At 39.1% G+C, this 72,089-nt stretch overlaps 1 long non-coding RNA gene and 1 other non-coding gene across 2 annotated transcripts; both read right to left on the bottom strand.

Annotated features, from left to right (window-relative positions):
- Positions 1 to 39,917: 39,917 nt before the first annotated feature.
- LOC112746986 (uncharacterized) lies at positions 39,918 to 41,846 on the bottom strand. Its single transcript, XR_003174697.3, has 3 exons — positions 41,656 to 41,846; positions 41,095 to 41,157; positions 39,918 to 40,311 (listed from the first exon to the last, which is right to left on the bottom strand). It is a non-coding gene; the product is annotated as an uncharacterized lncRNA (long non-coding RNA).
- Positions 41,847 to 48,327: 6,481 nt separating this feature from the next.
- On the bottom strand, positions 48,328 to 48,435 carry LOC112753340 (small nucleolar RNA R71). Its single transcript, XR_003177731.1, has one exon. It is a non-coding gene; the product is annotated as a small nucleolar RNA R71 (small nucleolar RNA).
- Between the last annotated feature and the right edge of the window lie 23,654 nt (positions 48,436 to 72,089).

Here is a 72,089-nt window from a genome sequence, read left to right as displayed (position 1 = left end):
AGACGCCTCAACCAAGCAACCCGTAAGGATCACTATCCTCTTCCATTCATTGATCAAATGCTGGATCGCCTGTCAGGTAAATTACATTATTGCTTTTTAGATGGTTATACAGGATATTTCCAGATTCATATAGCTCCTGAGGATCGGGAAAAGACTACTTTTACATGTCCTTTTGGGACTTATGCTTACAAAAGAATGCCCTTTGGCTTGTGCAATGCACCAGCTACCTTCCAAAGGTGCATGATGAGTCTTTTCTCTGATCTTATTGAGGACTGTATGGAAGTTTTTATGGATGATTTTAGTGTTTATGGTGATTCCTTTAGCCTTTGCTTAGATGAATTATCTAGAGTATTAGATAGATGTGTCAGTACAAACCTTGTATTAAATTTTGAAAAATGTCACTTTATGGTTAAACAAGGGATTGTACTAGGACATGTTGTGTCTAATACTGGCATTTCTGTAGATCTAGCAAAGGTGGATGTTATTTCTAGTTTACCTTACCCCTCTTCTGTGAGGGAAGTCCGTTCGTTCCTTGGCCATGCAGGTTTTTACAGGAGATTCATTAAGGACTTCAGTAAGGTAGCACTTCCCTTATCCAGACTACTGCAGAAGGATATTGAGTTCGAGTTCAGTGAGGATTGCAAACAAGCGTTTGATAAGTTGAAGACCGTCCTGACTCAAGCTCCAATTGTGAGAGGACTAGACTGGAGCCAGCCATTCGAAATAATGTGCGACGCTTCCAACCATGCAGTAGGAGCAGCATTGGCTCAGCGTGAAGGTAAGAATCCTTTTGTTATTGCTTATGCGTCTAAAACTCTAAATGCCGCACAGTCCAATTACACTACTACTGAGAAAGAGCTTCTTGCTATTGTTTTTGCTTTGGATAAATTCTGAGTCTATTTACTTGGTACGAAGGTAGTAGTGTACTCAGACCACGCAGCTCTAAAGTATCTATTAGCTAAAAAGAAGTCCAAACCAAGGCTTATACGTTGGATACTGCTATTACAAGAATTTGATTTAGAAATTAAGGATAGGAGTGGTAATCAGAATTTAGTGGCAGACCACTTGAGTCGCCTTGAGCACATTACAGATGACCCACTCCTATAGCTGATAATTTCCCATTTGATAACCTGCAAGCAGTATCTGAGGTAGTCCCTTAGTATGCACCTGTAGCTAATTATCTAGTTAGCCGCACCTTTCCTCCAAACTTTTCTAAGCATCAAAGAGACAAGTTGAAAAGCGAGTCTAAATATTATATATGGGATGACCCATATTTATGAAGATGTGGCACTGACCAGGTAATTAGACGGTGTGTGCCTCAATCAGAATTTCAGTCCATCTTAGAGGCCTGTCACTCATCTGAGAGTGGAGGACATTTTGGCCCTCAAAGAACAGCTAGAAAAATCTTAGACTGTGGATTCTGGTGGTCTACTCTTTTTAGAGACGCTGCTGAGTTTTGTAAATCTTGTTTCCAATGCCAAAAATTTGGTAATATATCCAGGAGGGATGAGATGCCTCAACAAATTATGCTTTTCTGTGAAATTTTTGATGTTTGGGGCATTGACTTCATGAGTCCATTTCCAAATTCTAATGGTTATTTTTATATATTGTTAGTTGTGGATTACGTTTCCAAATGGGTGGAAGCAATTCCTACCTGCACTGATGACGCTAACACTGTTGTTTCCTTTGTGAGAAACTACATTATTTGTCGCTTTGGATCACCACGAGCAATTGTGAGTGATCAAGGCACCCATTTTTGTAATAGGAGACTAACAGGATTAATGAAGAAGCATGGAATAATTCATAAGGTTGCAACAGCCTACCATCCTCAGACTAATGGGCAAGCCGAGGTGTCAAACAGAGAGATAAAGCATATCTTGCAGAAGATAGTCAAACCTCATAGAAGAGATTGGAGCACCAGGCTACAAGATGCACTCTGGGCATACAGAACAGCATACAAAACACCCATTAGGATGAGTCCTTTCCGCTTAGTTTATGGAAAAGCTTGTCATCTCCCTGTTGAAGTAGAGCACAAAGCCTTTTGGGCAGTAAAGGAGTGCAACATGGGAATTGAGAAAGCCAGAGCTGAAAGGAAGTTGCAACTGCAAGAACTTGAAAGCCTTCGCCTAGAAGCTTATGTGAACTCAAGACTATACAAGGAGAAGATGAAGGCTGTACATGATCAGCACATTAAGAGAAAAGAGTTCCAACCTGGGGACTTAGTCCTTCTTTACAAATCTCGACTGAGGCTCATGCCAGGCAAGTTGAGATCAAGATGGGAAGGTCCATACAGAGTAGAGAAGGCCGAACCGTACGGAGTTTATCACCTAAGTCATCCTTCAAGCTCTGAACTTATCAAAGTCAATGGACATCGTTTAAAGCTATACCATGGCGAGCAGATAAAGAAAAACAAGGAGCTCGAGATCTTCCTCTTGGAAGATCCCCACATAGCCGAAGCCTGAGCTAGTGGAGTGTCCAACTTACGGACGTTAAAGCAAAGTGCTAGGTGGGAGACAACCCACCATGGTATGATCGTTCTTTTCTTTATTTTTAGTTTTTCTATTCAATAACTCTTCTCCTTATTAGTGCATTTCGTGCATCTGCATTTCCATACTTTTATTTAAAAAAAAAGAAGAATTTTTCACGCGACGCGACCGCCTCATTGACGCGTCCGCGTCGCAGGAGATGGGAGGAAATAATAAAACAAACAGAGAGTCACGCAGGAGTGTGGCTGGAGGCATGCCAGTGGAACAAAATGCCCCACGCAACCGCATCGCCGACGCGTCCACGTCACTAGGGAATATTGGCCTCCCATGCGACCGCGTCACTCATGCGGCCGCGTGCCCTGGAATTCGACGTCAAAAGGGTGCACGACCGATTATGCTAGAGTGGTGCTGGATTGGTGCTGAATGCACAATCCTTCCCACGCGGCCGCATGACTGACGCGACCGCGTCATACCCTTCTAATGGCCACTCACGCGATCGCATACCCCACGCGATCGCGTCACCCTAGATTTGGTAAAAAAAACTTTCAAACAGAGAGTTGTGCGAGTGCGAGGCTACCCTCGCGCCAGTAGCATGAAACGGGTCACGCGACCGCGTCAATCAGTATCAGTGCAAGTCGCGCGACCGCATGTCCCACGCGACCGCGTTGCTTGCGCCGCACAGCTTCCCTGATTTGCCACTTATCCTATCTTCTTCTCCCCAAATCCTATTTTCTCTTTTCCCTCCTTATTTCTTCCTCCTCCCTTCTTCCTTCTTCCTTCTTTCTCACTTTTTACACTCTCACTCTCTCTCTCTCCCCCATTAACAATGTTTTCTTTTCTTCTTCCCTCCTTACTTTTCTATTTTTCTTCTTATTTTTATATGTTATTTTCTTTTCTTTTCTTTTTACTTTCATTATCCATATTTTCTTTTTCTTTCTTTTTCCTTTTTACTTGGTGTTAGAAAATTATTTGAGTCATTATTTCTCATTATATGCTTGTGGATTATTGTAAATTTGTTTGGCAATTATATATTACTTTTCCAAGGGTTACTTGCATGTTCAATTTAATACTTTCTATACCTTAACTTTCATGCATGCTATGTGTTTGTGAAAAAGCCTCTATGGCATTATGCATTCTTCTACGTTATTCTACTATTCAATGCATGCTTTTCACAAAACCCTTTTTATATTTTATTACTTGAATATAATTGTTATTATAAACAAATTGTTAGTTTGAAAAACTTGGTAATCTAACTTGGACATTGAATGTTTGATCTACGCTACTCATGCCTTTGCCAGCATGCCAATAAACCCATTGCATTTAATTGTCCTCATATGCACTTGCTATATTTCCATTGATGACCTTTTCACATGTAGTCATGACCATGTGTTAACGACATCCTCTTTACCGTGCATTGATTATCACGTATCCAACCCTCTTCCTTGCTCTATCTCTTTGAACTTAATTTACTTGCCCTTTCCTTTTTCAGGATGGCCACCAAGAAAGGAAAAGAGAAAGCTACTCTCAAACTACCAGCAAGAAGAGGAACAAAGAGAGCATTAGTGGCAGAACCCTCTTCCACTGCAGTAAAGCCCTCAGCAAGGAAAATTAAGAGGATCATAAAGGTTGATGATAAGGAAAAAGCCTTCCCAGCAAAGGACGCTGCGCGATTTCCCAATCGCTACTGTGAGCAGATGTTTCCCATCCTGGCAGAAAAGAGTTACAACAACGAATACCTTCTTCTCCTCCCAAATCATATTGCTACCTTTGTTGAGCCGCAAATTGCACGAAGACAATGGGATTTCCTACAGAGACAGCCAAGGCAGGTCAATCTTTCTTGGGTAGTAGAGTTCTACTCAAACTTCCACCTGCCAACCCTGCAGTCTATCTTTGTCCGTCAGAAGCAAGTCCCCTTACAGAAGAGGCCATTCAAAGAGCTCTAGGTCTTCCCCCTATTCCAGAAGGTTTGGACGCCTTTCAAGAAGCCGCACTCAAGCGCTAGATGTACCAATTTGACTGGGACGCCGTTCTCAGAGTTATCGCACTACCTGGCAGCCGTTGGATCTACGGATACCATCGTACCCGCCCTAAGGGAATATCGGCTTCAGCACTTACCTTGGAGGCTCGCGTATGGGCACAGATCATGTCCCATTACGTCTTTCCGAGCACTCACGAGTCCTCCTTCACTGCGGACATGGCCGTTCTACTATGGTGCATCCTTACAGACCAACCTCTGAACCTACCAAGACACATTCGGAATGCCATGGGACACGTACAAATTGAGGGCAACTTACCTTTTGCTGCCTTGGTCTTAGATCTTGTTTCAGCAGCCGGAGTCTCCTACAGAGCTGGGGATACTAAAGCCATGCTTCCACGGGATGATCAGTATGTCCCTAACGGGAAATACATCAGACCTCCACCAGCTGCCACAAGCCATCAGACTGAACCGATTGAAGATATTCCTTCTTCAACACCACAAGCACCTACAACAGACCAACTGCTCCATCAGATACTCGAAAGGTTGGATCGGTAGGAACACAAAGATAAGATGAGAGAGCGCCGTAACAAGCGCCGATTCACATACCTCAAGGAGCTGATCATGGGAAAATTCAAGGACTCAGACACCCCGGACTCCACGTCCTTTACCAGCACAGGAAGCCATGATGGCCCAGACTGTGGAGATACTGCTACCAGCCCACCTTTATTTCTGACAGATGGCACCGAGGACGGTGCAAAGCCTTAAGTGTGGGGAGGTCGGTCAGTACTTGACTTCTGGAGGTAATTTCTCTTCCCTAAACACTAATAAATTAGGATATTTAGTTAGTTTTTCTTTTGTAGAATAGGATAAATTGCATAGTAATAGATTAGTTGCATGCATGTTCTACTTGATTGAAAAGACAATAAGTTTCTTCTAAGACTTTATTTTTGGAACAAATTTTCACTAATTTTAATTAAAATTTTTATGTTAAATTTGCTTGAAGTTGTATTTGGAACATGATTTTTAAGCTAAAAGAACACACAACCTGTGAGATTTGAGCCTTTATGCATGGTTACATTATTTAACCATAATTATTTTATTCTTGTGTGTTTACTTCTCTATGATTGCAATCCATATTTTGTTTCATCCTATATGTCCAATGTTTATTATATTTATATGTTTGCATATGATTGAGGCCATTATTTGTTTAGCTCACTTATCCAAATTAAGCCTACCCTTTCAATTACCTTTGTTAGCCACTTTGAGCCTTTAAATCCCATTTGTTCTATATTTTACCACATTACTAGCCTTAAGCGGAAAAACAATTATATATCCCAAATTAAATCTTTGGTTAGCTTAAGATAGAATTGTGTGTGCTAATTAAGTATGGGAAATTGTGGGAACAAAAGATAATAAGGGAATGTGTCAGTATAATATAATGGAAATTTGGATACCTACTCATGTGAAACTATAAGAATTAAAAATATATGTGCATTGATAAGCTATGTTTATTTTTATGCTTATATTGAAAAAAAAATATTCAATAAATAAATAAGGGGACAAAATTACCCCAACGTTAAGTTAAGAATTCAAAAATCAATGCATGTATGATAAAATTAAAATAAAAGTTGATACATGAGTATAGAATGTGAAAGGGAAATTCTGGGTAGCTAGGTATGAATTCTAAAGTTATATAGAATATATATATAGGTTATGTTAAAGCTTGGGTTAATTAAAGATTCAATCTATAAGCTCACTTAGCCATATATGTATCCTTACCATTACCTTGGCCCCCTTACAACCTTGAAAAGACCTCATGATGTTTGCATTGGTATATTAAATGTTGTTGATTGATTAGGAGAAGAACAAAAAAATTAGAAAGCATGATTAGAGAAGGATAGAGTGATTACCCTATACACTAGAGAGACTAGAGTATACATACATCATCAATGAGGGTTCAATGCTTGAAATTTTATGTTCCCTGCTTTCATGAGTTATCTTCTTGCACTTTTATCTGTTATCACTGTATAAAAATTGAATTAGTGGAATTTGATTTGTAATTGTTTTGAAGAGCTTATTTGCTATTGATCAAGTGGACAAGAATCATATAGTTGCATTCATATATATAGGTTACATTGCATTGCATGAGTTTTACATGTTCCTACTCATTCATTTTATCTCCTTCAACTAAGCATGAGGACATGCTAATGTTTAAGTGTGAGGAGGTTGATAAACCACTATTTTATGGTTTATAATGTGTTTAATTGTGTGGTTTTATCATGATCTTTACCCACTTATTCATATGATTAGCATGCATTTATATTTCCTTCCTAAAATTATTACATGATTGAAAACTTGCTTCCTGGAGACTTTTAATTATGTATTTTAATTCTCCTTTATTACATTCGATGCCGTGATCTGTGTGTTAAGTGTTTCAGGCTTTATAGGGCATGAATGAGTTGGAGATTGGAAAGGAAGCTTGCAAAAATAGAAGGAACACAAGAAATTGAGGAGATGACCCGCGAGAAGTGACGCGGCCGCATGGCTCACGCGACCGCGCGGAAGAGAGGAAATCGCAGTGATGCGGCCGCATGGCTCACGCGACCACGCGGATTGGAATAGCACAAGTGACGCAGAGGCGTGGACGACGCGCCCGCGTGGCAAAGCAAAACGCTGAATGACGCGTCCGCATGAATGACGCGATCGCGTGACGTGTGTGATTTGCATAATCTGCAGAATTTGCTGGGGGCGATTTTGGGCCCTGTTTTGACCCAGTTTTTGGCCCAGAAAAGCAGACTAGAGCCAGAGAACATGCAGAAACCAAAACAACATTCATTCTACATAGCTTTATTTTAGATCTAGTTTTTACTCCTCCTCTAGGTTTTCTCTCTACACATTCATAGTTCTTAGGATTTTTATTTCTATTGCTCTTTGCATTGGGATATTGAGAAGAGTTATTACCTCATCAAGACTTCGTCATTCTAGTTCGTTTTCTTTACTTGGCTTTACTCTTCCATATCCTTTAATTTACTCAATTTTACTATTGGATTATTTTAGAATTTATTAATACAAGAGTTACTTTTATTTTTAATTGATTCATTTGAGTTTTATTTATCATGTCTTTCTTTAATTCCCTATCCTATGTTATGAGTTCTACATTCACAATGGGCGAGTAGTTCCCTAACTTGATGGGGAGTTGATTGAAATGAACCCTTGAGTTGGAATGCTCAAAAGAGAAATTGTAATTGGGTTTATTGTTGGATTGCTCTCTAGTCACTAACGCCAGTCCTTCCAAGTAAGCGGATTGGGACTTGTGAATAGAAACAGCATTCCAACTTGTTTGACTTTCCCTTACCTAGTAAGGGATAACTAAACAGAACAACCTTCAATTATCAATTAATCTTGAGAGTACTGCAATAAGAATAGGGCTTCCAACTAATCTACTCCCAGTCAAGGCCTTTATTTAAATTACTTAATTTTCCCAATTTAATTTCCTATTTATTCAACTCAAACTCTTTTTAAAAACATCTGATTAATAAAATAGCACACCTTTCTGCAACTCGTTGGGAGACGACCTGAGATTCATACTCCCAGTATTTTAATTTTAATTTTTGTGACAACCTTCTAAATTGATAAGCGGATTTCTGGTTGGTTAAGAATTATACTTGCAACACATATTTTATAACAATTCTTAACTCGCCAATTTCCGCCACGTCAGTGGGACCCATCTTCTCTCCTGAAATTGAAACAAAAACCCATTAGTAATGACAAAAGAACCCCTTCACATTTCTTCTCATCAAGAGTAATTTGGATTGCAACTGATGGTTGTCCCTTGGGACACCAAACTTAATCCTTTGGTATCTTAATAAATTAGTTCTATCATTTGTGTATTTAATGTGTTCATAAGAATGGAATAACACCAATCTTTTCATTTTCTTTTGATTCCAATTCCTCTGAACTCATTAAGCCACGTTCATGTTCTTGCCCAAAACATTAAGTGCTTTCAATTTGGGTAACTTGGGCTGCTAGGTGATCATTGGTGGTGGCCACACCAAACTTAATCTCTGGGCTTACTCTTCAAAATCAAGCTACTAATTAGTTGTAATCCTAGATTAAGTGGGTGAGTGGCCACACCAAACTTAGCAATTTAGCTAGTTCTCAGCCCATTTACTCACCATTAGTTATGCCTTCATCAAGTTGCAATTCCAGAATAGAAAGAAATAGAAGAGTGTAAAAAAAAATTCTAACTACCAAAGCTAATATCAAACTTTCTAACCTACTATTGCAATCTAATCCTAATATGGTAATGTAACATAAATGTGAGACTGAAAATTAAACTATCTAAAGTAATAGATTTTAAACTACTTCTAAGAAAGGCAATTAAATCAAAAAAGGATAAAGTGTTGGGGTGCCTCTCAACTAGCGCTTCTTTATTGTCATTAGCTTGACATTCCTTCATCTTTAGTTGAGCTTGTACCTCACTCTCTGCTCCTCTAAGGAGCCTCCCAAGTAGTGTTTGAGTCTATGGCCATTGACAGTAAAAGTTCTCTGAGTCTTGTCCTCCATGAGCTCTACATGACCATAGGGAAACACCTTGAGTATGGTGAAAGGTCCTGACCATCGAGACTTAAGTTTCCCAGGGAAGAACTTGAGTTTTGAGTTGTAGAGTAGCACCTTCTGTCCTTCAGTGAACTCCCTTCTTGCTATCTTTTGGTCATGCCACCTTTTTGTGTTCTCTTTGTAGATTTTTGCATTTTCATATGCTTGATTTCTAAACTCCTCCATCTCATTGAGTTGCATTAATCTCTTTTCTCCAGCAGCTTGCTCATCATAGTTTAACATTTTTAGAGCCCAAAAATGCTCTATGCTCAAGTTCAACTGGTAAGTCACAAGCCTTGCCATATACCAGTTGGTATGGAGACATCCCAATGAGAGTCTTATAGGCTGTTCTGTAGGCCCATAGTGCATCATCCAGCTTCTTAGACCAATCCTTTCTTGAGCTTCTAACAGTTTTTTCAAGGATTCGTTTTAGCTCTCTATTGGAAATTTCAGCTTGCCCGTTGGTCTGTGGGTGGTATGGAGTTGCCACTTTGTGCTTGACTCCATATCTGAGAAGGAGTGTCTCGAGTTGTTTGTTGCAGAAGTGTGTCCCTCCATCACTAATGAGAGCTCTGGGAACTCCAAATCTGCTAAAGATGTTCCTTCTCAAGAAGCTTATTACAACTTTGTTGTCATTTGTTGCAGTGGCTATGGCTTCTACCCACATTGAGACATAATCAACAGCCACCAATATGTAGCTATTTGAGTAGGAGGTTGGGAAGGGTCTAATAAAGTCAATCCTCCATACATCAAATAGCTCCAGCTCTAATATGAATTACTGTGGCATCTCATTTCTCTTGGTTAGATTACCAGCTCTTTGGCATTCATCACACCATGACACCATTTCCTTGGCATCCTTAAACATTGTTGGCCAGTAAAATCCAGATTGAGGCACTTTTGCTGCTGTTCGTTCTCCACTGAAGTGACCTCCATATGCGGATCCATGGCACTGCCATAACACTTCCTGCCCTTCTTCATGGGATATACACCTTCTTAGGATTCCATCAGCACACTTTTTGAACAAATAGGGGTCATCCCAGATGTAGTGTTTGGCATCCTTGATTAGCTTCCTCCTCATGTGCTTATTGATGTTAGTTGGTAGTTCCCCAATAGCCTTGAAGTTGGCTATGTCTGCAAACCAAGGGGCTACTCGAATCATCATCAATTGTTCATCAGGAAAGCTTTCATTTACTGCTACTTGATGCATTTCTTCTTCTTGTGGGATCCTTGAGAGGTGGTCAGCTACCTTATTTTCTGCTCTGCTCCTATCTTTAATCTCAATATCATATTCTTAGAGCAGCAGAATTCATCTTATTAGTCTGGGCTTAGATTCTTGTTTGGTAAGCAAGTATTTGAGTGCTGCATGATTAGTGAACATAATTACTTTTGAGCCAATAAGATATGATCTAAACTTATCAAAAGCAAAAACTATGGCTAAAAGTTCTTTATCCATGGTGGTATAGTTCCTTTGATTCTCATTAAGGACCTTGCTAGCTGGTGCACGAAATTGGAAATTATAGTTCTTCACAAATTCGCACAACTAACCAGCAAGTGCACTGGGTCGTCCAAGTAATACCTTACGTGAGTAAGGGTCGATCCCACGGAGATTGTTAGCTTGAAGCAATCTATGGTTATCTTGTAACTCTTAGTCAGGAAAACAATTAAATAATTCACTTATCAAATTTGATTGCAAGGAATAAAAGGGCAGAACACAAATTATACTTGTATGCAATGATGGAGAATATGTTGGAGTTTTGGAGATGCTTTGCTTCTAAATTTCTGCTTTCCTCTATTTCTGATTCACGCACGCATGTCCTCCTATGGCAAGCTATGTGTTGGTGGATCACCGTTGTCAATGGCTACCATCCATCCTTCCAGTGAAAAGGGTCCAGGTGCGCTGTCATCGCACGGCTAATCATCTGCAGGTTCTCAATCGTACCGGAATAGGATTTACTATCCTTTTGCGTCTGTCACTACGCCCAGCACTCGCGAGTTTGAAGCTCGTTACAGTCATTCAATCCCTGAATCCTACTCGGAATACCACAGACAAGGTTTAGACTTTTCGGATTCTCTTGAATGCTGCCATCAATCTAGCTTATACCACGAAGATTTCGATTAAGAGATCTAAGAGATATTCATTCATTCTACAGTGGAACGTAAGTGGTTGTCAGGCACGCGTTCGTGGAGGAATGATGATGATTGTCACATTCATCACATTCATATTGAAGTGCGAATGGATATCTTAGATAGGAACACGCATGTTTGAATGGAAAACAGAAATACTTGCATTAGTTCATCGAGACACAGCAGAGCTCCTCACCCCCAACAATGGAGTTTAGAGACTCATGCCGTCAAAAGGTACAAAGTTTAGATCTAAAATGTCATGAGATACAAAATAAATATCTAAAAGTTGTTTAAATATTAAACTAGTAACCTAGGTTTACAGAAAATGAGTAAACTATGATAGATGGTGCAGAAATCCACTTCTGGGGCCCACTTGGTGTGTGCTGGGGCTGAGACTTAAGCTTCTCACGTGCATGGGCTGTTTTGGGCGTTCAACGCCAGGTAGTAACCTGTTTCTGGCGTTGAACTCCAACTTGTAACTTGTTTCTGGTGCTGGACGCCAGACTGCAACATGGAACTGGCGTTGAACGCCAGTTTACGTCATCTATCCTTGAGCAAAGTATGGACTATTATATATTTCTGGAAAGCCCTGGATGTCTACTTTCCAAAGCAATTGAAAGCGCGCCATTTGGACTCCTGTAGCTCCAGAAATTTTATTCCGAGTGCAGAGAGGTCAGAATCCAACAGCATCAGCAGTCCTTTTTCAGCCGAATCAGATTTTTGCTCAACTCCCTCAATTTCAGCCAGAAAATACCTGAAATTACAAAAAAATACACAAAATCATAGTAAAGTCCAGAAATATGAATTTTGCCTAGAAACTAATGAAAATAAACTAAAAACTAACTAAAACATACTAAAAACTATATGAAATTAACCCCAAAAAGCGTATAAAATATCCGCTCATCACTAGCATAGTAAATAACATGTACTAGCTTGTCTTTCCTCTGTCCTAGAACAGCACCAACAGCAAAATCAGATGCATCACACATTAGTTCAAAGGGAAGATCCCAGCTTGGTGGTGTTATAATAGGTGCAGAGGAGAGTTTCTTCTTAAGTTCATCAAAGGCTACCATGCACTCTCTATCAAAAACAAAGGGAGTATTTGAGACAAGTAGGTTGCTAAGGGGTTTTGCAATCTTTGAAAAATCTTTGATAAACCTCCTATAGAACCCAGCGTGTCCCAAAAAACTCCTGATTGCTTTGACATTGCAAGGTAGAGGTAATTTTTCAATTACTTCCACTTTTTCCTTGTCCACTTTTATGCCATCTTTTGAAATCTTGTGACCAAGAACCACCCCTTCAGACACCATAAAATGGCACTTCTCCTAGTTTAAAACCAGGTTGGTTTCTTGACACCTTTTTAGCACAAGAGCAAGATGGCATAGGCAATCAGAATATGAGTTCCCAAACACAGAAAAGTCGTCCATGAATACTTTTATGAACTTTTCAATCATGTTTGAAAAAATGGAGAGCATGCACCTTTGGAATGTTGCAGGTGCATTGCACAATCCAAAGGGCATTCCCCTATAAGCAAAGACACCATATGGACAAGTAAATGAAGTTTTTTCCTGATCCTTGGTGTCTACAACAATTTGATTGTAGCCCGAATACCCATCCAGGAAGCAATAATACTCATGTCCTGCCAATCTTTCAAGCATCTGGTCCATGAAAGGTAGGGAAAAGTGATCCTTCCGGGTGGCTTCATTAAATTTTAGTCAATGCACATACGTCATCTGGTCACTGTCCTTGTGGGTATCAATTCATTCTTCTCATTTGCCACAACAGTGATCCCTCCCTTCTTAGGGACTACTTGCACCAGGCTTACCCAAGAGCTATCTGAGATGGGGTAGATCACCCCTGCTTGCCATAATTTCAACACTTCTTTCCGAACCACTTCATTCATAGTTGGGTTCAGCCTCCTTTGTTGTTGTCTTGAAGGTTTGGCATCTTCTTCAAGTAAGATTTTATGCATACACATTGAAGGACTAATCCCTTTTAAATCTGCAAGTGTCCAGCCTATGGCATCCTTGTGTTGTCTCAACACTTGAATAAGCTCCTCCTCTTGTTCTTTGCTCAGACTTGAATTTATGATTACTGGGTGAGTGTTGTTGGCACCCAGATATGCATATTTCAAGCTGGGTGGTAAGGTTTTCAGCTCTAGTTTTGGTGCCTCTACATCTTTGTTGTCTGTGGTGATTGGCATGATTGAATTTCTCATGGTTGCTTGTGGTGGTTCTCCATCTAGTGCTTGTTCCAGCTCAATGGTTCCTCCACATTGTTCTTCTTCCAAGACTCCTTGAACTATTTGTTCCATGGTGTCTACTAGCATGCATTCTCCTATGGATTCTTTGGGATAACTCATTGCTTTAAAGACGTTGAAGACCATTTTCTCTTAATGCAACCTCAAGACTAGTTCCCCTTTTTGCACATCAATGATGGCTCCAGTAGTAGCTAGAAATGGTCTTCCTAGGATAACTGACGTGTTGGCCTCTTCTTCCATGTCCAGCACAACGAAATCAGCAGGAAAAATGAATTCTTCCACTTTCACTAGCAAGTCTTCCACCACCCCATATGAAAACTTAAATGTTCTATCAGCCAATTGGAGTACCATTCTTGTTGGCTTGGCTTCCTCAATCTTCATCCTTCTCATCATGGTTAGGGACATGAGATTTATGCTAGCTCCCAAGTCACACAAAGTTTTCTCAATAGTGATATCCCCTATGATCCAGGGGATTTGAAAACTCCCTGGGTCTTTCAACTTTTGAGGCAGCTTCTTCTGTATGATGGTGCTGCATTCCTCGGTCAATACTATGGTCTCTTTTGCCTCCAAGTTCCTCTTTCTTGTTATAAGCTCCTTCAAAAATTTGGCATAGAGTGGCATTTGTTCTAATGCCTCAGTAAATGGTATGTTGATTTGGAGCTTCTTGAAGATCTCTAGGAACTTAGAGAATTGGCCATCCTTCCTACCTTTTCCCAGTCTTTGTGGGTATGGTGCTTTTGGCACATAAGGCTTCAAGACTGGTTTTGGTTGAGGTCGAGCAGGGATCTCTTCTTCATCCTTATTCCCATGCTTTTCTGCAACTTCTTCATGGTTGTCTTTGCTTGGGGTTCCTTCCTCCACAACCTTCCCACTTTTTAGGGTAATGGCCCTGCATTCTCCTCTTGGGTTAGCCATGGTATCACTGGGAAATGTGTGTGTGGGAAATGGGATTTGCTTGGATAAAATCCCCACTTGTGCTTCCAACTTTGAGATTGTTGCGCCTTGATTTTTCAGATTTGACCTGTATTCCTCTTGATTAGCGTCTATCCTTCTTTCAGTTTGTGCTTTTCTGTCCATGAGGGTGGAGACAGCCCCTGTAATCTGTGATGACAGTTGTGTTATTGCAGCCTCCATCCTCTCAAAGTTGCTCTTGATTTCACATGGTTGCATAGTTGAGGGTGGTGTGTCTTGATTGAGGTTGTTGTGTATGGGTTGGTTTCTATGGTATGATGTGTTTTGTGAGTTATGGTAAGGTCTATGGTTCCCTGTTTGATGGTTGGGATTATGGGTGGAATGCTGATTTGATGGATAAAGTTTGTTGTGGTCCTGGTTGTGGTTTTGTTGGTTTTCCCACCCAAAATTTGGGTGGTTCTTCCAACCTGGGTTGTATGTCTTAGAGTGTGGGTCATATGGTGGTCTGGATGAATTGTTCACATAATTAGCTTGTTCCCAGTCACCTTCAGATTCTGGTGCATTCCCTTCTTGTTGAGGAGTTTGGTCTTGAATGACTGGGGCTTGATTGGCCTCCATCCTCTTGGTTAAGGCTGCTATTTGGGCTGTAATTGCCTTGTTCTGAGGTAACAAAGTATCTACAGAGTTGAGTTCTAGCACTCCTTTCTTCTGAGTCCTTTCTGAAGCATAGAAATACTCATTTTTAGATATAGTCTCAATGACATCTATGGCTTCTTCAATGGTTTTCTTCTTGTTGAGTGAGCCTCCTGAAGAATGATCCACGGCCTTCTTTGATTCATAGGATATCCCCTCATAAAAGATATGTAGTTGTATCCACTTGTTGAATATTTCTGGTGGGCATCTTCTTGTCAGATCTTTGAACCTCTCCCATGCCTCATAGAGTGTTTCTCCATCTTGTTGTCTGAAGGTTTGCACCTCAGCTCTCAGCCTGTTGATTCTTTGTGGAGGGTAAAATCTTGCAAGGAATCTGTTCACGACCTCCTCCCATGTAGTTAGGCTATCCTTGGGGAATGATTCCAACCACTTTGCTGCCTTATTTCTAAGCGAGAAAGGGAACAAGAGTAGTTTGTAGATGTCAGGATGTACCCCGTTGGACTTTACAGTATCACATATCCTCAAGAATGTGTTGAGATGTTGATTAGGGTCTTCTTGGGCACTTCCTCCATATGAGCAATTATTCTGAACAAGTGTAATGAGCTGAGGCTTCAGCTCAAAATTATTGACATGAATTATTGGATTTAGGATGCTGCTGCCACAATTTTGCTGGGTTTGGGTTGATGTAGGAGCCTAAGACTCTCCTTTCTTGCCCAGCATGATTGCCAGCTTCCTCTTCAACATGGTTATGTGCTTCTTCTTCTATGGTGGTTTCTAGATTTTCCTCCACTAGTTCCTCTCTAATTATGCCTTTGCCTCTTGCTTCCCTCCTTCGCCTAAAGAGGGTCCTCTCAATTTCACTATCAAAGGGAGATGAAGTCTCTCCTCTTCTACCTGTCATACAATTGGCAAATAATCAGCAGAGAACAAGTGCAGTAGGGAAAACCTTGTTGAGATTAGTGGTTAGCTTTGTTGATGCAATTAATCGAACAGTTAGAAGAGTGGAAATATGGATGATGAATAAAAATAATCAAAGAAGAAAGAAATAGAACTCAGAGTGGAAATAGAAAAAAAATAAAAGGTGCTAAATAAAAGAAAATAAAATAACAAGGAATTTAAATTGCTTAATCTAGCTCTCCAATCAATTTAATCACTGTCAAATTTAAGCCAATCCCCGGTAACGGCGCCATAAAACTTGATGAGTCCAATTCATACCCCATTCAAAAATTGGTGAATTAATTCTTTTGGCAAGCGCACCAAAATTATCATCAAGTAATAACCCACAGTGGAGTGGGATCGTATCCATAGAGATTGGCAAATTCGAGCAGTTTTAATTAATTGATGAATTAGTTAAGCGGATCAATGAGATTGTGAAGTGCAGAATTGTAAATGACATAAATGTAAATGGCTAGAATATAAAGAAAAGCAATAAAGTGCAGAAATAGAAATGGCAGAATGTAAAGTGCAGAATCATAAATGACTTGAATGTAAATGGGATTGGGGAATTGCTGAATGTAAAATTAAGCTATAAAGAAAGGGATAGATAAGAATGGGGAAATTCATTGAGATCAGGAGATGTTGTCTCTTTGGATCAAATCTAGCTTATATCCTCTTCAATCATGCAACTCATTGACCTCTTGGCAATCATGATTGATTGAGCCCCAATCCCTTGGTGACTCAATCTCTCAGATCTTGATCAATAGCCAATTCCTTGGTCTAATTGCTCATGACGAGAGATATGCTTGGTCCCTGATTATACCACACACCATCATAGGTCCAAGTAGAGGGAGGATTATATGTCACATATCTAAACACCAAAACCCAGATTCTACTCAAGTGTGAGAAGGGATTTCAAGCATGGTTTCATGTTTCCTTTCCCAAGGTTCCCATAAAATCCATTTTGCATTCAATCTCTTTTCCAAGATGATTGAACACTAAGCATTAAGAACGAAATTCCTTTTAGCAAATCAAAGAGAAGATGAAGAGAAAAAGAATTTCACTATTATCAATCCATCAAGTACAACAGAGCTCCCTCTCTCAATGAGAGGGAAGTTAGCTACTCATGGCTCAAAGAAAAATACTCAAAAGTGAAGTGTAAAAGTGGATCTAAAACTAACTGCTTAACCCCTTCTTCAGTACTCCTTGGGGGTATTTATACTACTCCTAGAAAAATAAAATAATTACAAAAGTGAAAAAGAAAAATTACATTTTGGAGGGAAAAGAAGCTCAATAAGTGTGACCTCCCAGCTGGCGTGTGATTGGCGCTCTAGTGGCGTGTCACGTGCTCTTCAATTTTAGCTTGGCATGCCACGCCCAGCCCTTCAAGAGGCACGCTCGTCTTCACTAACAACCTTGGCGTGCCACGCATTCGAGCTCAAGTGGCACGCCCTAGTCTTTTTCCACTTCTCTTTGCCTCTGGAAACTTGAACTAGCGTGGCACGCCCAGGGTCTGGCATGCCACGCTCTTGCTCTATGCTTGGCTAAGCTTCTCTGGAAAGTTGAACTAGCGTAGCACGCCCAGGATCTGGCATGCCACGCCCCTTTGTGAGTGAGTGGTTCCTCTGTTTGGCATGCCACGCCACGAACTCAAGTGGCACGCCCCAATGCTTCTTTGCTCTCTGAATGACACTGGCGTGCCATGCATGGGATTCAAGTGGCACGCCTAAGTGAAGAATAGTGAGTGGCATGCCATGCCTTCGATACCAAGTGGCACGCCCCATGTAATTGGCCTCCTTCATCCTCTCTGGAAACTTATACCAGCGTGCCACGCCCATGATCTTGCCTTGGTTCCAGTAACTGGGGTGCTACACCTTAGTCTTCAAGTGGCACGCCATAGTGAGATGCTTGGGTTGGCATGCCACACCTTCGATACTAAGTGGTACGCCCAGTCCTTGCTTTTGGTCTCTTTGTGCATTGTCGTGCCACGCCTGGTTGCTCAAGTGGCACGCCTAAGTGAGATTGAGAGGTTGGCGTGCCACGCCTTCGACCTCAAGTGGCACGCCCAGTCTTCAATTGCCTTTAGCCCCTTCTCTAGATTATTGTACCAGCGTGCCACGCCATGCTGTTCAAGTGGCACGCCCATGCATTTGTGAACTCTTCAAGCTTGGCGTACCACACCTGGGTTCTTAAGTGGCATGTCCAAGTGACTTCTTGGAGCTGGCGTGCCACGCCTTCGATACCAAGTGGCATGCCATAGTAGAGTTTCTTCTTGGAATGGTGAGTTGGCGTGCCACGCCCCTTTGCTCAAGTGGCATGCCCATAGTAGCTGATGGGTTAGGCGTGCCACGCTCAACCTGGCGTGCCACGCCCCTTTTGTGTCCTCCATTGTTGCTCTCTGGAACTTTGTACTAGCGTGCCACGCCCAGTCCCTAGCGTGCCACGCCCACATGCATGCTTGGACTTTCCCTCTGGAATTTAGTACTGGCGTGCCACGCCTAGCTCCTGGCGTGCCACGCCAGTGCATTTTTGTGGCGTTTGCTCCCAAGTGGCACGCCAGTTTTCCACGCCCAGCTTCTTGTTGTCTTCTACCCATTTTTGATGCTTTTTTCACCTGAAATTCAGCACAACTCATCTCAAAGTAGTGTACCATAATATTCATCAAATAATGCATGAATTGTACTGATCAAATGAGATTTATGCTCTTTTATGGTCTTCTTTATGCAAGAAAGAAGGGTAGATGATTCAAGTCATCAATTCCCTCTCCCTCCTACCCTATAAATACCCCTCCTCACTACCTCAACTTTCACACATCACAAACACTACAGTCCCCCTTGGTCGAACCACTCACATCCCTCCATCTCCTCTATTTCTTCTTCTTCTACTCTTTTCTTTCTTCTTTTGCTCGAGGACGAGCAAACTTTTTAAGTTTGGTGTGGAAAAAGCCTTGCTTTTTGTTTTTCCATAACCATTAATGGCACCTAAGGCCAGAGAAACCTCTAGAAAGAGGAAAGGGAAGACAATTGCTTCCACCTCCGAGTCGTGGGAGATGGAGAGATTCATCTCAAAAGCCCATCACTAAGAAAAGGATGGAGCAAACAAGAGAGACAACTCATGGACTTCAACAAGAGCACGAGAAAATTCCTCATCATGAAATCCCTGAGATGCCTCAAGGGATGCACTTTCCTCCACATAACTATTGAGAGCAACTCAACACCTCTTTAGGAGATTTAAGTTCTAACATGGAGCAACTAAGAGTGGAGCACCAAGAGTACTCCATCATCCTCCATGAAATAAGAGAGGACCAAAAGGCCATGAGAGAGGAGCAACAAAGGCAAGGAAGAGACATAGAGAAGCTCAAGCACTCCATAAGATCTTCAAGAGGAAGAACTAGCCGCCATCACTAAGTTGGACCCGTTTTTTAATTTTCTTGTTCTTATTTTTTTCTGTTTTTCGAAAATTATGCTTTATGTTTTATCTATGCTTGTGTCTTTATTACATGATCATTAGTGTCTAGTGTCTATGTCTTAAAGCTATGAATGTCCTATGAATCCTTCACCTTTCTTAAATGAAAAATGTTTTTAATTGCAAAAGAAAAAGAAGTACATGAATTTCGAATTACATCTTGAAAGAAAATCTAATTATTTTGATGTGGTGGCAATACTTTTTGTTTTCTGAATGAATGCTTGAACAGTGCATATTTTTTATATTGTTGTTTATGAATGTTAAAATTATTGGCTCTTGAAAGAATAATGAAAAAGAGAAATGTTATTGATAATCTAAAAAATCATAAAATTGATTCTTGAAGCAAGAAAAAGCAATGAAAAGCTTGCAGAAAAAAATTTGCGAAAAAAAAGAGAGAAGAAAAAGAAAGAAAAAAAAAAGAAAAAGCAAGCAGAAAAAGCCAATAGCCCTTTAAACCAAAAGGCAAGGGTAAAAAAAGGATCCAAGGCTTTGAGCATTAATGGATAGGAGGGCCCAAAGGAATAAAATCCTGGCCTAAGCGGCTAAACCAAGCTGTCCCTAACCATGTGCTTGTGGCGTGAAGGTGTCAAGTGAAAAGCTTGAGACTGAGCGGTTAAAGTCATGGTCCAAAGCAAAAAGAGTGTGCTTAAGAGCTCTAAGCAAAGCTGAGTCACAATATGAAAAGGTTCACCCAGTTATGTGTCTGTGGCATTTATGTATCCGGTGGTAATACTGAAAAACAAAATACTTAGGGCCAAGGCCAAGACTAAAAAATGTAGCTGTGTTCAAGAATCAATAACACTATTTGAATTCTGAGTTCCTATGGATGCCAATCATTCTGAACTTCAAAGGATAAAGTGAGATGCCAAAACTATTCAGAAGCAAAAAGGCTACTAGCCCTGCTCATCTAATTGGAAATGAGCTTCATTGATATTTGGAATTTATTATATTTTCTCTTCTTTTTATCCTATTTTATTTATAGTTGCTTGGGGACAAGCAACAATTTAAGTTTGATGTTGTGATGAGCGGATAATTTATACCCTTTTTGGCATTGTTTTTACATAGTTTTTAGTATGTTTTAGTTACTTTTTATTATGTTTTTATTATTTTTTATTTAAAAATCACATTTCTGGACTTTACTATGAGTTTGTGTGTTTTCCTATGATTTTAGGTACTTTCTGGCTGAAATTGATGGACATGAGCAAAAATATGATTCAGAGGCTGAAAAAGGACTGCAGATGCTGTTGGATTTTGACCATGCTACACTCGAAACGGTTTTTCTAGAGTTAAAGAATCTTAATTGGCGCGCTCTCAATTGAGTTGGAAAGTAGACATCATGGGCTTTCCAGCAATATATAATAGTCCATACTTTACCTGAGATTTGAAGGTCCAAACTAGCGTCCAAATCTAGCCTAAAACTTTCTAGCGTAAAACGCCCAAACTGGCACCAGAATTGGAGTTAAACGCCCATTCTGGCACCAAAGCTGGCGTTTAACTCCAGGAACAGCCTATGCACGAAAAAGCTTCAATGCTCAGCCCAAGTACACACCAAGTGGGCCCCGGAAGAGGATTTCTGCACTATCTGCACTTAGTTACTCATTTTCTGTAAACCTAAGTTACTAGTTTAGTATAAATAGCACTTTTTACTATTGTATTGGTAGCTATCTATGATCATGCTATCTTAGACTATTGTTCACGTTTGGAGGCTGGCCTCACGGCCATGCCTAGACCTTTTGCACTTATGTATTTTCTACGGTGGAGTTTCTACACCCCATAGATTAAGGTGTGGAGCTCTGCTGGTCTTCACGAATTAATACAAGTACCATTGTTTTTCTATTCAATTCACGCCTACTTCTTCTCCAAGATATACTCTCGTACTTAATTCAGTTAAGTCAGAATGAAGGGGTGACCCGTGACAATCACCCACTATCTTCGTTACTCGCTTAGCCAAGATCCGCGTGCTTGATAACCACAAAGCGGTTTACATGATGTTTGATGAGCGGATAATTTATACGCTTTTTGGTATTGTTTTTAGTATGTTTTTAGTAGGATCTAGTTAGTTTTAGGGATGTTTTTATTAGTTTTTATGTTAAATTCACATTTCTGGACTTTACTATGAGTTTGTGTGTTTTTCTGTGATTTCAGGTATTTTCTGGCTGAAATTGAGGGACTTGAGCAAAAATCATATTCAGAGGTAGAAGAAGGACTGCTGATGCTGTTGGATTCTGACCTCCCTGCACTCAAAGTGGATTTTCTGGAGCTACAGAACTCAAAATGGCGCGCTTTCAATTGCGTTGGAAAGTAGATATCCAGGGCTTTCCAGAAATATATAATAGTTTATACTTTAGCCGACTTTAGACAACGCAAAAGGGCGTTGAACGCCAGTTCTACACTGCAGTCTGGAGTTAAACGCCAGAAACACGTCACAAACCAGAGTTGAACGCCAGAAACACATTACAACCTGGCGTTCAACTCCAGAAACAGCCTCTGCTCGTGTAACATTCAAGCTCAGCCCAAGCACACACCAAGTGGGCCCTGAAAGTAGATTTATGCATCAATTACTTACTTCTGTAAACCCTAGTAACTAGTTTAGTATAAATAGCACTTTTTACTATTGTATTAGACATCTTCGGATCATCTTGTGATTTTTAGTTCATCTTTAGATCATATTGATCACGTTTGTGGGCTGGCCATTCGGCCATGCCTGAACCTTTCACTTATGTATTTTTTAACGGTAGAGTTTCTACACTCCATAGATTAAGGTGTGGAGCTCTGCTATTCCTCACGAATTAATGCAAAGTACTACTGTTTCTCTATTCAATTCAACTTATTCCGCTTCTAAGATATTCATTTGTACTTCAATATGAATGTGATGAACGTGACAATCATCATCATTCCCCTACGAACGTGTGCCTGACAACCACTACCGTTCCACCTTAGATTGAATGAATATCTCTTGGATCTCTTAATCAGAATCTTCGTGGTATAAGCTAGATTGATGGCAGCATTCATGAGAGTCCGGAAAGTCTAAACCTTGTATGTGGTATTCCGAGTAGGATTCAGGGATTGAATAACTGTGACGAACTTCAAACTCGCGAGTGCTGGGCGTAGTGACAGACGCAAAAGGAGGGTGAATCCTATTCCAGTATGATCGAGAACCTCAGATGATTAGCCGTGCTGTAACAGAGCATTTGGACCTTTTTCACAAGAGGATGGGATGTAGCCATTGACAACGGTGATGCCCTTACATAAAGCTTGCCATGGAAAGGAGTATGACTGATTGGATGAAGACAGCAGGAAAGCAGAAGTTCAGAAGAACGAAAGCATCTCTATACGCTTATCTAAAACTCTCACCAATGAATTACATAAGTATTTCTATCTTTATCTTCTATTTAATTATTATTTATTTTCAAAAACTCCATAACCATTTGATATCCGCCTGACTGAGATTTACAAGGTGACCATAGCTTGCTTCATACCAATAATCTCCGTGGGATCGACCCTTACTCACGTAAGGTTTTATTACTTGGACGACCCGGTGCACTTGCTGGTTAGTTGTGCGAAGTTGTGAAGATATGTTTGGACCATGGTATTGTGCACCAGTTATTGGCGCCATTGCCCGGGAGAGAACGAACAACAAATTTTACAACCTCAGAGTAACAATTTCGCATACCAATGTTCAACGTAGTCATTGGACGACAGCTGGAGTATATTCTCTTGGATATCTAATACACGGACCGAGTCCATAAGATTAGTATCTTCGTTGTATAGGCTAGAATAATTGGCAGTCATTCTTGGGATCCGGAAAGTCTAAACCTTGTCTGTGGTATTTCGAGTAGGATCTGGGAAGGGATGACTGTGAGGAGCTTCAAACCTGCGAATGTTGGGCGCAAGTGACAGTATGCAAAAGGATCAATGGATTCTATTCCGATGCTAGTGGGAACCGACAAATGATTAGCCATGCGGTAGCTGTACCTGGTATTTTTCATCCGAGACGAGAAATCTGACAGTTGATTAGCCGTGCAGAAACCGTAGAGGACCATTTTCACTGAGAGGATCCTACATCTTGCCATGGAAGGAAGTAACGCATGGTTGGAAGAAGGTAATAGGAAAGCAAAAGTTCAGAAGCAACAAAGCATCTCCATACGCTTATCTGAAATTCCCACCAATGAATTACTTAAGTAACTTTATTTTATTTTATGTTTTATTTATCTTTTAATTATCAAAACTTCATAACCATTTGAATCCGCCTGACTGAGATTTACAAGGATGACCATAGCTTGCTTCAAGCCGACAATCTCCGTGGGATCGACCCTTACTCACGTAAGGTTTATTACTTGGACGACCCAGTGCACTTGCTGGTTAGCTGCGCAGAGTTGTGAGAAAAGTATGGGATCACGAATTCCATGTACCAATAGTGGTACAAGAAGTTCAAATCTGTTATGGGCAAGGTTGCGAGAACCGAACCGATCAATCAGTCGGTAGAGTGACTGGTTCAATGGTTCAGAGGTTCAATCGGGATTCAACCGGTTTAATTAAATATAAAATAATAAAAAATTTAATATATAATTTAAATATTTAAATTTAATAAATTTTAAGTTGATAAAATTTAAAAATTTAAAAGTTTACCTAATAAATTATCCATAATTTATCATTAAAAGTTCACAAACATCTTCAAACATAAAATTTATAACTAATAAAAATCAAAATGCACATAAATAACAAATCGGAATAAGAAAAATCGGCATAAATAACTCAATCAGCAAAATCAAAATAAATAAAGAAAAATTCCAACATAGCTATGCACCACAGTATCTTCAACAACTCAGACTAATTAAAATAAATAACAAAAAGTCCAGTCCCATAACATCCGTTTGCAACATTTGTAAACCTTGAAATGATTAATTAACTTGAAACATACATGATATAGTGATTATCAATTGCCATCAAATTAAATATCACATGAGAGCCACACTAACCTGAACTAAAAGGATTTTGTATGATATTGAGCAGTGTAGCATAAAAATCAATGAATTGAAAGGCAGAACCAAAAAGTGTGGCTTGCAAAGAACTAATAGTCAATGCTAATTGACCAATGAATAATTGAGCTTCTCCATTGACAATATCAGAAAACAATCTTAAAGATCCTCCTACTGCAGTTCTACCTCTCGGCAAGCATGCCAATGGCAATGTACTTAGAACCCACACTTTTCTTACTCCGGCATCGTATAGTTGCTTCATCATATAATCATCAATTAACCAATTTTATGAACAAAATTAACTCAGCAAACTAATTAAATATTACCATAGAAAATTATGAACAAAAATAACTCAGCAAACAAAATTAACTATTATCAAAGAAAACTCAATTATTATAACAAAACTCTACAGTAAAACCAGCAACACAATTATTAGTTGGAGAAAGGGGCCCGGACACAGAGGGCCACAAAGGAGAAAGGGGACACAAAAAAACTAATTAACTATTATCACAGTGGTTATCAGCGGCAAAGAGGAAGGGAAGTGATGGCGACGACAAAGGAGACGGTGACACCGGCAAACACAGAGAGAGAGAGAGAGAGAGAGCTCGAACAGAGGATAGCCTGCAGGGCTGTGGGAGTTGTGTGGATGTAGTGGCTGCGGGGGCTCAGTGGCTACAAGGGCTACGGTGGATGGGGATGGGGGGCTACGGTGGACAAGGCTGGGGGGCTATGCCACTAGGGTTCTTTTCTTTGTTCTTTACTTCTTTCAATTTTCAGAGAGGAGAGCAGTGAGTGGGACTGAGGGGACTAGGCGTCAGGTAGCCATTTTGTTTTTTTTTTTTTTAAGGTCAAAACAACGTCATTTTGGAGAGGGTCTCCAAACCAGAACAACTCTAAAAAACTGGCCAGTTCACCAATTTTTTGACCGGTTTTTTGCCATACAGTTTTTTAGGCTAACCAAACTGCCTTGGTGACCGGTTTTTGGTTAACCCGATTGAACTAATCAGTCTGGTTTAGTTTTTAGAACTATGGTTATGGGAGAACATGGTTACTGTAAGACAACTTCAGATCATTATGTATTTGTACAAAAATTTTCTGATGGTGATTTTATCATTCTTTTACTTTATGTGGATGATATTTTGATTGTTGGCATGAATGCTTTGAGGATTATGAGTTGAAGAAACAATTGAGTAAGTTCTTTGTTATGAAGGACTTGGGTCCTATCAAACAGATTTTAGGCACGAATATTACTCGTTATAGATATTCCAAGAAGCTTTATTTGTCACACGAAAAGTACATAAAGAAGGTGCTTCAAAGGTATGGCATGAATGATGCCAAATGTGCTGCTAGTTCTTTTGCTCCTCATTTTAAGTTGAGTACCAAGTAGTGTCTAACCACTGATGAGGAGAAACAAGCAATGGATGAAATCCTTATGCTTGAGCTGTTGGAAGCTTGATGTATGCTATGGTGTGCACTAGACCAGACATCGCTCATGCGGTTGGTACTGTAAGTTGTTTCCTCTCTAATCCAGGTAAACAACATTGGAATGCTATTAAATGGATTATGAGATATCTCAAAGGTATAACTAACTTGAGTTTGAGTGTTGGTGGTAAAAAAACCTTTGCTAGTTGGCTTTAACATGGCAAGAGATGTTGATTCTCGAAAGTCTACTTCAGGTTACTTGGTCAAGTTTGCAGGGAGAACTATTTCATGACAGTCAAGGCTACAGAAGTGTGTTGCACTTTCTACTATAGAGGCAGAGTTTATTGCAGTAACTGAAGCATGTAAAGAGTTATTGTTGGATAAAAAAGTTCCTTCGATAGCTTGGTTTCAAGCAAGATCGTTATGTATTATTGTGTGATAGTCAAAGTTCTATTCATCTTGCTAAGAATACTACTTTTAATGCAAGATCTAAACATATTGATTTTAGGTATCATTGGATACGAGATGTGCTAAACTCCAAGTTGTTGGAAACAGGGAAAGTTCACACTGATGTTAATGGTGCTAATATGATGACAAAAGCATTTCTAAGAGATAAGCTTGAAACATGTTGTTTGATCACCGGGATAGCGAGGGCCTCCACCTAGTCAAGAACGGGGAGACTTGTTGGGCTTTTTTTTCTCCATTGTAAGGCCTAAGCCCAATTTTTTGGGGTGTATCATTGCACCCATTGTGTCACAACCCTAATCAAATTTTTTGGGTATTGAGAGTGAGAGAGATCAGCCATTAAAGTGAGAGAGAAGAGGAAAAATAGAATTCCAATTTTTGTGCAGAGCAGCAGATTTAAAACAGCAGTTTCTCATTTGTTCACCGTTAGATCGGCCTGAAATTTAAACTGCAGCTTCGTCTCATCTTTTTCTTCATTCTGAAAGGTGAAGATTTTGATTGGAAGTCTACAGAGAGATAAATATGCTTCGGATAGCAGCTCTGTTATTGGATATTTTTCATCTTCTTGTTACTCATTTGTAAGCTTTGGTGCTTTGGTGTTTTGGCTGATTGTATGCACAATTTGTGCTTTGTTTGAAACTTTCTTGTTGTAACACCCTAATTATCGTAAGCCTTACCTCTAGCCATAATGCAAAGGATAATCAAAGGTCATGACAATTCTTTTTTTTTTTTACCAAAGATAGGAGACTCGAACCCGCAACCTCTTAATTGAGTATGGGGAGACTATGCCATCTGAGCTATAACTCATTGGCACACAATTTGGAAAGATAGGAAACTCAAACCCGCGACCTCTTAATTGAGTATGGGAAGTCTATGCCATTTGAGCTATAACTCATTGGCCACGACAATTCTAAGTCTTATACAAATATATATATATATATATATATATATATATATATATATATATATATATATATAGAAAGAAATAATAATTCTAGAAACCCGATGAAGATATAAGCTCAAAAACAGAGTTACAAAAGCGTGAATCGTTCACACGAAGCTACGAGAATAAAGGCACAAGATAATAAGGCATATGATGATATAAGAATATAATAATCATAAGACACTAGCCTCAGCCCGCGGAGTTTAGGCCGACTAGTTATATACAGACATATAGAGTTTTGAAAGTTAAACAGCATATACAGCATCTCTCTCAAAATTGGCCTCTAAGGCAAACAAAATACAAAAGTGAGAGAAATAAATAAAAGTAATCAAAATGCAAAAGATGAAAGGAGATCCTCCACTTTGTCACCATTACGCAACTCACCGAGGTGGGTTATGACCTGCATCTGAAAATAACAACAGAATATGATATGAGAACCGGAGGTTCTCAGTATGGTAACACTGCCCAGTAATATAAGATATAAGACTCTGAGACACCAGAGGCAACTCTAGAACTTCATATCGAATGTAAGATTCAAAACTAACATTCACACCGCTATCCCACAACCTTCGCCAGCCTAACCACCATGCGATTCCATCGCCACCGCCTACTGAACCTCCTCAATCCTAGTAGAAAACACAAGTATAATCATGTATATCAAGTAACTCAAGAAGCAATTAAACATGTTATATAATTAGGCAGACAATGCAAGTCGGCAAAGAAAGCAAATAAATAGAATATGCACATGATGAATGCATGTCCTATTTGGTTGTGATATCACATTGTCGGTTAAACTGCCAACCCGACACATCCCCATGGGAATGTCGCCTTTCGATCACGAATATAGCTACAGGAACCCCCCCCCCCACGGATATAGTGCCGGGCACACTCCTGTGATCTAAAAGGATGCGAGCGGGATACTCTGCCACAGACCTCACATCTCAATGTAAGCGGGACTAACCACCGCCCTTATACCTCCGCCATGACCTCGACAGGCGAGATTAACCTACCGTCCTTGCCAGGCACATAGCATCTCAACAGTTTCAGTACAAAACAATATATCAGTGGTTTTTAGAAATCATTTTCAATACTCAATAAAGCCATCATTCCACTCCAAGTCCTAGACTCGACTCAAACACCATCAATTCGTAACTCCACAACTCATTACTTGAAAGATCATTACAGTACTCTACCATCTCACTCAACTAATCCATCCTTAGTACTCCAAAAACTTAAGGCTCTGTTTTCTAAAATTTTTACCAGAAAGTACCTAATTAAACTCACTTAGAGAATTCTCTATGTTTCAAAGCCTAAAAACAAGCTAAGGAAACCTAGTTAAGCGTTACGAAAGTTTACAAGCCTGCTGGGAAGGTAAATGGTTAAAAACAAGGTTTTTATTGAAAAATGGGGCATTGTGCGTACGTATAGGGGTGTGTATACGAACGCCCAGAAGAATTTTCTCAACTTGTGCATACGCATAGAAGTGTGCATACGCACACAAACTAAAATGTTCTATTTTGTGTGTACGCATGAATACATGCGGATGCCATCAACAGAAGGCTCTTCCCAACAGAGTGTGCGTGCGCACGTTTTCTAAAAATTACAGGGTGTGCATGAGTACAAAGGTGTGCATACGCACAAGTGAAAACATGGCCCCTGTTCAGAGCACGCGCACAACAGTGTGTGTGGGCACACATACCAAAAATCACAAATTCTGCAACATCACAGAATCTTAGATTTTTGACACCAACTTCCAACGATCATATCTTTCTCTACATAATTCTGATTTCTATATAATCTATACCATTTTAAAGCTCATTGAATTATCTTTAATTTGATATAAAATTCATTCAATTTCAAAAACTGTAGCTCAGGATATGATCCAACAAAGTTGGCCCAAAATCTATTTTTACCAAAACCTTAAGAACTCAATTTCACCAAATCTCTCAATTCAAAACCAATAGCTCTACATCCAAACCAGTCCTAATGTATCTAAATTACATTCATATATCTTTCAATTCACTTCACAACCTATAATTCACATTTTCATCATTTCTACACCTACTCATCATTCAATTTATTAATCTCTCAAACAATTTGCAACAACATCACACATCAATAATTCCTCATGCATAATTCATCACTTACTGCCCATCATTATCATAATAGTCATCCGCCACCAATCATATCTCAACATCAATAATTCATCATCATGCAACATTAACCCAAAATCACTACTATTTAAGAACAACAATCTCATTTCAACAATTATCAACCATCAATCCAATCCTATCCTAAGGTCCACTAGCCTAAGTGTCCATAAATATTACATATTACATAGAAGAAACCAAAATCATACCTTGGCTAATTCCCAATATGCACAATACACCAAATGAGTCTAATTCAAGCCTCCAATCACCAACAAAATCACCAATCAACTCCAACAAGGCTCAACAATCAAATTTTCCAAGCTATACACATTAATTTACCACAAGTCAATACCTAGGGTTTACCAAAATCATAAACCCATAAGGGTTAAGATATTCTTACCTTATCCAACAGTTTTGGGGGCAAAACTCAACAACAACCAAGTGCTAGAATGCACCTAAACACCCAAAATCACAAAAATCTCTCAAAAACCAAATCTAAAATTTCAAAATTCATAACGGCTGAAAACTGAGCATGAATTTTTGAGAATCATACCATAATATCTAGCTAGAAGTGACAAGCTTGGCGAGAACTTCGTGTGGCCACAAACAGCTCGTCAATCGGACCTCCGTAGCTCAAGTTATAAGCGAAACAAGATGAATGTGAATAGTAAAACCCTGTCCTCTCTTCTCTCAACTCAGCAGTGCCCCTTTTCTTAATTGTGGGTGGAAATGAGCTAAATTAGCTCTTAAGTGAGGTATATATATGTTGGGCTTGGACCCGGTCCAACCCGTTAGAGTTCTTGGTCCGTTTGGCCCAATTTTGGGCCAAACCTTTAAAATTAGCACCCGATTTTTAACTTTTAATTATTTTCCTAAGTTTTTCTACTGCTTTTTATCATTCTCACATGGTACCAGACAGACTTAAACTGGTACTGCTGGCTAATTTACCGGTACGCGTTGTTACGTAATTTTCTGCGAAAAATTACATTTTCTAACTTAGAAAAATCTACTGAGTCCAAATATCCTATTTAAATTTTCTAATTAATATTCAAAATTTTTGAACCTATTTCGGGCAATTAATTTATTATTTTATATTAATTAATCGGTTAATTATTTTTGGTTCTTACACTTGTACCTCATATTTGATTATAGTGAAGTTATTTTCTTGGTCTTGGCAATTCGTAGTTTTTACCTCTCACATTAAGGGGTTTTCCACGTTAAAATATTGGTGTATTCTTATTGTTGCTTTACTTAATATATTTGGATTTTTTTATTCTAAAATAAAAAAATTATTTCCCCAAAAAAATTATTCAAACTTTAATTTTCCGAATCCATTTTTTTTGTGGGGGCAAGTTCGCCGTACCCCCGACAAACTTTATAAAATTCATAAAGTTCGTCGTTCCCCGGGGAACTTCAAATTTCTATGCTTTTAATTTGGAAAAAATATATACTATGATTAAAACTCTTAATTTTGAAAGAACATAGTTTGGTTTAATTTGGATGAGAAGAAAAGTTGGAGAGTTGAATACTGGACAGACAACAAGCATGGCTTCTTCAACATCGCCGGTGGCAATGGCAACAATTGTTAAACCGAACTAGGTTTTTTCAAAATTAAGATGTTGGGGAGCACTATTCCTACTATACCATTTCTGTGTATTCTTGTGTACTCCTATGTACTCTTGGAGATGATGATAATGGTTACTATTGCCACTGGCAGTACTATCCAATATTCAACTTTCCAACTTTTTCTTTTCACCTAATCTAGTATTTAGGGAGAGAGACGAAGTGAAGTTCGCCGAGGGTGCGGTGAACATTACAAAATTAGTGAGGTTTGTAGGGGTGCGACGAACTCAACCTAAATGCAAAAAAAAAACGTATTCCAAGAATTAAAGTCTAATTAATTTTTTACGGAAATAAAGTTTTTTTTATTTTGGAATAGAAAAAATTTGATATATTTGCTTGCTCATAGTTGCTGTCATATGGTTTTGTGAGTGCTTTCATATTATTCTTGTATTAAATATTTGTGTTGTTTCCGTTGCTGGCCTCTTTCAGCTGCAACCTCCTTGAAAGCTGCTTACTACCTATCTAGTGTAGCATGTTAAGTGGATAACTCAGTCCTAAAGTAACACGCGTGTAAGTGGACAAATAGATTCTTACAATAAACAATTCACATAATAATACAGTTTTAGTCATATTAGTCCCTAAAAATATTAATTATCAAATAAATTGGTCACAAAAAATTAATTATCAGACAAATTGGTCCTAAAAGAAATTCATAATAATAGTCACATTAACTACATAATCATGTATCAACTATTTTTTACATTGAAAATTAAATTTTTGATTATTTTATATTGTTGAAGACACCACTCGTCTTTTATGTATGTATACTCTTTCAACGTTTTTCCCTTATCACATTGCACACCAGTTGCCAAATATCTATACCCATTTTCATTTTATATTGTAAAACAAAATAGCATGAAAAAAAATAATTTTAAAATTTTAAAATTTATCTTTAGCAATATATTTTCATAATTAAAATTAAAATTTAATTATTTAATATTATTCGATGACTTAACTGTTAGTGAATTTAGATACAACATTAATTAAATATGTGCCATTTATAAAATCCGGTTAATTGATGAATAATTAATTCGCAAATTAAAATTTATTTTAGAAAATTAGAAATATGATTTTTTTTTATGGTTTAATATGATAGAGAAAATTAAAATGAGAATATCGACACTAATTTTAAAGAATTTGGCCTAAGATTGGGCTAAACGGGCCAAACCGGTTGAACCGGACCCAAAATGGGCCCAAGGCCCAACCCACTGCACTTAGTTAAATGAGCCACAGCTCATTGTCTCCCTCACCTTATGCAAGACACACTGCAAGTGCAGCAAAGGGGCAGAACAATCACAAAAATTCAAAAACCCTTGGTTTGATTCAAAGTGGCATAACTTTTGATCTGGAGCACGATCGCCGCACCGTTTGTGACCACGCAATCGTGTCGCCGAGCCTCTACAAAGCCCACACCTTTATTCAAGAGGTAAGCCACGAATCTCTTCCAGTTTTCTCAGCTTTGATTTCAAAATTATTGGGTTAAAGTGTTGAGATTTTGGACTCTTTGATGTTATAGGATCCAATTAGCTTGAAGCGGAAGCATAATCTTGTCTCTTTGATCCTTGGATGTGGTAAGATTTCTCAACCCTAAGCCAAATGCTTGAGTTGTTGTGATTAGATATTGAGTTTATATGTGTGGGTGCATATTATGTGTTTTAGGCAATGTATATGTAAGAGGGTTGGAGCTTGGTGCACGAAAATTACTTCACACTATGTAATTCCGCACAACTAACCAGCAAGTGCACTGGGTCGTCCAAGTAATACCTTACGTGAGTAAGGGTCGATCCCACGGAGATTGTTGGCTTGAAATAAGCTATGGTTATCTTGCAACTCTTAGTCAGGATATTAATTAGTGGTTATCAATTGACTTGTAAATGAACAAGAGAGCATGAATTAAAGGTTACTTGTTATGCAGTAAATGAGAATATGTTGGAGTTTTGGAGATGCTTTGCCTTTTGAATCTCTGCTTTCTCTCTATCTTCTTTTTCACGCACGCACGTCCCTCCTATGGCAAGCTGTGTGTTGGAGGATCACCGTTGTCAATGGCTACCATCCTTCCTTTCAGTGAAAATGGTCCAGGTGCGCTGTCACCGCACGGCTAATCATCTGTAGGTTCTCGATCATACCGGAATAGGATTCGCCATCCTTTTGCGTCTGTCACTACGCCCAACACTCGCAAGTTTGAAGCTCGTCACAGTCATCCAATCCCAGAATCCTACTAGGAATACCACAGACAAGGTTTAGACTTTCCGGATTCTCAAGGATGCTGCCAATGGATTCTAGCTTATACCACGGAGATTCCGATTAAGGAATCTAAGAGATACTCATTCAATCTAATGTAGAACGGAGGTGGTTTTCAGGCATACATTCATAAGGTGAGAATGGTGATGAGTGTCACGGATCATCACATTCATCATAATAAGGCACAAATGAATATCTTAGATAGGAACAAACATAATTGAATAGAAAACAGAAATACTGGCATTAACTCATCGAGGCACAGCAGAGCTCCTCACCCCCAACAATGGAGTTTAGAGACTCATGCCGTCAAAAAGGTACAAAGTTTAAATCTGAAATGTCATGAGATACAAAATAAATCTCTAAAAGTTGTTTAAATACTAAACTAGTAACCTAGGTTTACAGAAAATGAGTAAACTATGATAGATGGTGCAGAAATCTACTTCTGGGGCCCACTTGGTGTGTGCTATAGCTGAGACTAAAGCTTCTCATGTGAATAAGGCTGTTTTGGGCATTCAACGCCAGCTTTGGATCCAATTCTGGCGTTGAACTCCAACTCCTAACTTGTTTCTGGCGCTGGACGCCAGACAGCAGCATGGAACTGGCGTTGAACGCCAGTTTACATCATCTATCCTTGAGCAAAGTATAGACTATTATATATTGCTGGAAAGCCCTGGATGTATACTTTCTAACGCAATTGGAAGCGCACCATTTGGAGTTCTGTAGCTCCAGAAAATCCACTTTGAGTGCAGGGAGGTCAGAATCCAACAGCATCAGTAGTCCTTTTTCAGCCTAAATTAGATTTTTGCTCAACTCCCTCAATTTCAGCCAGAAAATACCTGAAATTACAGAAAAACACACAAACTCATAGTAAAGTCTAGAAATATGAATTTTGCCTAGAAACTAATGAGAATAAACTAAAAACTAACTAAAATATACTAAAATCTATATGAAATTAACCCCAAAAAGCGTATAAAATACCCGCTCATCACAACACCAAACTTAAACTGTTGCTTGTCCTCAAGCAACTAGATAAATAAAATAGAATACAAATGAGTCAAGAAACAATAATATCTCAGAGTTTTTTGAGTGAAGCTCAGATTCTAATTAGATGAGCGGGGCTAGTAGCTTTTTTTTTGCTTCCGAACAGTTTTGGCACCTCGCTTTATCCATTGAAGCTCAGAGTGATTGGCATCTATAGGAACTTAGAATTCAGATAGTGTTATTGATTCTCCTTTTTTAGTATGATGATTCTTGAACACATCTACTTTATGAGTCTTGGCCGTGGCCCTAAGCACTTTGTTTTCCAGTATTACCACCGGATACATAAATGCCACAGTAGACACATAATTGGGTGAACCTTTTCAGATTGTGACTCAGCTTTGCTAAAGTTCCCAATTAGAGGTGTCCAGAGTTCTTAAGCACACTCTTCTTTTTGCTTTGGACCTTGACTTTAACCGCTCAGTCTCAAGTTTTCACTTGACACCTTCACGCCACAAGCACATGGTTAGGGACAGCTTGGTTCAGCCGCTTAGACCAGGGTTTTATTCTTTTAGGCCCTCCTATCCACTGATGCTCAAAGCCTTGAATCCTTTTTATTACCCTTGCCTTTTGGTTTTAAGGGCTATTGGCTTTTTGCTCTTGCCTTTTGGTTTTAAGAGCTTAGGCTTTTTCTGCTTGCTTTTTTTTTCTGCAAGCTTTTGTTCTTTGCTGCTTTTTCTTGCTTCAAGAATTATTTTTATGATTTTTCAGATTATCAATAACATGTCTCATGTTCATCATTCTTTCAAGAGCCAACATATTTAACAGTCTTAAACATCAAATTCAAAAGACATATGCACTGTTCAAGCATTTATTCAGAAGACAGAAAGCATTGCCACCGCATGTAAATAATTAGAATGTTTTTATTAAAAACTCGAAAATTATTGCCTCTTATTCTAAAGAAATTCTTCTATTTTATTCATGTTTGATGATGATGAGAAAATTAAATTATAGCTTAATTGGAGATAAAATAAAAAATATAGATACTAATTACTACTATATGACTCCAAGGTAAAACTAGAATAAGAACAGTTATCACAGAGTTAAGGCTAAGATTGGAATTTAACAACTTTTGTTCTGGGGAGTGGATGTTCCTCTAATCTGTGGGGTGCTTGGTCCTTCAAGAGATAATTTCTGGCGCTTCAATTCCCTTAAGTCGCGCCATTGCTCCTCCTGTTCTTTAATCAAATAGCAAAGAATGCTACTTTGTTCCTTCTGTTCTTTTATTATTTGTTCCATAGCTTCTTGCATCTTGGTAACTGATGTTTCAAGATACTCCCAGTATTCAGATTGAGGGATTTCTGGGAGAAATTCCTGTGTTTTCTTCTTGATGGGGTCATCCTGTGCTTGTTGTTTTTCCATTGATGCTTTGGTGATTGGTCGCTCAATTGAGATATACTCAGTTATTCCCATCCTTACTCCAGCGTCCTTGCAGAGCATAGAAATCAAGCTTGGATAAGCCAACCTGGCATCTTTGGAATTTTTATTTGTAATTTTGTAAAATTCATTTGAAATCAGTTGATGAACTTCCACTTCTTTTCCCATCATGATGCAATGGATCATCACTGCTCTTCTAATAGTGACTTCAGAACGGTTGCTAGTGGGCAGCAGAGAATGCCCAATGAAATCCAGCCATCCTCTGGCGACTGGTTTGAGATATTCTCTTTTGAGTTGATTAGGAATACCCTTCGTGATGGTGGTCCACCTGGCTCCAGGGATGTATATATCCTCTAGAATCTTATCCAGGCCCTTGTCTGTTCTCATCATTCTCCTATTGAAGGAGTCTGGATCATCTTTCAGCTGAGGTAGCTTTAAGATCTCCCTGATCTTGTCAGGGTGGGTATGAACAATCTTTCCTCTGACCACGGTCCGATAGTCATAGATAGCAGATCCAGATAGTCTTTGCCTGTCTATATGCCACATATTAGCATAAAACTCCTGGACCATATTCCTTCCCACTTTCGTTTCAGGATTGGCTAGGATCTCCCAGTTCCTGATTCGAATTTGCTCCTGGATCTCCGGATATTCGTCTTCTTTCAGATCGAATCTGACTTCCGGGATCACTGATCTTAGACCCATTATTTTGTAATAATGGTCTGAATGTTCTTTAGTTAAGAACTTCCCTTGATTCCAAAGTGGTTTTGGAACACTCTCTTTCTTGCCTCTTGGAGTGGGTTGTTTTCCTTTAGGAGCCATGATCTTAGTAATCATGGATGAGCACACCAAACTTAGAGGTTTGCTTGTCCTCAAGCAAAAAGAAAAGAAAGGAGAGGGAGAGAAGGAGAGCTAGGTGCAATGGTGGATGGGAGGGGAGGGAGGCCGAACCCATATTTAAAGGAGAGGGGGGTGGGTTTTCGAAAAATAGAGAGAAAGATAAGATAGAAGATATGATTTTTAGAAAAAAAATATGATAAGAAAAGATATGATTTAAAATTGAAAAGATATGAAAGATATCTGAAAAAGATAGATTTGGGATTTTGAAAAAGATAGTATGGATATTTGAAAAAGATATTGCTTAGTTGAAAAGATTTTTGAATGAAAAGAGAGAGATTTGTTTTGAAAATTTTGAAAAAGAGTTAGTTGGATTGAAAAAAAGGATTTGTGCTTATGGATTAAGATACATTTAATATTTTTAAAGAAGGGTTTTTAGAAATTAGGGATTTTAGAAATTAGGGTTCTTAACATGTTTATGCAAGAAATCATGAATTGGAACATGAAAATTAGGATTAAAATGAAAAATATGAAAAAAAAAACGAATTTACCTCCTCCCCACCATCCTGGCGTTTGAACGCCCAAACGCTGCATGTTTTGGGCGTTCAATGCCCAAATGCTGCTTCTCCTGGGCGTTCAACGCCCAGCTGCTGCTTATTTCTGGCGTTGAACGCCAAGAAGTCCTTTGTTACTGGGCATTTTTCTGAACGCCCAGAACGCTGTAAATCTGGCGTTAAACGCCCAGAAAGAGCTTCTTTCTGGCGTTCAACGCCCAGATGGCTATCCTTACTAGCGTTCAACGCCCAGTGGATGCTTCTGTTAGGCGTTGAACGCCCAAAACAGACTTTTACTGGCGTTTTCTTGCCAGTGAGCTCTTTTTCTCTGTTTTGCGTGCAAAATCTTTCTGTAACCCTGTGAACTTATACAATTGACTCTTTACCTTAGGATCAATGAACTTTATATAAACAAATAAAATCAAGAATAGGGCAAAATGCTTAGAGGAAGTGATGCCCCATGGCTGGGTTGCCTCCCAGAAAGCGCTTCTTTATTGTCTTTAGCTGGACCTTGCTGAGCTTTTAATCTAGCTTCAGCCTTGAGCACTCTTGCTCAACATTGCCTTCAAGATAGTGCTTGATTCTCTGTCCATTAACAATGAACTTCTTATCAGAATCAATATCTTGAAGCTCCACATAACCATATGGTGATACACTTGTAATCACATATGGTCCCCTCCACCGGGACTTCAGTTTCCCGGGGAATAGCCTGAGCCTAGAGTTAAACAACAGAACCTTTTGTCCTGGTTCAAAGATTCTAGATGACAGCTTCCTGTCATGCCATTTTTTTTATTTTTCTTTATAAAGCTTGGCATTTTCGAAAGCAGTGCATCTGAATTCCTCTAGTTCATTTAGCTGGAGTAATCTTTTTTCTCCAGCTAATTTGGCATCAAAGTTTAGGAATCTGGTTGCCCAGTAGGCTTTATGTTCCAGTTCCACGGGCAGGTGACATGCCTTACCATACACAAGTTGGTATGGAGAGGTCCCTATAGGAGTCTTGAATGCTGTTCTGTATGCCCACAGAGCATCATCCAAGCTTCTTGCCCAATCCTTTCTACGGGTACTTACAGTCCGTTCTAGGATTCTTTTTAGCTCTCTGTTAGAGACTTCAGCTTGTCCATTAGTCTGTGGATGATATGGAGTCGCCACCTTGTGGCGAATCCCATACCGGACCATGGCAGAGTAAAGCTGTTTGTTGCAGAAGTGAGTGCCCCCATCACTAATTAGTACTCTAGGGACCCCAAACCTGCTGAAGATATATTTCTGGAGGAACTTCAGCACTGTTTTAGTATCATTGGTGGGTGTGGCAATGGCCTCTACCCATTTTGATACGTAGTCAACAGCCACCAGAATATAAGTGTTTGAGTATGATGGTGGAAAAGGTCCCAAGAAGTCAATTCCCCATACGTCAAACAACTCAATCTCCAAGATTCCTTGTTGAGGCATGGCATAACCATGAGGCAGATTACCAGCTCTTTGGCAATTGTCACAGTTACGTACGAACTCTCGGGAATCTTTATAGAGTGTGGGCCAATAGAAGACACATTGGACGACCTTGGTGGCTGTTCGCTCACCTCCGAAATGGCCTCCATATTGTGATCCATGGCAATGCCATAGGATCCTCTGTGCTTCTTCTCTAGGCACACATCTCTGGATTATTCCGTCTGCACATCTCTTAAAGAGATAGGGTTCATCCCACAAGTAGTACTTTGCATCAGTAACTAATTTTTTCTTTTGTTGCCTGTTGTACTCTTTGGGTATGAACCTTGCAGCTTTATAGTTTGCAATGTCTGCAAACCATGGTGTTTCCTGAATGGCAAATAAATGCTCATCCGGAAAAGTCTCAGAGATCTCAGGAGAGGGGAGGGACGTTCCTTCTACTAGCTCTATTCGGGACAGATGATCAGCCACTTGGTTCTCTGTCCCTTTTCTGTCTCTTATTTCTATATCAAACTCTTGCAGAAGCAACACCCATCTTATGAGCCTGGGTTTTGAATCCTGCTTTGTGAGTAGATATTTGAGAGCAGCATGGTCAGTATACACAATCACCTTTGATCCTACCTAGTATGATCTAAACTTGTCAATGGCATAAACCACTGCAAGTAATTCTTTTTCTGTGGTTGTGTAATTCTTCTGGGCATTATTTAAAACGCGGCTAGCATAATAAATGACGTGGAGAAGCTTGCACTACAAGAAAAATACCCATTCAGGTACACTTGAAAAGTGTAGCCAAAAGTGAAAAAAAATGATGCCTTAGGCTACGGCTACGCTTTTTGGGCTACGGCTACGCTTTTAGGAGTGATTCCTATTCGGCCGTTGCCTATTCTCAAAGGCTACGCTTTTCTGCACCAAGGGCTACGCTTTTGGCGTTTGGGAATAGGGTACGCTTTTCAAGTGATGCTGTCCAGGACCAAAGGCTACGCTTTTCAGCTTTCATTTTTCCAGAATAGGCTACGCTTTTCAACGCTACTGCATCACCTGTAAAGCGTAACCACATTGTATACCATAGCTACTTTTTATAAGCGTAGCCATAGGTCCCTCTTTATATATATATATATATATATATATACTATAGCTACTGTATATAAGCGTAGCCTTAGGTCCCTTATTTTTTTTCTCTATATATATATATATATATATATATAATTTTCTAATAATTATTAATACAACATAATAATTAGTAATATGATTACATGTATAATAATTCTATATTTTTATTTAAATGAGTTAAATATTATAAAATAAAAATAAATACATAATTATACTAAATAATTTCTTTAAATAATAAAAATTATCTCTAACCAAAATATATTTACAATAATGATAAAAAAAGGTTTTGCATAAGCAATAAATTTCACTATGAATGCTGATGTACCAGGGGCATAACCAATATATTATATACAAATGGGTCTGTTCATATTTTACAAAATCAGAAAGAAAAAAAAGTTACAAAATTTGGATGGAAAAATGAAGAGAATAATCCACACCTCAAAAATATATGCACTTGTCTGACCACACAAACTATGGCATATTCATGAGATTAGCACCAGAAAAATGACTTGTGATGAAAACCATGGTTAACCATGGTCCATATGTTTGAATAAAACCCATCAGATCTTTCAAGTAGATCCACGTGAAGGAAACCACTCGAACATATAACTTTGTCAGCAAGAAAACATGATGTACATCGAGCAAAGATGAAGTCTGCATTCACCTTCATATATCTTCCATCGTTGCAAAGTTTTTCTCTTCCAATAAATCTTGAATGAGTCTACAATAGACAGATACAAGGAACTATTTTGTTCATGAGAGTGCACATTGTGAGGGAACAAGTAAAAGAGAATCTGTAATATTGGAAAAAGAACTAAAGCAGAATGCACAGGTCAAGAAAGTGAACCTTTTTATAAAATGGCAAAAGATTTATGAACCGCAAAAATATGTGGCACTCTTCAAATGAGAAATCAAATATGAGGAAAAATAATTAAAAAAAAAAAGATAAAAATAGCCTTAGGCGTTTGAGCATATTATCATACAAGACAATAAAAAATTAAGACACTCTTTAGGTTTTTCTTTTTCTTTTTTCATTTTTTTTAAAAAATTGTATTTGTTTTACAGAAAAGTAGAGTATAGAGTAGAAGAAATTACCATAATGACAAACATAATTCATGAATGCATTTTTATTTTTGCTGCTTATCTTCCACAGATAAATAATGGTGCCCCATATGTGCTTTTGTTTCTACTTTCTACTACTGTTGTTTACTCAAACTGTTATATAATTAACCTTTTTTCACTCAAAATAATGGTTTCAGTTGTTCAGAATTGAATATGCCTTCCAAGAAAAAGGATACAAAAAATATCAAATATAACAAAGCCACTACAATGTTTATGAAAAGATAAATTAACTATCCAATAAGCAGTTCCCAAATGTAGGGTGTAACTGCAGTGCACACATAATAGGCATGAATCATAGTTATATCATATATGCTATATTAGTTATAATTTAGTGTACAAACTGACATGCTATAGTTTCAACAGTAATCTAGATTATATATACCTGCAGTGTGGTGCTGCATGCTTTTCACAACCGAACATCATGTCTGAATAAGTCAAAAAACACCTGTAAAATCTCATCAGAAGAATGCAACAAAGTGAACCTTTGCTAGAATGGAATTAAAAAGATGCCAAATACATTTCTAAATGACTCCCTTTACAAAAGGAAAACTGCAATGACAGCGGAGAAAGGCAATGATTACTGGCTTATTGCTGTGTGTGCTTAAAAAAGTCCTCTCTGATTTGCATGTTTAATTCCAAGCATGTTATAAAAATCATTTAACAATAATGTAGAACCAAAGGTAAGAGGAAAATGACGGCGCTAATTGCTGAGACATTGGAACTATTCTCATGTTAGGAGTCTAATAGCAATGCCATTTGGCTAGCCTTGTACCAGTTCGACATAGTTAACATAATTATATCATGTCAGTGTTATTGCTTTTGTCACCTCATATTATATATAACACAAAATGATTAAGGATTCTATTTTTCATCATCTATTACATTTTTACCATTTATTTTAACATCGTTGTTGTTGCAATCATGTCAATGAATCCAAGCGTACCTTAGAACTTCTTAACAGAGTAAGCAGGACAAGCGTCCATTCTTTAAGCTTGACAGAGCACATGTGAGCAAGGAGAAAGTAAGTATCCAATTGCCTCTGTAATTTGAAGCTGATAACATACAATAATGTCATTAGTGAGCAGCAAAGAAAATATTAGAATATATCTACCTAAGCTTCAGCACTTAACTGTCGAAGTTATTGCACCAGGATATAAAATGGCTTCAGCACTTCATTTAATTATCTGCATTAACCCTTAAATAAATTTATTATCTCCAGAAATTGGACAGATTTTAACTCTCAGTAAATTATCATAGAAAAACAAAACTATTCCAACATCACCTATGAGACTATAGCAACCAAGATCATCAAGGTTTGGGTTGGTTATACAAGAGAATTAAGAAGAAGAAGGAGAAATGGAAAATGGAAATTACGAGTTACTAAAATCACTAAACCATATAAAGAGATAAGGGATATTACTACGACATCGAGCCATCAGACTGGTCTCATTGCTGGTTACCTACATATTTTAGAAGCCATCTGTTAGCAATAGCCACACCAGAAGTTCTGAGAGAAATAATTTTTAAGGTTAGAACAAATATTACGATTGTAGCTACTGTCCCTTCTGTTTTTTCCTATAAAGTATCGCGACAAGACCACATGACCCTTATCACTTTTCCATGTAGTAAAGAATGATTCTTCAACTCAATTGCACGACTTGCTATTCATGAAAATCAAAGACAACGAATTAAACTAACAGTAATTAGACTACATTAATTAATAAGATAACACTCTTAATATGCTATGATTTTATTTTTTCAATCCTTTTCAGTTAGTGAAAACTTAGAATTTTCACCCTACATATGAAAATCAAGAATAGTAGAAACACAACTTGGTTAGAAGAAACAACTAGAAAAAACAATTGAACATTGTAAAACCTATCTTGTAAGTTCCAAGCTGATACGGTTTAATCAAACTCAATCACGTGTATGAATATCCTTTACAATTTATAATTTCTAGTTTATTAAAAACCGATACACAAGTCCAGCTTGATGGAAGCCTGAAGCTTATATCCACATATCCCCAAACTAATAAAATAAGAAGAAATCAAATAAAATCATCGACAATGTGAGAAAATCACATATCGCAAGTTCTTTGTCCTTCTCCTACAGTATAAACTTTGTTCACATCTCAATCATATAACTCTAATTTTCAAAGCAAAACCGACTCAGATTTTTCTCAAGATGCTGTGCTTCAATAATAATACTGAAAAAAAATGACACACAAAGATCCAAGCAATTCAAGTTCACCCTTCAACTCAACGCAGAAAAAGCAAAAAGAATAGCAATCCAATGCAGCAGCCAGCAGGGGAAAGAATGTTAATGCTACCAGATAAAGATCCTTCATTCTTTAGAAAATCAAGTTCTTCCTCAACGAGAAAATGAAAAGGACAAAAAAAAGAAAACAGAGAAGGAAGAAGACCGACAAACACAAGATCCATTCAGCTTGTGCTAGTTGAGTCAGACAGCACGACAGAAATTGAAGCAGAGTACTGACAGTTAAAAAATTAGCTGCATAAGTGTCATAATATTACCATATGAAAGTGTCGATCTAAATTCTACAATATATATTCTCCCATTTCAGCAGAAATTGGAACACTCAATTGACTGCAATAATCACTGCATATGTCTCAAATCAAGCTTGGGTTCCCAAAATACATCTTAAAATTTACAGGTACTTCAAGTTATTGATTCAATCAACAAAGCAATTTAAAAGCATAAGAATAATCCTCTCTTGAGAATACTCTGCTCTCTTTAAAAGCGAAATTTAAACAAGAAAAAATCAACAAGAACAATAACAAAAAAAAGAATAATAATTCAGTTGACACATGGTGAAATTTACATTTGTGATTTTAGTTTGATCTGGCAGTCCACAGATAAATAACACAGAATACAGAAGCTAAAACCCCCAATTAAAACCCTAAAATGAAAACCCAAAACCTCCCAAATTTTACAGAACCATCATTATCATCGGGCGCTTACCTCGCTTGTAAGGGATCGATGCTTTGCCTCATTGGAAACCTTGATGCTTCACAGTAGAGCAGAGAAGAGGTCGCTAGAGAGCACACAGTTTTTTTGACACTGCACAGAGAGGGCGAGTGAGAGAGAGCGAGTAAGAGAATGAGTGAGAAGAAAAGAACGAGGCACAGAATGCTTACTTGGTGAGCGCGGTGATGAATGGCAACGGTGAAGAAGAGATGAGCGACGACGAATCGAAGGTGAAAACCCTTGAAGAAGAGATGAGCAGCGGCGACGAATCGAAGGAGATGGCACGCGAGTTTGTGCAGGTAGCGTGAATTGGTGACTGATGAGCGGATAATTTATACGCTTTTTGGCATTGTTTTTAGCATGTTTTTAGTAGGATCTAGTTACTTTTAGGGATGTTTTCATTAGTTTTTATGTTAAATTCACATTTCTAGACTTTACTATGAGTTTGTGTGTTTTTTTTGTGATTTCAGGTATTTTCTGGCTGAAATTGAGGGACTTGAGCAGAAATCAGATTCAGAGGTTGAAAAAGGACTGCTGATGCTGTTGGATTCTGACCTCCCTGCACTCAAAGTGGATTTTCTGGAGTTACAGCACTCGAAATGGCGCGCTTCCAATTGCGTTGGAAAGTAGACATCCAGGGCTTTCCAGAAATATATAATAGTCCATACTTTGGCCAAGCATTGACGACGTAAACTGGCGTTCAATGCCAGCCTTCTGCCCAAATCTGGCGTCCAGCGCCAGAAAAGGATCCAAAACCAGAGTTGAACGCCCAAACTGGCACAGAAACTGGCGTTCAACTCCACAAATGGCCTCTGCACGTGCTACACTCAAGCTCAGCCCAAACACACACCAAGTGGGCCCCGGAAGTGGATTTATGCATCAATTACTTACTCATGTAAACCCTAGTGACTAGTTTATTATAAATAGGACCTCTTACTATTGTATTAGGCATCTTTGGACTGTATTTTGATCCTGTGATCACGTTTTGGGGGCTGGCCATCTCGGCCATGCCTGGACCTTCACTTATGTATTTTCAACGGTAGAGTTTCTACACTCCATAGATTAAGGTGTAGAGCTCTGCTGTTCCTCAAAGATTAATGCAAAGCACTACTGTTTTCTATTCAATTCTTCTTATTTCTCTTCTAAGATATCCATTCGCACCCAAGAACATGATGAAGGTGATGATTATGTGTGACGCTCATCATCCTTCTCCCCTATGAACGCGTGCCTGACAAACACTTCTGTTCTACATGAATTAAGCTAGAATGAGTATCTCTTAGATCTCCTAACCAGAATCTTCGTGGCGTAAGCTAGAATGATGGCGGCATTCAAGAGAATCCGGAAGGTCTAAACCTTGTCTGTGGTATTCCGAGTAGGATTCAATGATTGAATGACTGTGACGAGCTCCTAACTCACGATTGCAGGGCGTTAGTGACAGACGCAAAAGGATTGTAAATCCTATTCCAGCATGATCGAGGACCGACAGATGAATAGCCGTGCCGTGACAGGGTGCGTGAGCATATTATTCACTGAAAGGATAAGATGAAGCCATTGACAAGGGTGATGCCTCCAGACGATTAGCCGTGCCGTGACAGGGCATTGGATCATTTTCCCGTGAGATGACCGAAAGTAGCCATTGACAGTGGTGATGTATCACATAAAGCCAGCCATGGAAAGGAGTAAGACTGATTGGATGAAGATAGCAGGAAAGCAGAGGTTCAGAGGAACGAAAAGCATCTCCATTCGCTTATCTGAAATTCCTACCAATGATTTACATAAGTATCTCTATCCCTATTCTTTTATTTATTATTCGAAAACTCCATAATTATTTTATATCCGCCTGACTGAGATCTACAAGGTGACCATAGCTTGCTTCATACCAACAATCTCCGTGGGATTCGACCCTTACTCACGTAAGGTATTACTTGGACGACCTAGTGCACTTGCTGGTTAGTTGAACGGAGTTGTGTCCACACATAGAGCCACAATGAGGATTCAATACAATTATATATTGTTAATCACACACAAGTAGAAAGAACGTGGAACATAATTTCGTGCACCAAGTTTTTGGCGCCGTTGCCGGGGATTGTTTGAGTTTTCGGCAAGCTTTTGGTCCGGTAACATCAGTGCCAGATTCCCTTTTGATCCGGCAACAGCACCAAGTTTTTGGCGCCGTTGCCGGGGATTGTTTGAGTTTGGACAACTGACGGCTCATCTTGTTGCTCAGATTAGGTAATTTTCTTTTCGTTTTGTTTTAAAAAAAAGCTTTCAAAAATATTTTCAAAAATCTCTCATATGTTTTCGAAAAAAAAAATAAAAATGTTTTCAAAAATTTATTCAAAATTTTTAAGAATGAATTCTAGTATTTCATGAAGCATGTGAAGCCTGGCTGGCTGTAAAGCCATGTCTAAATTCATTTGGACTGAGGCTTGCAATTTGTTATCAAGAGCAACTTAGTTGTTGTTCATCCACCTGCTGCTGATCCATGATCACCTGCTGAAGCTTGGCTGGCCATTGGCCATGTCTAGTGTTTTGGACTGGAGCTTTCATTGAAAGCTTGGCTGGCTAGTGAGCCATGTCTAATTCCTGGACTGAAGCTTTAGACTAACATGGCAAGATTCCTGGAATTCATATTAAAAATTTTGGAATCCTTATTTTTTCTTTTTCATACTATTTTCGAAAAAAAAAATTCAAAAAAAAATTAGAAAATCATAAAAATCAAAAATATTTTCTGTTTCTTGTTTGAGTCTTGAGTCATATCATAAGTTTGGTGTCACTTGCATATGCATCTTGCTTTTTTTCGAAAATTTCATGCATTCATAGTGTTCTTCATGATCTTCAAGTTGTTCTTGGTAAGTCCTCTTGTTTGATCTTGATGATTTGTTGTTTTGTGTTGTATGTTGTTTTTCATATGCATCCTTGAATTCTTAGTGCGTAAGTATTAAAGAATTCTAAGTTTGGTGTCTTGCATGTTTTCTTTGCATTAAAAATTTTTCAAAAATATGTTCTTGATCTTCATCATGATCTTCATAGTGTTCTTGGTGTTCATCTTGACATTCATAGCATTCTTGCATGCATTCATTGTTTTGATCTAAAAATTTCATGCATTGCATAATTTTCATGTTTTTCATAAAAATTTCAAAAATCAAAAAAATATCTTTCCCTTTTTCTCTCATCAAATTCGAAAATTTGAGTTGACTTTTTCAAAATTTTTAAAAATCAAGTTGTTTCTCATGAGTCAAATCAAATTTTCAATTTGAAAACCTTATCTTTTTCAAAATCTTTTTCAAAAATCAAATCTTTTTCAAAATTCTTAGTTATTTTCGAAAATTTCAAAAATATTTTTCAAAAATCTTTTTCTTATTTTTATACCATATTTTCGAAAATAACAATAACAATCAATGTTTTGATTCAAAAATTTGAAGTTTGTTACTTGCTTGTTAAGAAAGATTCAAACTTTAAGTTCTAGAATCATATCTTGTGATTTCTTATGAATCAAGTCATTAATTGTGATTTTAAAAATAAAATCTTTTTCAAAACTAATCCTATCATATCTTTTCAAAATATCTTCTTATCTTATCTTGTTCAAAAATATCTTTTCAAAACATCTTTTCTAACTTCCTAACTTCTTATCTTTTCAAAATTTGTTTCAACTAACTAACTAACTTTTTGTTTGTTTCTTAACTTTTTCAAAACTACCTAACTAACTCTCTCTCTCTCTCTAATTTTCGAAAATATCTTCCCCTTTTTCAAAAATTTCTTTTTAATTAACTAATTATTTTTATTTTTATTTTTTTTGATTTCAAAAATTTTCGAAAAAAAATACTAAACATTTTTCAAAAACTATTTTCAAAAATCACTAACTCCTTTTCAAAATAATTTTCGAAAATTATACCTCCCCCATCCCATTCTATTTATTCATTCATATCCTAACATCTCATCTCACATCTCTTCCATTAGTACAGTTGCATTTCTTCCTTTATATTACATTCTTTGTCTCCCCGTTTTCTTCCACTCACAAAGGGATCCCTATACTGTGGTATAAAGGATCTCTATTATTATTATCATTTTTTTGGCCATTCTTCCTTGTCATATGAGCAGGAGCAAGGATAAGAACATTCTTGTGGAAGCAGATCCAGAACCTGAAAGGACTCTGAAGAGAAAATTAAGAGAAGCTAAAATACAACAATCCAGAGATAACCTTTCAGAAATTTTCGAACAGGCAGAGGAGATGGCAGCCGAAAATAATAATAATGTAAGGAAGATGCTTGGTGACTTTACTGCACCTAATTCCAATTTACATGGAAGAAGCATCTCCATTCCTACCATTGGAGCAAACAACTTTGAGCTGAAACCTCAATTAGTTTCTCTGATGCAGCAGAACTGCAAGTTTCATGGACTTCCATCTGAAGATCCCTTTCAGTTCTTAACTGAATTCTTGCAGATATGTGATACTGTTAAGACTAATGGAATAGATCCTGAAGTCTACAGGCTCATGCTTTTCCCTTTTGCTGTAAGAGACAGAGCTAGATTATGGTTGGATTCTCAACCCAAAGACAGCCTGAACTCTTGGGATAAGCTGGTCACGGCTTTCTTAGCCAAGTACTTTCCTCCTCAAAAGCTGAGCAAGCTTAGAGCTGATGTTCAAACCTTCAGACAGAAAGAAGGTGAATCCCTCTATGAAGCTTGGGAAAGATACAAACAGCTGACCAAAAAGTGTCCTTCTGACATGCTTTCAGAATGGACCATCCTGGATATATTCTATGATGGTTTATCTGAGCTATCAAAGATGTCACTGGATACTTCTGCAGGTGGATCCATCCATCTAAAGAAAACGCCTGCAGAAGCTCAAGAACTCATTGACATGGTTGCTAATAACCAGTTCATGTACACTTCTGAAAGGAATCCTGTGAGTAATGGGACGCCTATGAAGAAGGGAGTTCTTGAGGTTGATACTCTGAATGCCATATTGGCTCAGAATAAAATATTGACTCAGCAAGTCAATATGATTTCTCAGAGTCTGCATGGAATGCAAGCTGCATCCAACAGTACTCAAGAGGCATCTTCTGAAGAAGAAGCCTATGATCCTGAGAACCCTGCAATAGCAGAGGTAAATTACTTAGGTGAACCTTATGGAAACACCTATAACTCAACATGGAGAAATCATCCAAATTTCTCATGGAAGGATCAAAAGCCTCAACAAGGCTTTAATAATGGTGGAAGAAACAGGTTTAGCAATAGCAAACCTTTTCCATCATCAACTCAGCAACAGACAGAGAACTCTGAACAAAATGCTTCTAATTTAGCAAATCTAGTCTCTGATCTATCTAAGGCCACTGTAAGTTTCATGAATGAAACAAGGTCTTCCATTAGAAATCTGGAAGCACACGTGGGCCAGCTGAGTAAAAAGATCACTGAAATCCCTCCTAGTACTCTCCCAAGCAATACAGAAGAGAACCCAAAAGGAGAGTGCAAGGCCATTGACATAAGCGCCATGGCCGAACCTGAGAGGAGAGGAGAGGACGTGAATCCCAAGGAGGAAGACCTCCTGGGACGTCCAGTGGTCAATAAGGAGCTTCCCTCTGAGGAACCAAAGGACTCTGAGGCTCATCTAGAGACCATAGAGATTCCATTGAACCTCCTTATACCCTTCATGAGCTCTGATGAGTATTCCTCTTCTGAAGAGAATGAGGATGTTACTGAAGAGCAAACTGCCAAGTTTCTTGGTGCAATCATGAAGCTGGATGCCAAATTATTTAGTATTGATACTTGGGAAGTTGAACCTCCCTTGTTCATCAATGAACTTAGTGATCTGGATCAACTGACATTGCCTCAGAAGAGACAGGATCCTGGAAAGTTCATAATACCTTGTACCATAGGCACTATGATCTTTAAGGCTCTGTGTGACCTTGGTTCAGGAATAAACCTCATGCCCCTCTCTATAATGGAGAAACTGGGAATCTATGAGGTGCAAGCTACTAAAGTCTCACTAGAGATGGCAGACAGCTCAAGAAGACAGGCTTATGGACAAGTAGAGGACGTTTTAGTAAAGGTTGAGGGCCTTTACATCCCTGCTGATTTCATAATCCTGGATACTGGAAAGGAAGAGGATGAATCCATCATCCTAGGAAGACCTTTCCTGGCCACAGCAAGAGCTGTGATTGATGTTGACAGAGGTGAAATATTCCTTCAATGGAATGAGGACTCCTTTGTGTTTAAAACTCAAGGATCCCCCTCTGCAACCATGGAGAGGAAGCAGAAAAAGCTTCTCTCAAAGCAGAGTCAACCAGAGCCCCCACAGTCAAACTCTAAGTTTGGTGTTGGGAGGCCACAACCAAACTCTAAGTTTGGTGTTGAACTCCCATATCCAAACTCTAAGTTTGGTGTTGGAGAGTCTCAACAAAGCTCTGCACATCTGTGAGGCTCCATGAGAGCCCACTGTCAAGCTATTGACATTAAAGAAGCGCTTGTTGGGAGGCAACCCAATGTTTATCTAATTCTTATTTTTATTGTTTTTCATGTTTTCTTAGGTTCATGATCATGTGGAGTCACAAAATAAATAAAAAAAATTGAAAACGGAATCAAAAACAGCAGAAGAAAAATCACACCCTGGAGGAGCATCTGTCTGGCGTTCAGCGCCAGAACAGAGCATGGTTCTGGCGCTGAACGCCCAAAATGGGCAGCTTCTGGGCGCTGAACGCCAGAGTTGGATACAAAGGCATTTTTACATGCCTAAGGGTGCAGGGATGTAATTCCTTGAACACCTCAGGATCTGTAGACCCCACAGGATCAACTCAGGATTTGTGGACCCCACATGATCCACTCAGGATCTGTGGACCCCACAGGATCCCCACCTACCTCCACTCACTTCTTCTCACCACTCTCTTTCACACAACCCCATAACCACTCTTCCCTAAAAGCCCTTCACCAATCACCTCAATCTCTCTTCCCCATTAAATCTTCACCATTCACATCCATCCACTCTTCCCCATAAACCTACCTCAAACTCCACCTACCTTCAAAATTCAAAACCAATTTCCCACCCAAACCCACCCATATGGCCAAACCAATACCCCCCCTCCCCTCCCTATTTAAAGACCTCCATTCTTCATCAAATTCACACAACACACCCCTCTACACTCCTCTTGGCCGAAACCACATATCCCTCTCCCTCTCCATATTTTTTCTTCTTCTTCTATTCTTTTGTTTATTGCTCGAGGGCGAGCAATATTCTAAGTTTGGTGTGGTAAAATCATAGCTTTTTTGTTTTTCCATTACCATTGATGGCATCTATGACCGGAGAATCCTCTAGAAGAGGGAAAGGGAAGACAAGAGCTTCCACATCCGAGTCATGGGAGATGGAAAGATTCATCTCCAAAGCCCATCAAGACCACTTATATGATGTTGTGGCCAAGAAGAAGGTGATCCCTGAGGTCCCTTTTAAACTCAAAAGAAATGAGTATCCGGAGATCCGACATGAAATTCAAAGAAGAGGTTGGGAAGTTCTAACAAACCCCATCCAACAAGTCGGCATCCTAATGGTTCAAGAGTTCTATGCCAATGCATGGATCACCAAGAACCATGATCAAAGTAAGAACCCGGATCCAAAGAACTATGTTACAATGGTTCGGGGGAAATACTTAGATTTTAGTCCGGAAAATGTGAGGTTGGCGTTCAACTTGCCATACATGGAAAAGAACGCACGCCCCTACACAAGGAGAGTCAACTTTGATCAAAGGTTGGACCAAGTCCTTATGGACATATGTGTAGAAGGAGCTCAATGGAAGATTGACTCCAAAGGCAAGCCGGTTCAACTAAGAAGATTGGACCTCAAGCCTATAGCTAGAGGATGGTTGGAGTTTATTCAATGCTCAATCATTCCCACTAGCAACCGGTCTGAAGTTACTATAGACCGGGCCATCATGATCCATAGCATCATGATTGGAGAAGAGGTAGAAGTTCATGAGATTATACCTCAAGAACTCTACAAGGTGGCTGACAAGTCCTCCACCATGGCAAGGTTAGCCTTCCCTCACCTCATTTGCCACCTATGCAATTCAGCTGGAATTGACAAAGAGGGAGATATCCTCATTAAAGAGGAAAAGCCCATCACTAAGAAAAAGATGGAGCAAGCAAGAGAGCCCAATCATGGAGCTCAAGAGGCGCAAGAAGCTCATCACCATGAGATTCCGGAAATGCCTCAAATGCACTTTCCTCCACATAACTATTGGGAGCACATCAACACCTCCCTAGAAGAATTGAGTTCTAATATGGGACAACTAAGGGTGGAACATCAAGAGCACTCCATCATGCTTCATGAAATAAGAGAAGATCAAAAAGCAATGAGGGAGGAGCAACAAAGACAAGGAAGAGACATAGAAGAGCTCAAGGACATCATTGGTTCCTCAAGAAGGAAACGCCACCATCACTAAGGTGGATTCATTCCTTGTTCTTATTTCCTCTGTTTTTCGTTTTCTATGTTATGTGCTTATCTATGTTTGTGTCTTCATTACATGATCATTAGTAGTTAGTAACTTTGTCTTAAAGATATGAATGTCCTATGAATCCATCACCTCTCTTAAAAGAAAAATGTTTTAATTCAAAAGAACAAGAAGTACATGAGTTTCAAATTTATCCTTGAACTTAGCTTAATTATGTTGATGTGGTGACAATGCTTCTTGTTTTCTGAATGTATGCTTGAACAGTGCATATATCTTTTGAAGTTGTTGTTTAAGAATGTTAAATATGTTGGCTCTTGAAAGAATGATGACTAGGAGACATGTTATTTGATAATCTGAAAAATCATAAAAAATGATTCTTGAAGCAAGAAAAAGCAGCAAAGAACAAAGCTTGCAGAAAAAAAAAAAAAGAGGCGAAAAAAAAAATTAGAAAAAAAATAGAAAGAAAAAGAAAAAGCAAGCAGAAAAAGCCAATAACCCTTAAAACCAAAAGGCAAGGGCAAATAAAAAGGATCCCAAGGCTTTGAGCATCAGTGGATAGGAGGGCCTGAAGGAATAAAATCCTGGTCTAAGCGGCTAAACCAAGCTGTCCCTAACCATGTGCTTGTGGCGTGTAGGTGTCAAGTGAAAACTTGAGACTGAGCGGTTAAAGTCAAGGTCCAAAGCAAAAACAAAGAGTGTGCTTAAGAACCCTGGACACCTCCAATTGGGGACTTTAGCAAAGCTGAGTCACAATCTGAAAAGGTTCACCCAATTGTGTGTCTGTGGCATTTATGTATCCGGTGGTAATACTGGAAAACAAAGTGCTTAGGGCCACGGCCAAGACTCATAAAGAAGCTGTGTTCAAGAATCATCATACTGAACTAGGAGAGTCAATAACATTATTCGAAATCTGAAGTTCCTATAGATGCCAATCATTCTGAACCTCAATGGATAAAGTGAGATGCCAAAACTATTCAAGAGGCAAAAAGCTATAAGTCCCGCTCATATGATTGAAGCTCTGTTTCACTGATAGTTTGGAATTTATAGTATATTCTCTTCTTTTTATCCTATTTGATTTTCAGTTGCTTGGGGACAAGCAACAATTTAAGTTTGGTGTTGTGATGAGCGGATAATTTATACGCTTTTTGGCATTGTTTTTAGCATGTTTTTAGTAGGATCTAGTTACTTTTAGGGATGTTTTCATTAGTTTTTATGTTAAATTCACATTTCTAGACTTTACTATGAGTTTGTGTGTTTTTTTTGTGATTTCAGGTATTTTCTGGCTGAAATTGAGGGACTTGAGCAGAAATCAGATTCAGAGGTTGAAAAAGGACTGCTGATGCTATTGGATTCTGACCTCCCTGCACTCAAAGTGGATTTTCTGGAGCTACAAAACTCGAAATGGCGCGCTTCCAATTGCGTTGGAAAGTAGACACCCAGGGCTTTCCAGCGATATATAATAGTCCATACTTTGGCCAATAATTGACGACGTAAACTGGCGTTCAACGCCAGCCTTCTGCCCAAATCTGGCGTCCAGCGCCAGAAAAGGATCCAAAACCAGAGTTGAACGCCCAAACTGGCACAGAAACTGGCGTTCAACTCCACAAATGGCCTCTGCACGTGCTACACTCAAGCTCAGCCCAAACACACACCAAGTGGGCCCCGGAAGTGGATTTATGCATCAATTACTTACTCATGTAAACCCTAGTGACTAGTTTATTATAAATAGGACCTCTTACTATTGTATTAGGCATCTTTGGATTGTATTTTGATCCTGTGATCATGTTTTGGGGGCTGGCCATCTCGGCCATGCCTGGACCTTCACTTATGTATTTTCAACGGTAGAGTTTCTACACTCCATAGATTAAGGTGTAGAGCTCTGCTGTTCTTCAAAGATTAATGCAAAGCACTACTGTTTTCTATTCAATTCTTCTTATTTCTCTTCTAAGATATCCATTCGCACACAAGAACATGATGAAGGTGATGATTATGTGTGACGCTCATCATCTTTCTCCCCTATGAACGCGTGCCTGACAAACACTTCTGTTCTACATGAATTAAGCTAGAATGAGTATCTCTTAGATCTCCTAACCAGAATCTTCGTGACATAAGCTAGAATGATGGCAGCATTCAAGAAAATCCGGAAGGTCTAAACCTTGTCTGTGGTATTCCGAGTAGGATTCAATGATTGAATGACTGTGACGAGCTCCTAACTCGCGATTGCAGGGCGTTAATGACAAACGCAAAATGATAGTAAATCCTATTCCAGCATGATCGAGGACCGACAGATGAATAGCCGTGCCGTGACAGGGTGCGTGAGCATATTATTCACTGAAAGGATAAGATGAAGCCATTGACAAGGGTGATGCCTCCAGACGATTAGCCGTGCCGTGACAGGGCATTGGATCATTTTCCCGTGAGATGACCGAAAGTAGCCATTGACAGTGGTGATGTATCACATAAAGCCAGCCATGGAAAGGAGTAAGACTGATTGGATGAAGATAGCAGGAAAGCAGAGGTTCAGAGGAACGAAAAGCATCTCCATTCGCTTATCTGAAATTCCTACCAATGATTTACATAAGTATCTCTATCCCTATTCTTTTATTTATTATTCGAAAACTCCATAATTATTTTATATCCGCCTGACTGAGATCTACAAGGTGACCATAGCTTGCTTCATACCAACAATCTCCGTGGGATTCGACCCTTACTCACGTAAGGTATTACTTGGACGACCCAGTGCACTTGCTGGTTAGTTGAACGGAGTTGTGTCCACACATAGAGCCACAATGAAGATTCAATACCGTTATATATTGTTAATCACACACAAGTACAAAGAACGTGGAACACAATTTCGTGCACCAGTGACAAATCAAAGAAAAAATATTCATTAAGCACAGTATATAGTGCAGAGATGAGGGTTACTCGATCGAATTGAAAGGGGAAGGACGATGAGAAGCGCAGGGATAGGGATGGTGAGGGCGGCGCAGTGACAAGGAGGAGGGTGAAGAGGAGCGACGATGAGTGGTGAGTGAGAGGGTTTCTGTAGCGAGAAGGTTTCTTCGCGATGGTGAGGTTTGAAGGGTTTCTTCGATGGTGACAAGGTTTCTGAAAGGGGTTGAGATGAAGGCTAAGTGTGAGTTTTGGAGGGACAAAAATTTCACTAAGTGTGTGAGTTTTGCTTTCGCGAAACTGAGGAATAAAATTTATCAAGTGTAAAGCTTTTTGCTTTAGATACATTAGGCATCACTTTTAAAGTGCACCCATAACTTAATAAATAGGCTACACTCTAAAAGCGTTCCCTTAGATATAAAAAGTGGACCCATAAATATCAACATTCAGCTACGCTTTATAAGTGATTTCTATAATACCTAAGGCTACACTTTTTAAATGATGGCAAAATTGTATTTATTTTTCTCTTATAAAAAGGCATCACTGAGAAAAACGTAGCCTATTCATAGAATAGGCTACGCTTTTCAAATGTAGCTTAAAAAAAGTGTGGCTGAATGGGTATTTTTCTTGTAGTGTTGTCATGCCTCTGCCCCAGCACTGCACCAATGGCGTGATCACTGGCATCACACATTAGCTCAAATGGTAATGTCCAGTCTGGTGTAGAAATAACCGGTGCTGTGACCAGCTTGGCTTTCAGCGTTTCAAACGCCTGCAGACACTCTGTGTCAAACACAAATGGCGTGTCAGCAGCTAGCAGATTGCTCAGAGGTTTTGCGATTTTTGAAAAATCTTTTATAAACCTCCTATAGAATCCTGCATGCCCCAAAAAGCTTCTGATTTCCTTGACATTGGCAGGGGGTGGTAATTTTTCAATTACCTCTATTTTTGCTTGATCCACCTCTATTCCCTTGTTTGAAATTTTATGCCCAAGGACAATCCCTTCAGTCACCATAAAGTGACATTTTTCCCAGTTTAAAACCAGGTTGGTCTCTTGGCATCTTTTCAGAACTAGTTTCAGGTGATCAAGACAGGAGCTGAATGAGTCTCCATATACTGAGAAGTCATCCATGAAGACTTCCAGAAATTTTTCCACCATATCAGAGAAAATAGAGAGCATGCATCTCTGGAAGGTTGCAGGCGCATTACACAGCCCAAATGGCATCCTTCTATAAGCAAACACTCCAGATGGACATGTGAATGCTGTTTTCTCTTGATCCTGGGGATCTACTGCAATCTGGTTATAGCCTGAGTAGCCATCCAAAAAGCAGTAATAATCATGACCTGCCAGTCTTTCTAGCATCTGGTCTATGAATGGTAAAGGAAAATGATCCTTTCTGGTGGCTGTATTGAGCCTTTTGTAATCAATACACATGCGCCACCCTGTAACTGTTCTTGTAGGAACCAGTTCATTCTTTTCATTATGAACCACTGGTGCGCAGAAATTGTCATTACACTTTGATTATGTAAAATTCATTGCTCTTTCTTTCCCTGGTAATGGCGCCAAAAACATGATGCCAATACCATGGTTCACAACTTCGCACAACTAACCAGCAAGTGCACTGGGTCATCCAAGTAATACCTTACGTGAGTAAGGGTCGAATCCCACGGAGATTGTTGGTATGAAGCAAGCTATGGTCACCTTGTAAATCTCAGTCAGGCGGATATAAAATAGTAATGGGGTTTTCGAAAATAATTAATAAAAGAAGGATAGAAATACTTATGTAAATCATTGGTGAGAGTTTCAGATAAGTGAATAGAGATGCTTTCGTTCCTCTAAACCTCTGCTTTCCTGCTATCTTCATCCAATCAGTCTTACTCCTTTCCATGGCTGGCTTTATGTAATGCATCACCATTGTCAGTGGCTACTTTCGGTCTTCTCTCGGGAAAATGATCCAAATGCCCTGTCACGGAACGGATAATCGTCTAGAGGCATCACCCTTGTCAATGGTTTACATCCTATCCTCTCAGTGAAAATGGTCAACGCACCCTGTCACGGCACGGCTATTCATCTGTCGGTTCTCGATCATGCTAGAATATGATTTACTATCCTTTTGCGTTCTGTCACTACGCCCAGCAATCGCGAGTTTGAAGCTCGTCACAGTCATTCAATCATTGAATCCTACTCGGAATACCACAGACAAGGTTTAGACTTTCCGGATTCTCTTGAATGCCGCCATCATTCTAGCTTACACCACGAAGATTCTGATTAAGAGATCTAAGAGATACTCATTCAGTCGAAGGTAGAACGGAAGTGGTTGTCAGGCACGCGTTCATAGGGAATGATGATGATTGTCACGTTCATCACATTCAGGTTGAAGAGCGAATGAATATCTTAGAAGCGAAATAAAATGAATTGAATAGAAAACAATAGTACTTTGCATTAATCTGTGAGAAACAGCAGAGCTCCACACCTTAATCTATGGAGTGTAGAAACTCTACCCTTAAAAATACATAAGTGAAAGGTCCAGGCATGGCCGAGATGGCCAGCCCCTCTGATCTAAGAACCAGGCGTCCAAAGATGTCTAATACAATAGTAAAAGGTCCTATTTATAATAAACTAGTCACTAGGGTTTACAGAAGTAAGTAATTGATGCATAAATCCACTTCCGGGGCCCACTTGGTGTGTGCTTGGGCTGAGCTTGAGTGTTGCACGTGTAGAGGTCATTCCTGGAGTTAAACGCCAGTTTTGGTGCCAGTTTGGGCGTTGAACTCCACTTTGCATCTTGTTTCTGGCGCTGGACGCCAGAATTGGGCAGAGAGCTGGTGTTGAACGCCAGTTTGCGTCATCTAAACTTGAGCAAAGTATGGATTATTATATATTTCTGGAAAGCCCTGGATGGCTACTTTCCAATGCAATTGGAAGCATGCCGTTTCGAGTTCTGTAGCTCCAGAAAATCCACTTTGAGTGCAGGGAGGTTAGAATCCAACAGCATCAGTAGTCCTTCTTCAACCTCTGAATCTGATTTTTGCTCAAGTCCCTCAATTTCAGTCAGAAAATACCTAAAATCACAGAAAAACACACAAACTCATAGTAAAGTCTAGAAATGTGAATTTAACATAAAAACTAATGAAAACATCCCTAAAAGTAACTAGATCCTACTAAAAATATACTAAAAACAATGCCAAAAAGCGTATAAATTATCCGCTCATCACAACACCAAACTTAAATTGTTGCTTGTCCCCAAACAACTGAAAATCAAATAGGGTAAAAAAAAGAGAATATACTATAAATTCCAAACTATCAATGAAACATAGCTCCAATCAAATGAGCGGGACTTATAGCTTTTTGCCTCTTGAATAGTTTTGGCATCTCACTTTATCCATTGAGGTTCAGAATGATTGGCATCTATAGGAACTCAGAGTTCAGATAGTGTTATTAATTCTCCTAGTTCAGTATGATGATTCTTGAACACAGCTATTTTATGAGTCTTGGCTGTGGCCCTAAGAACTTTGTTTTCCAGTATTACCACCGGATACATAAATGCCACAGACACATAATTGGGTGAACCTTTTCAGATTGTGACTCAGCTTTGCTAAAGTCCCCAATTAGAGGTGTCCAGGGTTCTTAAGCACACTCTTTTTTTGCTTTGGACCTTGACTTTAACCGCTCAGTCTCAAGTTTTCACTTGACACCTACACGCCACAAGCACATGGTTAGGGATAGCTTGGTTTAGCCGCTTAGGCCAGGATTTTATTCCTTTAGGCCCTCCTATCCACTGATGCTCAAAGCCTTAGGATCCTTTTTATTTACCCTTGCCTTTTGGTTTTAAGGGTTATTGACTTTTTGCTCTTGCCTCTTGGTTTTAAGAGCTTTTGGCTTTTTCTGCTTGCTTTTTCTTTCTATTTTTTTTTGCCTATTTTTTTTTCTGCAAGCTTTGTTCTTTGCTGATTTTTCTTGCTTCAAGAATCATTTTTATGATTTTTCAGATTATCAAATAACATGTCTCCTAGTCATCATTCTTTCAAGAGCCAACATATTTAACATTCTTAAACAACAACTTTAAAAGACATATGCACTGTTCAAGCATACATTCAGAAAACAAGAAGCATTGTCACCACATCAATATAATTAAACTAAGTTCAAGGATAAATTCAAAACTCATGTACTTCTTGTTCTTTTGAATTAAAACATTTTTTCATTTAAGAGAGGTGATGGATTCATAGGACATTCATAACTTTAAGACATAGTTACTAACTACTAATGATCATGTAATGAAGACACAAACATAAATAAGCACTTAACATAGAGAAAACGAAAAACAGAAGAAATAAGAACAAGGAATGAATCCACTTAGTGATGGTGGCGTTTCCTTCTTGAGGAACCAATGATGTCCTTGAGCTCTTCTATGTCTCTTCCTTGTCTTTGTTGCTCCTCCCTTATTGCTTTTTGATCTTCTCTTATTTCATGAAGCATGATGGAGTGCTCTTGATGTTCCACCCTTAATTGTCCCATGTTGGCACTTAATTCTCCTAGGAAGGTGTTGATTTGCTCCCAATAGTTTTGTGGAGGAAATTGCATTTGAGGCATCTCTGGGATCTCACGGTGATGAGTTTCTTGCGCCTCTTGAGCTCCATGAATGGTCTCTCTTGCTTGTTCCATCTTCTTCTTAGTGATGGGTTTCTCTTCCTTAATGGGAATGTCTCCTTCTATGAAAGCTCCAGCTGAGTAACATAGATGGCAAATAAGATGAGAAAAAGCTAGCCTTGCCATGGGGGATGACTTTTCGGCTATTTTGTAGAGTTCATTAGAGATGACTTCATGAACTTCTATTTCCTCTCCAATCATGATGCTATGAATCATGATGGCTCGATCCACAGTAACTTCAGATCGGTTGCTAGTGGGGATGATGGAGCATTGGATGAATTCCAACCATCCTCTAGCCACAGGCTTGAGGTCCAATCTTCTTAGTTGAACCGGCTTGCCTTTGGAGTCAATCTTCCATTGAGCTCCTTCCACACATATGTCCATAAGGACTTGGTCCAACCTTTGATTAAAGTTGACCCTTCTAGTGTAGGGGCGTTTATCTCCTTGCATCATAGGCAAGTTAAACGCCAACCTCACATTTTTCGGACTAAAATCTAAGTATTTTCCCCGAACCATTGTAACATAGTTCTTTGGATCCGGGTTCTTACTTTGATCATGGTTCTTGGTGATCCATGCGTTGGCATAGAACTCTTGAACCATTAGGATGCCGACTTGTTAGAACTTCCCAACCTCTTCTTTGAATTTCATGTCGGATCTCCGGATACTCATCTCTTTTGAGTTTGAAAGGGACCTCGGGGATCACCTTCTTCTTGGCCACAACATCATAGAAGTGGTCTTGATGGGCTTTGGAGATGAACCTTTCCATCTCCCATGACTCGGAGGTAGAAGCTTTTGTCTTCCCTTTCCCCTTTCTAGAGGATTCTCCGGTCTTAGGTGCCATCAATGGTAATGGAAAAACAAAAAGCTTATGCTTTTACCACACCAAACTTAGAATACTGCTCGCCCTTGAGCAATAAAAGAAAGAATAGAGGAGGAAGAAGAAGATATGGAGGATAGGGGGAAGGTGTTGTGTTTCGGCCAAGAAGGGTATAGAGGGGTTGTGTTGTGTGAATTTGAAGAAGAATGGAGGGCTTTATATAGGGAAGGGAAGGGGGGAAGGTTTCGGCCATATGGGTGGGTTTGGGTGGGAAATTGGTTTTGAATTTTGAAGGTAGGTGGAGTTTATGAGGTAGGTTTATGGGGAAGAGTGGATGGATGTGAGTGGTGAAGAGGTGATGGGGAAGAGATATTGAGGTGATTGGTGAAGAGTTTTGGGGAAGAGTGTTTATGGGATTGTGTGAAAGAGGGGTGAGAAGAAGTGAGTGGAGGTAGGTGGGGATTCTGTGGGGTCCACAGATCCTAAGGTGATCCTGTGGGGTCCACAGATCCTGAGATGATCCTGTGGTGTCCACAGATCTTGAGGTGATCCTATGGTGTCCACAGATCCGGAGATGTCAAGGATTTACATCCCTGCACCCATTAGGCATGTAAAATGCCCTTGCACACAACTCTGGGCGTTCAGCGCCAGGTTGGTGCCCATTTTGGGCGTTCAACGCCCATTTGTTGGCCATTTCTGGCGTTAAACGCCAGAACCATGCTTGTTCTGGGCGTTCAGCGCCAACTTTTCTCCAGGGTGCCATTCTGGCATTCAGCGCCCAGATGATGCCCATTTTGGGCGTTCAGCGCCCAGATACTACCCATTTTGGGCGTTCAGTGCTAGAACCATGCTCTGTTCTGGCGTTGAACGCCAGACAGGTGCTTCCTCCAGGGTGTGATTTTTCTTCTGCTGTTTTTGATTCCATTTTCAATTTTTATATTTATTTTGTGACTCCACATGATCATGAACCTATAAAGACATATAACTAAGAAGAATATAGTTAGATAAATAAAAATTCGGTTGCCTCCCAACAAGCGCTTCTTTAATGTCAATAGCTTGACAGTAGGCTCTCATGGAGCCTCACAGATGTGCAGAGCTTTGTTGAGACTCTCCAACACCAAACTTAGAGTTTGGATATGGGAGTTCAACACCAAACTTAGAGTTTTACTGTGGGGGCTTTGGTTGACTCTGTTTTGAGAGAAGCTTTTTATGCTTCCTCTCCATGGATGCAGAGAGAGATCCTTGAGTTGTAAACACAAGGTTGTCCTCATTTAATTGAACGATCAATTCTCTTCTGTCCACATCAATCACAGCTCTTGCTGTGGCCAGGAAAGGTCTTCCTAGGATGATGGATTCATCCTCTTCCTTTCCAGTATCCAAGACTATGAAATCAACAGGGATGTAAAGGCCTTCAATCTTTACTAACACGTCCTCTACTTGTCCATAAGCCTGTTTTCTTGAATTGTCTGCCATCTCTAATGAGATTTTAGCAGCTTGCACCCCATAGATTCCCAGTTTCTCTATTAAAGAGAGGGGCATGAGGTTTATCCCTGAACCAAGGTCACACAGAGCCTTAAAGATCATGGTACCTATAGTACAAGGTATTATGAACTTTCCAGGATCCTGTCTCTTCTGAGGCAAGGTCAGTTGATCCAGATCACTTAGTTCATTGATGAACAAGGGAGGTTCAACTTCCCAAGTATCAATGCCAAATATTTTGGCATTTAGCTTCATGATTGCACCAAGAAACTTGGCAGTTTGCTCTTCAGTAACATCCTTATTCTTCTTCAGAAGAGGAATACTCATCAGAGCTCATGAATGGCATAAGGAGGTTCAATGGAATCTCTATGGTCTCTAGATGAGCCTCAGAGTCCTTTGGTTCCTCAGAGGGAAGCTCCTTATTGATCACTGGACGTCCCAGGAGGTCTTCCTCCTTGGGATTCACGTCCTCTCCTTCCCTCACAGGTTCGGCCATGGTGCTTACGTCAATGGCCTTGCACGCTCCTTTTGGATTCTCTTCTGTATTGCTTGGGAGAGTACTAGGAGGGATTTCAGTGATCCTTTTACTCAGCTGGCTCACTTGTGCTTCTAAATTTCTAATGGAAGACCTTGTTTCATTCATGAAACTCACAGTAGCCTTAGATAGATCAGAGACTAAGTTTGCTAAGCTAGATGGGTTCTGCTCAGAATTCTCTGTCTGTTGCTGAGTGGATGATGGAAAAGGCTTGCTATTGCTAAACCTGTTTCTTCCACCATTATTAAAGCCTTGTTGAGGCTTTTGATCCATCCATGAGAAATTTGGATGATTTCTCCATGATGAGTTATAGGTGTTTCCATAAGGTTCACCTAAGTAATTCACCTCTGCTATTGCAGAGTTCTCAGGATCGTAAGCTTCTTCTTCATAAGAAACCTCTTGAGTACTGTTGGATGCAGCTTGCATTCCATTCAGACTCTGAGAAATCATATTGACTTGCTGAGTCAATATTTTGTTCTGAGCCAATATGGCATTCAGAGTATCAATCTCAAGAACTCCCTTCTTCATAGGCGTCCCATTACTCACAGGATTTCTCTCAGAAGTGTACATAAACTGGTTATTAGCAACCATGTCAATGAGTTCTTGAGCTTTTGCAGGCGTTTTCTTTAGGTGAATGGATCCACCTGCAGAAGTATCCAATGACATCTTTGATAGCTCAGATAAACCATCATAGAATATATCCAGGATGGTCCATTCTGAAAGCATGTCAGATGGACACTTTTTGGTCAGCTGTTTGTATCTTTCCCAAGCTTCATAGAGGGATTCACCTTCTTTCTGTCTGAAGGTTTGAACATCCACTCTAATCTTGCTCAGCTTTTGAGGAGGAAAGAACTTGGCTAAGAAAGCCGTGACCAGCTTATCCCAAGAGTTCATGCTACCTTTGGGTTGAGAGTCCAACCACACTCTAGCTCTGTCTCTTACAGCAAAAGGGAAAAGCATGAGCCTGTAAACTTCAGGATCTACTCCATTAGTCTTAACAGTATCACATATCTGCAAGAACTCAGTTAAGAACTGAAAAGGATCTTCAGATGGAAGTCCATGAAACTTGCAGTTCTGCTGCATCAGAGAAACTAATTGAGGTTTCAGCTCAAAGTTGTTTGCTCCAATGGCAGGAATGGAGATGCTTCTTCCATCTAAATTGGAATTAGGTGCAGTAAAGTCACCAAGCATTCTCCCTGCATTATTATTATTTTCGGCTGCCATCTCTTCTTCCTGTTCGAAAATTTCTGAAAGGTTCTCTCTGGATTGTTGTAATTTAGCTTCTCTTAGTTTCCTCTTCAGAGTCCTTTCAGGTTCTGGATCTGCTTCAACAAGAATGTTCTTGTCCTTGCTCCTGCTCATATGAAAAAGAGAGAACAGAAACATAATAATAATAGGGGTCCTTTTTACCACAGTATAGAGGTCCCAGTGTGAGTAGAAGAAAAGAAGAAGAAGAAATTCGAACACAGATGGAAGAGGGGGTTCAAATTTGGGTGAGATGAAGTGTTAGTAGATGAATAAATAAATAGAAGGAGATGAGAGAGAACGGGAATTTTCGAAAATAATTTTTTTGAAAAAAAAAGTTAGTGATTTTTGAAAATAATTTTTGAAAAATGTTAGTGATTTTCGAAAATTAAGATTTTAAAAATTGAAATAATTAGTTAATTAAAAAGAAATTTTGAAAAAGAGGGAAGATATTTTCGAAAATTAGAGAGAGAGAGTTAGTTAGGTGGTTTTGAAAAAGATAAGAAACAAACAAAAAGTTAGTTAGTTAGTTGAAACAAATTTTGAAAAGATAAGGAGTTAGGAAGTTAGAAAAGATATTTTGAAATCAAATTTTTGAAAAAGATAAGATGAGAAGATATTTTTGAAAAGATATGATAAAAATTAGTTTTGAAAAAGATTTGATTTTTAAAATCACAATTAATGACTTGATTCACAAGAAATCACAAGATATGATTCTAGAACTTAAAGTTTGAATCTTTCTTAACAAGCAAGTAACAAACTTGAAATTTTTGAATCAAAACATTAATTGTTATTGTTATTTTCGAAAATTATGAGATAAAATAAGAAAAAGATTTTTGAAAAATATTTTTGGAATTTTCGAAAATAACTAAGAAATTTGAAAAAGATTTGATTTTTGAAAAAGATTTTGAAAAAGATAAGATTTTTAAATTGAAAATTTGATTTGACTCATAAGAAACAACTTGATTTTTAAAAATTTTTGAGAAAGTCAATCCAAATTTTTGAATTTGATGAGAGAAAAAGGGAAAGATATTTTTTTTTTTTGAATTTTTATGATGAGAGAGAAAAACAAGAAAAAGGATGCAATGCATGAGAATTTTGGATCAAAACAATGAATGCATGCAGGAATGCTATGAATGTCAAGATGAACACCAAGAACATATTTTTGAAAAAAAATTTTTTGATGCAAAGAAAACATGCAAGACACCAAACTTAGAATTCTTTAATGCTTAGACATAAGGAATTCAAGAATGCATATGAAAAACAAGAAAAGACATAAAACATGCAAATGCAAAGATCAAACAAGAAGACTTACTAAGAACAACTTGAAGATCATGAAGAACACTATGAATGCATGAATTTTTTTTGAAAAATGCAAGATGCACATGCAATTGACACCAAACTTATAACATGACTCAATACTCAAACAAGAACACAAAAAAAAATATTTTTGATTTTTATGATTTTATAATTTTTTTGTATTTTTTTTCGAAAATTATTTGAAAAACAAAAATAAGGATTCCAAAATTTTTAATATGAATTCCAGGAATCTTATGCTCTAAAGCTCCGATCAAAGGGTCAGGCATGGCTTAATAGCCAGCCAAGCTTTAGTGTGTAACTCAGACATGACACGCCCGACATACCTTATTCAGAAGGATTGGGCATGGCTCCACTGAGGTGATTAGTTGAAGGCCAATCCCAAAGCAGTTTGGGTATGGCTTTACAGCCAGATAGGCTTTAACATGCTTCATGAAACACTAGAATTCATTCTTAAAAATTCTGAAGAAAAATATATTTTTGAAAACATTTGTTTTTTTTTTTTTCGAAAAAAAAAGAGAAAATTTTTTTTGAAAGATTTTTGAAAAATTTTTGAAAACAAAACAAAAAGAAAATTACCTAATCTGAGCAACAAGATGAACCGTCAGTTGTCCAAACTCAAACAATCCCCGGCAACGGCGCCAAAAACTTGGTGCGCAGAAATTGTGATTACACTTTGATTATGTAAAATTCATTGCTCTTTCTTTCCCTGGTAATGGCGCCAAAAACATGATGCCAATACCATGGTTCACAACTTCGCACAACTAACCAGCAAGTGCACTGGGTCATCCAAGTAATACCTTACGTGAGTAAGGGTCGAATCCCACGGAGATTGTTGGTATGAAGCAAGCTATGGTCACCTTGTAAATCTCAGTCAGGCGGATATAAAATAGTAATGGGGTTTTCAAAAATAATTAATAAAAGAAGGATAGAAATACATATGTAAATCATTGGTGAGAGTTTCAGATAAGCGAAAAGAGATGCTTTCGTTCCTCTGAACCTCTGCTTTCCTGCTATCTTCATCCAATCAGTCTTACTCCTTTCCATGGCTGGCTTTATGTAATGCATCACCATTGTCAGTGGCTACTTTCGGTCTTCTCTCGGGAAAATGATCCAAATGCCCTGTCACGGCACGGCTAATCATCTGGAGGCATCACCCTTGTCAATGGTTTACATCCTATCCTCTCAGTGAAAATGGTCAACGCACCCTGTCACGGCACGGCTATTCATCTGTCGGTTCTCGATCATGCTGGAATAGGATTTACTATCCTTTTGCGTTCTGTCACTACGCCCAGCAATCGCGAGTTTGAAGCTTGTCACAGTCATTCAATCATTGAATCCTACTCGGAATACCACAGATAAGGTTTAGACTTTCCGGATTCTCTTGAATGCCGCCATCATTCTAGCTTACACCACGAAGATTCTGATTAAGAGATCTAAGAGATACTCATTCAGTCGAAGGTAGAACGGAAATGGTTGTCAGGCACGCGTTCATAGGGAATGATGATGATTGTCACGTTCATCACATTCAGGTTGAAGAGCGAATGAATATCTTAGAAGCGAAATAAAATGAATTGAATAGAAAACAGTAGTACTTTGCATTAATCTGTGAGGAACAGCAGAGCTCCACACCTTAATCTATGGAGTGTAAAAACTCTACCATTAAAAATACATAAGTGAAAGGTCCAGGCATGGCCGAGATGGCCAGCCCCTCTGATCTAAGAACCAGGCATCCAAAGATGTCTAATACAATAGTAAAAGGTCCTATTTATAATAAACTAGTCACTAGGGTTTACAGAAGTAAGTAATTGATGCATAAATCTACTTCCGGGACCCACTTGGTGTGTGCTTGGGTTGAGCTTGAGTGTTGTACATGTAGAGGTCATTCCTGGAGTTGAACGCCAGTTTTGGTGCCAGTTTGGGCGTTGAACTCCACTTTGCAGCTTGTTTCTGGCGCTGGACGCCAGAATTGGACAGAGAGCTGGCGTTGAACGCCAGTTTGCGTCATCTAAACTTGGGCAAAGTATGGATTATTATATATTGCTGGAAAGCCCTGGATGTCTACTTTCCAATGCAATTGGAAACACGCCATTTCAAGTTCTGTAGCTCCAGAAAATCCACTTTGAGTGCAGGGAGGTCAGAATCCAACAGCATCAGCAGTCCTTCTTCAACCTCTGAATCTGATATTTACTCAAGTCCCTCAATTTCAGTCAGAAAATACCTGAAATCACAGAAAAATACACAAACTCATAGTAAAGTCCAGAAATGTGAATTTAACATAAAAACTAATGAAAACATCCCTAAAAGTAACTAGATCCTACTAAAAACAATGCCAAAAAGCATATAAATTATCCGCTCATCAACCACTGTCATGCATCCCTTTTTGGGGACAACTTGGACAGGGCTCACCCAGGGGCTGTCAGAAATAGGATAAATAATCCCAGCCTCCAGTAATTTGGTGACCTCTTTCTGCACCACTTCCTTCATGGCTGGATTTAGCCGCCTCTGTGGTTGAACCACTGGTTTAGCATTATCCTCCAATAAGATTTTGTGCATGCATCTGGCTGGGCTTATGCCCTTAAGGTAACCTATGGACCACCCAAGAGCTGTCTTGTGTGTCCTTAGCACTTGAATAAGTGCTTCCTCTTCCTGTGGATTTAAAGCAGAGCTTATGATCACTGGAAAAGTGTCACCTTCTCCCAGAAATGTATATTTCAGGGATGGTGGTAATGGTTTGAGCTCGGGTTTAGGAGGTTTTTCCTCTTCCAGAGGAAATTTCAGAGGCTCTTTCATTTCCTCTGAATCCTCCAAATCAGGCTGAACATCTTTAAGGATGTCTTCCAACTCTGATTCGAGACTCTCAGCCATGTTGATCTCTTCTACCAAAGAGTCAATAAGATCGACTTTCATGCAGTCTTTTGATGTGTCTGGATGCTGCATGGCTTTGACAGCATTCAACTTAAACTCATCCTCATTGACTGTCAGGGTTATTTCCCCCTGTTGGACATCAATGAGAGTTCGTCCAGTTGCTAGGAAGGGTCTTCTTAGAATGAGAGTAGCACTCTTGTGCTCCTCCATTTCCAGCACTACAAAGTCAGTGGGAAAGGCGAATGGCCCAACTTTGACAATCATGTCTTCAATCACGCCTGATGGATATTTAATGGAGCCATCAGCAAGTTGGAGACATATCCGGGTTGGTTTAACTTCTTCAGTTAAACCAAGCTTTCTGATAGTGGATGCAGGTATTAGGTTGATGCTTGCCCCAAGATCATATAAAGCTGTCTTGGTGCAATTACCTTCTAATGTGCATGGTATCAGAAAACTCCCAGGGTCTTTAAGCTTTTCAGGAAAGCTTTTCAGAATGACTGCACTGCATTCTTCAGTGAGGAGAACTCTTTCAGTTTCTCTCCAATCCTTCTTATGACTCAAGATCTCTTTCATGAACTTGGCATAAGAAGGTATTTGCTCAAGTGCCTCTGCAAATGGAATCTTTATTTCAAGAGTCCTGAGATAATCTGCAAAGCGAGCAAATTTCTTATCCTGCTCCTCTTGGTGGAGTTTTTGAGGATAAGGTATCTTGGCTTTATATTCCTCAACCTTAGTTGCTGTAAGTTTATTTCCTACAGAAGTGGTTGAGGAAGCCTTTTTAGATGGGTTGTCATCAGCACTTGTGTGTGGCTGATCCCTCACTGGCAATTGAATGCCAGAGTTAGGAGCTGGAGTGGCGTTAGACGCCAACTTCCCAGTTCTTCCTGGCGTCTGAACGCCAGAACTGTGCTCCTTTTGGGCGTTCAACGCCAGATCCTTGCTTGTTTCTGGCGTTGAACGCCAGTCTTGAGCATGGTCTGGGCGTTCAGCGCCAGTCTTCCACTAAATTTCTGGCGTTTTAGCGCCAGAATTATTTTTCTCTGGGCTCTTACTGTCCTCAGATGGATTTTGGGTGGTTTTCTCATTTCTTGGTTTCCTGCTGCTTTGAAGTGGGGTAGTTAGTGCTTTCCCACTTCTTAGTTGAACTGCTTGGCATTCTTCTGTTATTTGTTTTGACAGCTGCTGCCTTGTTTGCTTTAATTGTACTTCTATGTTTATATTATCCATCCTTGTATCATGTAGTTTATCCTTGAATTCAGCTAACTGCTTTGTTAGAAAATCCAATTGCTGATTGAATTCAGCAGCTTGCTCTACAGGATTGAGTTCAGCAGTTACTGTTTTAGCCTCTTCTTTCATGGAAGGGTCACTGCTTAAGTACAGATGCTGATTTCTAGCAACTGTATCAATGAGCTCTTGAGCTTCTTCAATTGTCTTTCTCATGTGGATAGATCCACCAGCTGAGCAATCTAAAGAGATCTGAGCTCTTTCTGTAAGCCCATAATAGAAGATGTCTAACTGAACCCACTCTAAAAACATTTCAGAGGGGCATTTTCTTAGCATCTCTCTGTATCTCTCCCAGGCATCATAAAGAGATTCATTATCTCCTTGTTTAAAGCCTTGGATGTCCAGCCTTAGCTGTGTCATCCGTTTTGGAGGGAAGTATTGATTCAGGAATTTTTTTGTCAGCTGTTTCCATGTCCTTATGCTAGCCTTAGGTTGGTTATTTAACCACCTCTTGGCTTGGTCTTTTACAGCAAATGGAAACAGTAATAATCTGTAGACATCCTGATCTACTTCCTTATCATGTACTGTGTCAGCAATTTGTAAAAACTGTGCCAGAAACTCTGTAGGTTCTTCTTATGGAAGATCGGAATACTGGCAGCTTTGCTGCACCATGATAATGAGCTGAGGATTCAGCTCAAAGCTACTGACTCCAATGGAGGGTATGCAGATACTACTCCCATATGAAGCAGTAGAGGGGTTAGCATATGACCCCAGAGTCCTCCTAGACTGCTCATTTCTACTTAGATCCATGATGGAGAAAGGGAGATGATGTAAAATAACAAATGTATTTATATTATTTTTTATTTATTTATTTATTTATTTAATTATTTCGAAAATAAATTAAAATAAAATAAATAAAAATAGGTGAAGATTTTCGAAAAAAATGAGGAGAGAGAAAGTGGTCAGGAAGTTTTGAAAAAGATATAAATTGAAAAAGATTTTAAATTTTGAAAAAAAAATCTGAATTTTAAAAATAATTCTCGAAAATTTGTTTTAAAAATAGAGAGAAAAGATATTTTTGAATTTAAGGAGGAGAGAGAGAAACAATAAGATAGCCCAAGATTTAAAATTTTTTTAGATCTAATGCTCCTTGTTTTCGAAAATTCTGGAGGGAAAACACCAAGGAACACCAAACTTAAAAATTTTAAGATCAAGATGCAAGGAGAACCCAAGAACACTTTGAAGACTCACAAGAACACAAGAACATGAAGAAGGAACACCAAACTTAAAATTTTTAGAAAACCAAACTAAAATTTTCGAAAAACAAAGAAAAATCAACAAGAAAATACCAAACTTAAAGTTTGGCACAAGATTTATTCAAAGAAAAATTATTTTTGAAAAAGATTTTGAAAATAAGATAGCCAATTACCAAGAACATAAGCACAACGCTCTAACTAATTGAGCTATAAATTTAAAGTGTTTTAACAAGGTATAAATAATAAAAGACTCTAAACCAAAAAGACAAATTTTTTTCCTAATCTAAGCAACAAAATAAACCGTCAGTTGTCCAAACTCAAACAATCCCCGGCAACGGTGCCAAAAACTTGGTGCACGAAAATTACTTCACACTATGTAATTCCGCACAACTAACCAGCAAGTGCACTGGGTCGTCCAAGTAATACCTTACGTGAGTAAGGGTCGATCCCACGGAGATTGTTGGCTTGAAGCAAGCTATGGTTATCTTGCAACTCTTAGTCAGGATATTAATTAGTGGTTCTCAATTGACTTGCAAATGAACAAGAGAGCATGAATTAAAGGTTACTTGTTATGCAGTAAATGAGAATATGTTGGAGTTTTGGAGATGCTTTGCCTTTTGAATCTCTGTTTTCTCCCTATCTTCTTCTTCACGCACGCACGTCCCTCCTATGGCAAGCTGTGTGTTGGAGGATCACCGTTGTCAATGGCTACCATCCTTTCTTTCAGTGAAAATGGTCCAGGTGCGCTGTCACCGCACGGCTAATCATCTGTAGGTTCTCGATCATATCGGAATAGGATTCGCCATCCTTTTACGTCTGTCACTACGCCCAGCACTCGCGAGTTTGAAGCTCGTCACAGTCATCCAATCCCAGAATCCTACTAGGAATACCACATACAAGGTTTAGACTTTCCGGATTCTCAAGGATGCTGCCAATGGATTCTAGCTTATACCACGGAGATTCTGATTAAGGAATCTAAGAGATACTCATTCAATCTAATGTAGAACGGAGGTGGTTGTCAGGCACACATTCATAAGGTGAGAATGGTGATGAGTGTCACGGATCATCACATTCATCATAATAAGGCGCAAATGAATATCTTAGATAGGAACAAACATGATTGAATAGAAAACAGAAATACTGGCATTAACTCATCGAGGCACAGCAGAGCTCCTCACCCCCAACAATGGAGTTTAGAGACTCATGCCATCAAAAAGGTACAAAGTTTAGATCTGAAATGTCATGAGATACAAAATAAATCTCTAAAAGTTGTTTAAATACTAAACTAGTAACCTAGGTTTACAGAAAATGAGTAAACTATGATAGATGGTGCAGAAATCCACTTCTGGGGCCCACTTAGTGTGTGCTGGGGCTGAGACTAAAGCTTCTCATGTGCATAAGGCTGTTTTGGGTGTTCAACGCCAGCTTTGGATCCAATTCTGGCGTTGAACTCCAACTCCTAACTTGTTTCTGGCGCTGGACGCCAGACAACAGCATGGAACTGGCGTTGAACGCCAGTTAACGTCGTCTATCCTTGAGAAAAGTATGGACTATTATATATTTCTGGAAAGCCCTGGATGTCTACTTTCCAACGCAATTAGAAGCGCGCCATTTGGAGTTCTGTAGCTCCAGAAAATCCACTTTGAGTGCAGGGAGGTCAGAATCTAACA

The sequence above is a fragment of the Arachis hypogaea genome, chromosome 15 (assembly GCF_003086295.3).
Source record: "Arachis hypogaea cultivar Tifrunner chromosome 15, arahy.Tifrunner.gnm2.J5K5, whole genome shotgun sequence".
Classification (NCBI taxonomy): domain Eukaryota; kingdom Viridiplantae; phylum Streptophyta; class Magnoliopsida; order Fabales; family Fabaceae; genus Arachis; species Arachis hypogaea.
This window is presented reverse-complemented; position numbering and strand designations above follow the sequence as displayed.